The sequence below is a fragment of the Adiantum capillus-veneris genome, chromosome 6 (assembly GCF_014529385.1).
Source record: "Adiantum capillus-veneris isolate H3 chromosome 6, ASM1452938v2, whole genome shotgun sequence".
NCBI lineage: Eukaryota > Viridiplantae > Streptophyta > Polypodiopsida > Polypodiales > Pteridaceae > Adiantum > Adiantum capillus-veneris.
The window spans coordinates 146877808-146949896 of NC_140936.1; positions in this window are offsets into that span (position 1 = coordinate 146877808).

Below are 72089 nucleotides of genomic sequence, written 5' to 3' on the forward strand. Positions count from 1 at the left end.
TCAAAGTACATGAAGCCAGGAATTATATAAAGCATTTAAAAATTCAGTATGATCTCAAATAGCCCTATATCAAGAAATGATGGAGCAATGTTTTGTAACATTTTGTCATTTACAAAGATCTTTATGTACTCAAAGACTTTGTTAGAGTGCTTAGGGTTTCAAGATATATGAAGATGTAAATGATGAATAGTTTTTTAAATTGTCTTTCAATACTATAAGTAACTTCTGAGTTTCATGTGCCAAATGCTCTTTTTTTTAAAAGCTTTTATAGTTGTTTGCTTTGAAATTTGAGTTCACTGTGCCATCAAGGACAATCTACATGCTCATAAGGTCAAATCTTGCTCTATAGCCTTGGGGGAATTTCACTTTATGGTCTCAACACCCTATGAATCTAAGGCCATAGGGTCATAGTTTGGCACGTGTTCTTGCATAGGACTTACTAAGTGTAACCACAAATTAGCACCCTATGTCCCTAAGGTCTTCAACACACTTAAGATCTCTATATTAACTTTTTTTTAAATCATTTTAGGGCTTCTAAGAAAAAAATGTTTTTCTATTAGATTATCACAAAATAGAGGAGCTCCCTTTCATATTACATCAAATATCACATTCAAACCAAGAGCAATGGTTTCATTATCTACCAACATCTTTCAAATAGAACAAAAGAAAGCTTATCTTGGATTTAGAGGGTGTGCTTCTTGCAACATTTGAACTTCAATCAAGGCCAACTTGGACCAAGTACATGTGCATTGTACAAGATAACAATGAGGTGTATGCGGTGCGTCCAGATGCAGAGTATTTCTTACGATTTTGCTTTGAGTTCTTTGAGGTTTGGATTTGGAGCTGCCATCGTTTACAAAAAGCTCAATACATAGTCAAGACCTGTTTTCCTACACAAAGTCACAAATTCAAGATGATTATGGATAACCGGTGCTGCCAAAATTCAACTTTCATGATCGGCTACAAAAGAGCCTATCACAAAAATCTTTCAACCATATGAAAGCTATTTGATTATTTAGATGGGGGCAACACTATAATATTTGATGATAGTCCATATCGAGTGATGTGGAATATGCAAGGAACGTATATGATTTTTCCAAAGTTTTGGAACCAACCTACTCAATTGCTTCAAAGTTTTTTAAAAGATGAAATTGTTCCATGGTTATGTGGATGGTTATATGCTAAAGACAAGAGAGACTATACCATAAGAAATTTTGTAATGTTCCATCCTAATCCTGAGACTCACTATGTAATGCAATGTTATATGTCTCAAAGGACTCAAAATCTCAAGAGAAGGAGGCCATTTTAAGTGTACTAGTTAAGTATTCTAAATACCATCTACCAAGTATTGGCAATGTGTACTTTTCAAAATTTAAACCTGATGGAATGTTGTGGGATATCTTGAAACATCTTTAAATTGTTTTTTTAATTAAGTGCATCCTATTGTCCTGAGACTTCTCTCATTCAAGTTCTTTGGTTTCATTGTTTAATGCTTCTATGGTATTGTTAACTTTTTCTTCTTATTAATTGTCTTTATTAAGTGATCCAAACAATTAGAATGTTCTTGACATTTGGTAGTGTTACAAAACGGTTTTTTTTTAACACCCTCAATCTTGGAGATATCATACTCTTTCTAGTTAGTACTTTATTGTACATGCGATGAAGACCATCATTTTTATGAAACTGTCAAGTTAGTGGTAATCTTTATGTTTATACTTTATACTATTTTGACATAATCAATGTATACAATTCATATTATTCACATCAAATGGTGTTTTTAAACACCTCCTTTTTTTGAGACACCATCTCTAAAACCTTTGAGTGAAGTTTTAAAGCATGTACTTGATGTAAAAAATCTTCATCTTAACATTGATTCTTTGACACAAACTTATATTAGGAGTTTTTATATTGTAGTTTTATGTTAAGAAATAATTTGAAAGTTAGAATTATGATAGTTTATCTAAGTAAGTGCCTCATCTAACTTTGTATAGTTAAATAAAATACCAAATGGAATTATAGGTGCAATAGATGACATCTTATGGTCTTAGGGCCATAGGATACTCTATAGTATTGTTTAGATTTTTTAATTGTTTGTGAACATAGATCATAGAGGGTTTTTCTCACTACCATAGAGGATATCCTATGGCTTTGGGGCCACATGGTCTCAATATTGAGCATAGAGTATTTCTTACTAGCATAGAGGGTACCTTGTGGCCCTAGGTCCATAGGGTGCAAACACAGAGTATAGAGGATTTCTTACTAGCATAGAGGGCACCCTATGGTCTAAGGCCATATGGTGACAACATATAGAATAAAGGATTTCTAAATAGCATACGAGGTACACCTTGTGCGCCTGGGGACATAGAGTGTCAACATAGAGGATAGAAGGGTTTCTTATTGGCATAAAAAAAACCACTGGGGCCCTAAGACAACCTACAGCCTTAAGGACATAGGGTGTCACATAAATAAAGTCCCATATGGCATTGAAGGACTGGATCTCTTTATACGTTGGGACGAACTAACAATCCTAACCCTATGGCCTTGAGGTCATAAAGAGACATATTAAAGTCATAGACATGTCTACAAACAGCACCATATGGCCTTAAGGCCATAGGTGCAATAGATGGCATCTCATGGTCTTATAGCCATAGAATACTATATAGTATTGTTTTGAATTTTTAAGTGTGAAATATTAGTTGAACGTTGTTTAACACTAGGTTGGTAATGGGACACTTTTATGTCCTGTTAAGTGACCATTTTCCTTGAATTATGTCAAGAGTTTCAAAATGGATTTTGAGGTGCTATCTGTCTAGAAAGTTGTCTCATGAGCTGAAAAAAACTGGACATTTTTTTGGAATATCAATTCCATCTTTAACCTTGTCCTTGCACAACATTTCACAACCTAAACTGTGTCAAAAAACGGGTCCTGTTTTTGGCTTTTTTCAACTTTTTGCAACTATACCACTCTAGAATTCATGTTTGTGAGGTCTATAATGCTAGAGAACTATCTTTAGTAGTCCTCAACATGTCCTGATGCTTCTAGGGAGAAATATATGTTAAAGTTGTAAGTTATGACCAAATTACAAAAATGGTCAAATCCTGTTTTTTAGCCAATTTTAGCACTTCTATGATTTTTTTGGTGGCTTTCATGATATCGAAATGCAGTTTTGATTTTCTATGTCGCATATTGTAACATAAAGCTAATATTCGTTGAGTTCTGGGGACCTAATACCCTATTTTTCATAGTAGACAACGATGGTTGATTTTTTCAATTATAGAAGAAAACGAAACATTCTATTATATCAAGTATAGCTTTTTCAATATTGTTAGTTTCTTGTGAAGACTACATGCATTTTGTAGGTAGTAACCATATCTAGTCATAAGGATCAAATTTGGCTAGATATTGAATAGTTTCTATGGGATTCTACAACTCATAATGTTGAACCCAGTTTTTTCATGTTTGCTGTATTTAGCACTTCATCTTTGTCTCCAAGATTCCCCTTGGTAAGAGATGTATTATTCTTTTGACATGCTTCATGGCTCCTTATGAACCTAAAGGACAATATGGAACTAAGAAAACATGCATATATTATTTGTATTGAACGTGGCTATAGAGACTTTGATGATAGGTTTGCAGAATGGTAAAAATTCAACTTTTCTGTACCTATTTCTTTTGGCAAAACAAAAAATAGTGAGTCAGAAGCAATCATATGGTCTGATCACCAACCCATTGAAGTTAACTAGGGAATTTATCTCAAGTCCTACAAAAATCCCTAATCTTATTTTTATGCAACAAAACTTAAGAAATGACTGTTTTGATGAAAATGTACTGGTCTATCAACTTTGGAGGCTTGGTGTCACCAAAAGATGAGAAATTTTATAAGTTTCTTATTTTTTCCATGTGTAGTAGTCCTTGAACTATAACCTCATGAAAGGATTATACAAAATGAGTGGATCTACTATGGTTTTGGATGTTTTTTTCAAAACCCTGAAAGGACACTTTTATGTCCTGTTAGGTCACCAACCTAGTGTTAAAGTATCGTGTATTTAAAACTTGATAGCATGCTACAAAACCATGACCAAGTATTTTGTTATACATGGATTAAGGTCACCAAATCATGACAAGAGTGTTTAATAGTATTTGCCTTTACATATTATCTTTTTTAATTGCTTTATCAATTGGTTTTTTTGACACCTCATTTTTTGAGAAGCTACTTCTAGAAGCATTTGTTGAATTTTGAAAAGCACTGATGTCATACAAATCCTCTTTCCAAAAACTATATTGGAGGTTTATTCTTAAATTTTATAGTAGAGAAATTAAAATAGACTCATACAATCATGATAATTTACCTAAATTAAAGGCAACTAGAGCTTAAAAATCATTAAATATCACAATCCTAGCATACACATTAAGAATTTGGGAAACGGGATTTTCCCAAATTATCTAAAATGGTGTTCCAATGTATTACGACTTGGGAGAAATCCGGTGGGTCACACTTCATACATTACACCACCCATATTGCCCCCAACTACAAAACCACGTTCTTCACTGAAAGTAGAAACCGTACTCACACTTAGATGCTTGAGCCTATAACCTTGTCTATGATACACACTATTGCAGCCATTTGTCTTAGCTCCCATTTCCTTCGATGCGAGATAGAGTGTTGGGGCAATGGAGAAGAGTCAAATCAACTGTGCACATTATTCTCATTGCAAGTTCACGATTTTGAGTACCACACACTACTAGAGTGCTCAGCTTTTGGTCACATCCGAACTTGCTTCTCTCACATTTTCATCCATAACCTAGACCTACACAATTTCTCTCTGAGCCATAGTGTGATCTCCCCATTGCGACTCTCATCACCACAATTTTGGAGCATCGAGAGTCACTCATCAACCATACACATACTACATCACATGTAACTTTGGTCACGTAGGTCATATTTGACCTCCGAGGACGATAATAAAATCTCTCTCTCTCTCTCTCTCTCTCCATGTGTCTCCCTCCCTCTCTTCCCCTCCTCAATTCTTCCTCATTCTATCCGTGATGTACACACACACACACACACTCTATCTCCCTCTTTCCCTCCCCATCTTCCTCTAGTATTTGTTTTGTCTAGGTGGAAAAATTAGTCAAATTGTTTCTCTCTACTCTCTTTACATGAGTGAATCCCTTTCTCTGCCCCCCCCCCCTCTTTATCTCTCTCTCTCTCTCTCTCTCTATAACCCTCACTTTGTCCACCTGGCCAAATATCTGATGAGGATGCTTGCCCTCACTCTCCCTATGTAAGTGAGCTTGGTCCCCCCCCCCTCTCTCATCTCTTCATCCTTGATTTTTGTGTACATGATCAAAATCTCAATCACAATGTTGCTCCTGGCTCTCCCTTATTGATTGATTTTGGTCTTCTCTCTCAATTTCTTAGTATTGTCTACCCTGTCAAATCTTGAGTGAGGATGTTTCTCCTCTCTCCTCAAGTTTTGTCCAACTCTCAGTTTAGTCCACCCAGTGAAATCTCTAGTGACAATGTTTCCCTTCACTCTCTATAAGTGAGTGAGCTTGGTGTATATCTTTCTATCAATCTATCAATCTATCTATTTCTCTCTCTCTCTCTCTCTCTCTCTCTCTCTCTCTCTCTCTCTCTTCCCCTCCTCAATTCTTCCTCATTCTACCCGTGATGCGCACACACACACACACGTGCACACACACACACACTATCTGCCTCTTTCCCTCCCCATCTTCCTCTACTCTCTATTTTGTCCACATGAACAAACTAGTCAAATCGTTTCTCTGTACTCTCTTGAAGTGAGTGAATCCCTCTCTCTCACTCTCTCTTTGTCTCTCACCCCACACCCCTCCGTTGTCTCCACTTTGTCAAGTATTTCATGTGAATGTTTCTCCTATCTTCCTAAATGAATGAGCTTAATTTTCTCTCTATGCCTCTCTCTATCTCCCCCCCTCTCTCTCTAGCTATAAATTACAAATCCATTTTTTTTGCCAATTTTTGCAACCTTTCACATCCTTGAACCCATCCCATTGAGTGAAACTTCCAGCATCACCTCTATTTGTCTTAGCTCCCACTCTTTACGATGTGACACAAGGTGTTGGGCACCGAGGAGGCAATCTCTCTCTCTCTCTCTCTCTCTCTCTCTCTCTCTCTATATATATATATATATATATATATATATATATATATATATATATGTGTGTGTGTGTGTGTGTGTGTGTGTGTGTCTATCTTGGTTTCTTAAAATGAATAGGATATGAGTTTGAGAATCTTGTACTTGGATTTATGTCTTTGAGCTTATGTTTACGAGAAAAAAATGTACTTTTAAGCAATAACAATATTGGTTTAAGAAAAACACATATATAAAAAAATTTGACCATTGACACATTGTTGGGCGGTTACGCCGCTAGCGGATGTTGTAATAGCGAGAACTCAACCAACAAACAAGAATGTCAGACGAGGAAGGAGCTTGACCGGCAGGCGCATGTAAACAAATAGATGGGTGTCAATCACCTACTCGACCTTCTAGAGACAATCACTACTAAGGAAATAAAATCTAAGTTCTAAAAACGCAAATGACTGAAATCCGTCCTACGAGCAAACGCTATCCGAAACATAATCAAAAGTCATCGAATCAGCTTCAAACTCAAAGGGGAGTCTATACACCACGTAAGGACAGTACCCTATGAATTTACACTCTAATCTCAACCTGCAAACACTCCGTGAGGTAATCGCATATGAAGACATGCCAGAAATTATAGGTCACCGAATCTCGACTTCGATGGTTCTAATGTGTACTTCTACTCGCTGCGGTTCTATCGATATATAGCACGTTGTATTCCGACACACAGATCAAGAGAAAACTCACAAAGAAGCTTGTGGGAGTTCGCCTCGCATAGAAGCCGAATGCACGCACGCTTGGTATTGGTGCATAGCCCTTGCCATTGCTATCGCAATGGTGGTGTCGCTTCTTGAATGGCTACTCCGTAGCTCGTGTAGGCAGAGGATAAGACTCTCTCTCTCTTACTCTCTCTCAGACACAGTCATCGCGCTAAAAAATGCAACTTTTGATTAATGATAAGTCTCCCTTAGGTTTACAAAAGTTGTCTTTTATACCTCAACCTTGGAGGTGTGAAATCATCTCTACTTACAAATGCGGACACAACTATCCTGCCTACTTGAATGGAATAAAATCTGGAAACTCAATCGAGTCCCGCTAATTACAAATGATTGGCTCAATGAAAAATAATATCGGCAAGACATTTATTACAATGAATAGTTGCAAAAGTGTGGTTGTGTTGTCCTTCGGCTCAACACTCCCCCCCTCCGCGTTCATGTCGTTCCTGACATGACGTCTTTGAGCTTTGCTTCAGTGGAATCCCGATGGCTCTTTGGTTGCCGATGGTTAGGATCTCTGAATGTCCCTTGATAAACCTTGATTCCTTGCTCTTCAAGGATTGGCTCTTCCATCCATGTCTTCGTAGGCTTCGGTGTTGGGTTCTGTTTCTGCTATTTTGTCCTTGAGTATGGTTCTTTTCCGCTTTGTAGGTGACTTTCCTGTATCCATAGCTTCTGTAACTCCAATTTCAAAGGTTAGCGTCCTTTTCATATTGATTGCCAAAACTAAGCTTTTAAATATCCAAATGACTTCAAAATTGAAACATAAGCTATTCAGGGCCTAAGGATGCAATGCATATGGAAAAATATGAATTTTGGGTGCATTTTCATGCTAGAGACATCATATGGGTATGATGTCGAAGTGCTCAAAATCACTTGATATTTGATATGGATATAGTTGATAGCATGTACATCATAGATATATGCCTGATTTTGCAATTAAATCTCATTTGATCAAGTTATGGCCACTTTAGTCCTAATCAGGCTTTTGTTGAGATATTGAGTGAGGATTGGAATTTGGGGTCCAAATGGGAAAAAACTTTGTAGATGGCTCTCATATCACATGTTGAACAATTCTATATGGTCAAAATAGCTCTGAAATGTACCAAAGTGCCTTGGAGACATCATACCTATATGATGTCCATATGGCCCAATTTGGCTCATTTTGGTTTTCTAGCTTGGATTTGGCTTTATAATGGCTTCAGTAATCATCTTATGGAATTTGAAAAGAATTTGGGTCAAAATTGCTCCATGAGACATCATATGGGTATAATGTCTTTTGTGGATTTTTTGCATGATTTTGGTTCTGTGCGCTCCTTACATGGTGGTAAAGTACTGTTTGTACTCAAATCATCATATGAAGTTGAATATGATTAAGTTTGAATAAAAATAGGATTTAGGTCGGGAATTTTCCGCTAAGTGGACTAATGTGGCCATATACTTGTCCAAATGGTACCAAAATTGTTGTGTGGCTTATATTCTATGCGTATAATGAGAATATGATGAAAAACATTAAGTTCTAGCCCAAAATGAGTGAAAAGACATCATATGGGTATGATGTCTTTTTTGGCCAAATTGCACTTTTGATATCCAGATGGAATGTGCATGTTATTTACACCACTCCTACAAAGTTTCACTTGATTTGGAGCTATTTTTACAAGTCTAGGGTCATATGTCGGTTTTATGCCCTTCTTTGCGTTTTTTGGGTTTGCAATTGATTAACTAGCTCCAAATCTCCTGTAACTTTGTATTTTGGATGGTCTTAGCATGTATATAGTGAATATGAACTCAGAAGTGGAGTGTTATGTGCAAAAATGTTGTGAGACATCATATGGGTATGATGTATGATTTGTCAAAAATGCTTTTTTCATGCAAGGCTTGTGTTGTGCGTGTGCCCTAAGCCCTTGTAGCTAGTTTTCAACTTTAAAAATCACAAGTTTAGCTAAAAGCCCCCTTTGTAGGCATTTCATTCTTCGAGTCCGTCTTTTGGTTTCGATGTAGACTTTTCTTGATCTTAGTCCTTGAGAGTTGTATTTCGAGCTTGTGTGAGTTGTTGGGAAGTCATCTATATGGTTCAGGTTGACCTGGATTGTTTTTACACCACTTTTTGCCAAAGTTTCCTGTGAAACCTGTGAGAGAAGCTGTATCTATGTGTTTCAAACAACCGTGTCTCTCAAGAGATCAGTGTTGGTGTGTATACGTCTCCGTGATTCTTTGCCCAAATCTACCACAAAATCTCAAACCACAAGCTCTGCGGAAGCTGAAATCACATTTTCAGCTCATAATTTTTGCACTTAATTTTGAGCACCTCTTGCTTCCAAAAGTGCATCAAACTCCGATACTGCGCCAAAGCGGAAAACCTGAAATTTTCTGAGCTGAATATCAGAAAATCAGTGAGGAATTTGCAAAAAGTTTCTTCTGCAAAGTTGTAGATCTCGCAAAAACAGTCGGGGTGTGAGGGAATCGACCTGAATCGCCACCTTTTACTAGCTGAAAACAGACCTGTCCGGAAGTCAAAATCGGGCACTTTTTCCCATTTAGTTTCCGGAAAGCGTCTTTTTCCACATTGGTAAGTGAAATGTCATCGCCTTGGATTTTGGTTGTAGAAATTTGTCATTGATGGTCATTCAAAGCTTTTTGCAAAGTTTTGTGGCGAATGGTTGCCAAATTTGGCCGTTATACCAAAATGATGCTTTGTGTGTCTGCCGACGAATCGGATGTTTAGACCCACTTTTGGTTGTCCAAACCTGGAGATACTCCATGGTTGCTTTGATCTCTATAAGGTTAAACTTCTTGTGAAGTTCCGTTGCATTCCGAGTCATCATCCTGTTTTTTTCTAAGTGCATGGGTGGAACACCAAAGAGTGTCTGATGCATAGGTCCAATGTTAGGACATATATATGCTTGCACAGAGTTATGCATGTTAAACAAGATGCTCTGTCAGAGAAGAGTATTGCGGGGTTCTTCTTAGAGCAAGTGTAGCAAAACCTATCACTTTGCACAAGAAGGGTTTTTGTTGACGAGGTTTCTCCACTCTTCCTTCCCACATCAAGTGCGTGAGTGTTTTTGGACTACTCCGTTTTCTCCACCGTGTAAAATAATAGACTTCGACTCTTATGCTCACCTCTTCCAGCATGAGCGACATGACTTTATGTATGCTCAACTCTCAAGCTTGAGTTTATATCTATTTGCTAGACTCATAGACCACAGAGAAAATATTAGACTTGGGTCTGACACTTTGTAAGTGCATGGCTGGAATAGCAAAGAGTGTCTGATGCATAGGTCCAATGTGAGGACATATATATGCTTGCACAGAGTTATGCATGTTAAACAAGATGTGGTGTCAGAGAAGAGTATTGAGGGGTTCTTCTTAGAGCAAGTGTAGCAAAACCTATCACTTCGCACAAGAAGGGTTTTTGTTGACGAGGTTTCTCCACTCTTCCTTCCTACATCAAGTGCGTGAGTGTTTTTGGACTACTCCGTTTTCTCCACCGTGTAAACTAATAGACTTCGACTCTTATGCTCACCTCTTCCAGCATGAGCGACATGACTTTATGTATGCTCAACTCTCTAGCTTGAGCTTATATCTATTAGCTAGACTCATAGACCACAAAGAAAATATTAGACTTGAAGCTTGGGTCTGACACTTTGCTTATTTAGTGGCTCAGCTGCCCGACTCTAGACTCTTATGCCATGTATTTTTAATGGCGACTTGGACTTACCTGATCACGTCCTGAAATCCAATTCCATGTGTTATTGAGGTTTAGGCCATTCTCTTTGGTTTGGTTTTGTGATGCCAGTTTGTCAAATACATTGACAATTACCTGCTCTTCATGCTTTGGTAGCACACTGATGTTGCGTGGTGAGACAGGTTTTGAGGTTGAAGAAATGGTTGATGAAGTCTTCTTCCAGACTGTGTTCTTTAAAACTATGACTTCTTCTTGTATCCTTACTTTAGCTTTGTTGAGAAGAGGCTGTAGACTAGTTATGGGTCTCTATTGTTGAGTTCCGGCTATAGGTTTTGGAATCCAAGTTGTCCTTGGTCCTTGTGTGACCTGCTTTTCCACTTGCCTTGTTGCTTGTTCGACATGATGGTCCTTTGGCTTCAGTGTCCAAATATTGTTGTTACCTTTGTAAAAGCCTTGCTCCTGTAGTAAATGACGAGGGATCCACCTTGGAGTTGTAGCACTCATGGTTGTGTAGTTGGGTTGTCGTTGTTGGGCACGTTGTGCTACATGAGTTTTCTTCATGATCTCAGGGGAAGCTTTAATCTTTGGCAAAAAAATTTGAGTGTTACCTGTATAGTATCCTTGTGCTTCCAGTAGCTTGACTGGGATCATTCATTGCACTGCTTGCTGTGTGACCTTAGCTTGACTTTGTGGGGTATTTTCATCGCAGAACTCTGACTTTGGTATCCAAAACTACTTCAATGTTTGTTGCTTGGAAGGTCTTTGCTTCTTCTTCCTGTACGTGTTTTTACTCCCGTATGAACAATTAGACCTGCGCTTGATGCCTTGTTGATCTTGTTGTGAAGAGATACCACATGCTGGGTATGTCCAAGCTGTTACCTTTTGGTTTTTTGACCAATACTTTGATGTTCTCTTCATAGTAGCCTTGAGCAATGATTGAACTGTTTGATGCTATCCAACCTGTGACTTTTGCTTGTAGTGATTCTTTTGATGCTGGTACCCAAATTGGATCTTTGTCCTTGATGTACTCCTTGGATAATAACACTTGACCTGTTTCTTTCTTTTGTGGAGTCTTTGTTGCGATGGAAACTTTGGTTGATAGACTTTGCGCTTTGGTTTCCATTGTGTTGTCGAGGCATTGGATTTTGATGTAGAGACTTCTTCGTGTACGTGAATCGGCTGGGCTAAAGACTTTGACTGAAGTGAAGGATTTTGGTTGTAGAACACTGTTTCACTTGCTTTAGCTTTTCCTTCGTCGATAGTGGCCAAAGATCTTTGAGTTGTCGTAGGCTTGACCACTGTTGAAGATTCAGGTGCTTCTTCAAACATTTTCGCCCATTGCTTGGACAAAATCAAGTTTGTACTCATTTTTTGAGAGTCCACCACTAGAAATTTGTCTTTTACTTCTTTGGACTGTAGTTTAAGGGTCGCCTCTACAATCCCCAAACTTATGACTTCTATTCCCGGTGACATAAAAACCTTTACTTGAATTTCATAAAGCTCCGGTTTACCTAAAAGTAACCACATGCCATATGACATAACATTCGTCGTGGCAATGTGATCAATCTCTGCTGTGAAATTTAGCTTGACTCCTTCATGCGTACTTATCAAGAATTTGATCTTCTTGTTCAGTACCAGGTCTTTCATGTCCTCCTTGCATGCTTTAGTAATCTTTCATTCTTGTGCCTTGAATCTTGTGTCAGCTTCTTGTAAATTAAGCTTCTCTGCCATTTCACTGAGTTTAGCAGATTATGCGCACTTGCTAAAGCTTTGTGTAAGCATCACTTCTTGAACTTCTTGCTGGTCCTTGACTTCGTCGATAGCTCCGGTCACTGACACCTTGATTGTTTCCTCTTGTGCACTAGAGTTGTCTGGGGACTCCTTGTCTGCGTCATTTTCCCAATCTAGACAATCCGAAATGTCGTGAGACATATCCTCTTCATTGATCTTTTCTCGTTCATCATTTTTTGCTCGTGTATCACTCTAATCTGTTTCCTTATCAATCACTACTCCCATCATGAAATACGAAACTACATCGTATCCGTCTTTGTCGCAAACTTTATTGTGGGACCATGTGGAATCGCACAGACATCTAGTGTGGCAAGAATGTGTGTCCATTCTAATGATTCAAGAACTTCCTCTGGCAAGGGTTCACCAATGTAAGTTTCATCCTCAATCGCTCTTTCTAAGACACATTCCTCGCATTTCAGGCTTCCACAATTTGAATCTCCACACATCCATAGCTCTTTGGGTTTACCTAGCCAAGCTGGAAGTTCTGTTCCTGCTAATGTAGCTGAATCAAAATCCTCCACAGGTGTTCCATTCACATCCTTGTAACTATGGTCTTTCAAGTTTACTCGTGTCGTGGTTTCCTTGTGTCTTAGGTATATGTGGTCGTAACACTAATCCTAGACCATTTTCAGCTATCTCATGAATGGTCTTCCCAGTATGAGATGATAGTTGCTCTCCTTGCCAAAATCAACAATGGAAAATGTATGCTCATACTCAGTCCCGCAAGAAGTCACTTTGACTTTCTCTAAGAGTTCCAAAGGTTTCTGCATATGTCTATCAGCTAGTTGGAGTTTCAACCGTGTTTTCCTGATTGCCGGTTTTCCCATTTCTTCCATATTTCTTTTGTGGCAATGGCCAACCCTGCTCTGCTGTCAAGTATTGCCATCGTTTTTAATCCCTGGAATGCAACTGGTAAAGTTGTATTCCCATTCTCTCCTTCACAATACTCTCCGACCTTGTTCAAAGGTACCGATTTTGCATTTTTTTGCGGTTTATTCATCTCTCGTATCCCTTCTTGCATCTTTGAAGTTGGGTCTTTTACGCCAAATTTTTCTAAGAATTTTCCTATCATTGCCCACATATTTGGTCGTAGTCTTAAAAGCTCATCTAGGGTGATAGTGCATGTCACTCGTGTTGACAAAATCTCTATCAATCCTTGCGAGTCCACAACTTTTTCTGAAGAGATTCCTCATGAGGGAAGCGCTCTAATCTTAGATTTTGCTTCGTATTCTCCTAAGTATGAAGGTAAGGTCTTCAGTGAATGAGTTTTAGTCTCTACTGTTCTAACAGAGCCTCTATCTCCCTAGTATGAGTGCAGATCTAGGTCTATCTGAGATCCTGCCTCAAATTCCTCGATGGGTGGGTTTTTGATATCCTTTTCCCCATTTGTCTGATTAGCTTGAAAACTTAGCTCATTTGCTAAGTTTGCCTCTCTCACTTGTTTTCAAAACTCATCATAATCTTTGTCTCTTTTATAAGACCTTTGTATCAGAGGATGAAAACTTTCCATCTCCTGATCAGTTGAGTTCATGACTATGTATTCATCCCTATTTGTTCTCTTAGCTTTTTGTGCATTTTTAGCGGTTTCAGCCATCTGTTCAAGTGGTGAAGGGATAGTATTTATTTGAGTTGGGTTTCCTGTCTCATGCTCTAGTTTTTCTCTCGGCAGTTCTAATAGAGCTTGTGCCGTCTTGATCATTTTCTGACACATCTCTAGTCTCTGCTTTTCGAGTTCTGCGTTCGGATATATCAACCAACATTGTTCCTGGGTTTGAGTGTTCTTTACTCTTGCTTCGTAAGCTCTCATCAGTGCATTCAATGGTTTGTGTACCTTTTCAACTAACCCCGACCCTTCCAAGCTCACACTTGTTGGTTTCGTTGCCGTTTTTTGTCTTCTCCTTTTCAAAGTCATCTTCTTGAATTTTGTTTTGACTCTCTAATTTCTCTAATCTTTATCTCGTTTGTCTTAACTCTTCTGCTAGGATTGCTTCCTCACATTCTTTTCTCACTTTCATCCTTGCCTTCCTAGCTTTCCATGTATTACGTTGTCTTCGTGTCGCGCTTGGAATATCCGTTTTAGGCTCTTCACTTGACGGGGTTTCAACATCTTTTTGCATTTTTTATCTCGTCATGGCTTTAACATGCACAACATTATCGTGTTCGAAGCTACTAGGTAACTGTACGATAGGCTCAGTATTTTTTGCAGCCTTTGCTACCCTATTTGGGTTCAGTGGACAATCACAAATGAAATGATCTGTGGCACAACTACGGCAATAAACATTGATTGGCACAACTTCTGTGTGTGGACAATCGTTTATCAAATGGTTACCACTACATTTATTATAGCCTAACCTCATTTGTAGGGCTTCTGGCTTTTCTTGGTGGTTGTAAGCAGGTTGCCACCCTGCCATACCTCTCTCTTCAATGAATCTCAACGTTTTTTTGTCCATGTTATACCTTTCCTCTATTGGTTGGGCCGTAGGCGGTATTGGTTGTTTTGGCCTTACCATTCCTTGTGCTCCATATCCCGTTTGTGCTCCTAAAGGATAGTATCTCCTAGGCTCATTGTAAAACATTGAGGTCATTACTAGTGGTTGCATCCTCGGTTGTCCCACCATTGTTGTGTTTCTCAGTCCTATAGGTTTGACCTTTGACATAAGTTGTGGTTGTCCCCGGACGACTGGTGTTACTCTCTCAAAACTTGGGGGTACTAGCAATTTCGCGTGTGCATACCTTGGTGCTTGTATTGGTGCTAGTGGTCGTTCATAGGTTCTATCTCGCACAGACCCTGTGTAGTAGCACTCCTCTATTGTGTGATTGGTCCAATTATGATCTTTCTCATACCACAGGGGTTCCCTAAACTTTGGCTTAACAATAGGACCAAGTCTTTGATCCAACTCCTCTATTAGCTTTTCTTGATCTAGATCAAATCCTGTAGTTGGCTTAGCATGGACTCTGTTGTTTGTGATGAATCACTGTACTGAGAGAACAAGTCTGCCTCATGTATGTAGTCTCCTAAGTGGTAGCATTTGTTCTCCAAGACCTTTTATAGCTTCTTGTCTAAGAGTTGCTAATGGATTTATCTCCATATCTCCTAACGAGACGTGTTCCCTTAATCTTTGTTGGTTGTTCTGGAGATATCTGTCAGATCTGGAATACTTTACTCCTTCTCGAGGAGTCCGACTTTTCAATCTTAGCAGTTTGTTATTCCTAATTTCTGTGGACAAACATGATCCAAACTGAATGACACTTGGTTAATGGGATTGTTTGATCAGATGGAAGACTTCTGTCAACTTCACTGAGAAATCTGTTCCAGATTTGCCAAAAAATACTATATATGCATATAATGTCCTTTTTCACAGATTCTGGAGATTTTTGTTCTGTTGATTCTCTGTGTCACCCTAACCCTCTACCAAATCACGAAAATCAATTTGACCATTGTTTGTGCAAGCTAAGGTCAGATTAGGCTTTTCTTGTCAATTTCCGACTTTTGACTTTTTTGGGTCAAATGTGCTCCAAATGATATGAAATTTGAAACACAGGTTCTAAACAACAAGTCAAAAGGATTTGTGTTAGCAAAAATTAAAAATTTTCCCTAGATTTAGGGTTGAGACATCATACGCTGTGAGCGGGATGAAAACACAAACAGCGCCTCTATATCGAGCCGACACACACTCTTGGGAAGATACGCACACACACTATGGGGCACCACTCGGCTTACACAACACACTTGGCCGAGACAGGGAACACACCTCTGGAGTGAGAGGAGAGAGACTATCCACTTGCCCACTCCACACACACACACAGACACCCAAAAAACTCAGCTCAAAAGAGGAGAATTTCTGATGTTTAGATACAATTGAGCTTGGGACAACACCAATGGGACAAATAGCTCACACAATATGGGTAAAATATGCCAGATACAATCACGAATTGGAGCAGAAGCTTCGCTCATAGGAGAAACTCACACAGCAAAAACAACAGAAAAAGAGTGAGGAATTTGGAAAAATGGACAGCACCATCGCGTCGGGAACGGCCCAAAACCCTAGTCTACAATGTCAAAGTGCTCAAATCCGACCTCGGATGAGCAGTTTATGGCCAAAACAGGCTCCAAAAACCCCAAAAACACACCTGCGGCTGTTCCTCCTCTCTTCTCCACGTTTTTTCTGGTCTTCTCTCTGTTTTTTCAGTTCCCACACTTAGCTTTTTTACTTGGGCACCCTTGGCCTTTTAGATGACCTCAAACGGACCCCGAACAGGCCAAAAACTGACCTCGCAGTGCATAGTTGTCACCTTTTTGCATCATTCGCACACCTGGCACTCAGCTTTTTTCCAATAATGCATCTCGCCACCACGTGAAGTGGCCCCAAAAAGTGGTCCAAATGATGACCTTTCTGCATAACTCTCACCAATAAACACCCACGTTGTGTCCGTCCTCATCCGCGTGCAAATATTGACCTCGTTCGCCCTCCTGACGCCACTAGATGCCATCTGACGCACCTGCTGACCTCACGTCGTTGGCCCGCGGATAGCTTCCTCGAGAAGTTTTACGCGCTACCAACTCCTCCTTATTGTAGAAAAAACACACTAGTATTGATAATAGTGAAAATCGCTGCACTATGTACATGCTGTCCTACCTGTACACATGTGGGCCCCACGTAACCACCTGGCTCTGGAAAATGGGCAATTCTTTATTTGATGCACCATGCATTTGTATGTACATATGCGCAATCCCTTGCTCAAAAAAACTCCTGACATAATTTGCCCATCCCCTAGCGTGCTAGATCATTCATGATCAGCAGCAGCAAAGAGAGATATGAGACTCGCCGCATCACAGGTCTCCTCATCCTTCACCAACATTGCTTGCTCCACAGACAGCTCATCTTGCTCCACCATCATCAATCTAGCATGATACAATTTAAGACGCAATCCATTTACCCTTGACTTATGTAGAACACCATCCAGGTTAGCCAGCTGATATGTGCCATTTGGAAAACACTCCACTACCTTGAAAGGGCCTTCCCACTTAATTTGAAACTTCTTTTGGAAGGTGTTGTCCAGCTTACTGTTGTAGCGCAAAACCAAGTCATGTTTCTTGATACCCTTACTTTTAACCTTTTCATTTATCTTTGCCAAAGCCTTATCCTGCATCTGCCCATAATGCTCCAATGCGCTCATCCTATCCAACTGGACATCTTGTAACTGCAAGAGCCTCTCTTTGAATGCATCACTAGGCGACCCAAGCAACTTCTCTAAGATCTTGACCGCAGGGAACTCTACCTCCACAGGAAATAGTGCTTCCTTTCCATACACCAAATGAAATGGAGTAAACCCTGTACCTGTCTTCACCTAAGTACGGTAAGCCCATAATGCACTAGGCAATTCCAAATCCCCATTCTTTCCTTTAGAAAGAATTTGTACCAACTCACCATTGAATCTTTCATTTAAGCCATTACACTGCGGGTAATAAGGAGTGGTATGCTGGTGCCTAATCTTCATCTTTGTGCATAAGAAGTCTAGTAGTTTAGCTCTAAATCCTGGCCCCTTATCTGAAAGTAGCTCTAATGGAACCCCAAACTTGCAACATATTTCATCATACACAAATTTTGCCACATCCTTTGCAGTGATCTGTTTTACTGCTATAGCCTCTGCCCATCTAGAGAGATAGTCCATTGCCGTCAAGATATAGCTTTTACCCCTGCTTGTGATAGGTAACGGGCCTATTGCATCAATCCCCCACTTTTCAAATACATCAAATGCCATAATGGTTTTTCGTAGCTCTGGCTTCAACACTCTCTTCCCAAATGCTTGACACCTATTGCAAGACCTACACCAATGGTGAACATCCTTGTGCAAACTAGGCCATACATACCCCTCTTGCAAAATCTTATGCAAGGTGATCTTTAGAGCAAAATGGCCACCACATGCGCCTTCATGATTCTCTTCCAACACTCTGTAAAGCTCCTCCCGCCAAGGTACACGTCTCAACACGAGATCAACCCCTTTCATGTATAAGACATCACCAATCAATTTGTACCTGTATGCTCTACGCACAAAGCCATACTTCTTAGACTTCTGAATCTCCTTTGGAATGATTCCTGTTAGCAAAAACTCCTCTTCTTGAGCCAAACTCTCCCGGCCATGATAAAGAGGTAAATTGGTCCTCAACACGAATAGCTCCCCAATCATGCCTTGAGCTGCTTCATGTGCCTCTCCATTTAGAGCACGTTCAATGTGTTTGATGCTCCATGCTTCAAACTTTTTTAACAGACCTTTAATTCTGAAGCACATTTCCTTCAATGAGGTGTTCTTGCTCTTCCACACACCCAGCACTTGCTTCACCACTAACAAGGCATCACCTAAGTAGTAACACGAACCACTGGTTCATGATGAACCCCTGACATGCGCCCTTGTAAAGACTCTATAGGCTGAAATTCAGACCTCATTGGCAAAGACTCCACCCCTAACTGGCTCATTTTCCTCAACTTCCACTCTTTGTTCCTTGATACCTCTAGTGCATCTTCATATGTCCTAGGCTTCTTTAGCTCCACTCTCCAACGTATATTCTCCCAAAGACTAGCCAAGAACCTGTCCTTCTTCATCATGTCAGGCGGGGGTACCTGTGGTTCTAAAGCCTTGCACATTCGCTCCCATGCCAATGAAAACTTATGTATGTACGCATCTACTAGCTCACCTTCCTTCTACACCAAACCTTGTACTTCTTGCCACACTTTGTCAGGATCTTCTATCTTCACAAACTCCACTTCCAACCCATGTCGTAGATTGTCCCAACTCAACCTTACAGATGGATCAGCCACATGCAACTCCTCTTCAAATGCTTTAGACCAAACTCGTGCATCACTCTTCAAACAAATTTGCGTAGGGTCATGAATATGGTTGCTAATGGAGACAACCTCCATCTTTTCCAAAAATTCTTCCACATCTTCATCACTTCTTCCATGAAACTCCGGATAAGAGAAAGCCATGGCTACCCAAATTATGATGCTTTGAGAACCCCTTCGAACACACGTGCAAGAACCCAAAACTTTTCACTACCCAATACCCAGAAACTTCAACAGAGCTCATCTTTAGATAAGGACAAACACATGCACATCAAATGAGTTTTCATAGTTAATCATCGGAATGACAACAGGCAAAGGACATTCCAGGATCTCTCTCAATCTTCTTGGCCCAAACATAAAGACTATGCGCTGCTGGAAAAAGATCTTCCTGGACACATGAACATTTATCTGGATTCTTTGAGTTAAATGAAATGGAGTGAATTGAGGGCCATTTTGATCATCCATTAAAGCCAACCATGAAGCTCCCAAGAAGGCACACCTGACTTAACCTCTGATTTTGCCAAAATTTCAGCAACATAATAGCATAAATGGCTCAAAAGACCAAAAAACCAGCCATCATAACTTGGAAAAATTTTGGCAGAGTTTCCCCAGAAATAGAGCAATGACAACCCAAAATATAGGCTGTATCAGTATGCATAAACCGCCAACAATAGAACCCGAGCATCAAATAGGACTCACTAGTACATAGCCTATGGCGAGGTCACAAAAAGGGTGCTCCAGCTACCTGTATCACCGAAAGGATCTCCACATTTGAGAATCCCCCAGCTCAATAAAAACCTCACGCTATCGACCCTCACACGAAGGATAATGCAAATCGCGTATAGTCAAGTCTCAGAAATGACTATCTTCCAGACCAAGTCTCAGAAATGGTTGGGACTGCCAAATACAACCAAGTATGGCTCCACAAATGCGTACAATGGCAGTTTCCACAAGTAACGTACAATTCAGCAGACAATGTGCTCAAATAGGCGCCAAGTGATGCATACCCACAACAACTGCAAGTGACATCACTACAAGTATATCACTGTACTCCAGCTACTTGTACCTGTGTTAATCACCTCTACCTGTACCTGTAACCTGTAACCTGTAACCTGTAGTCTGCAACCTGCAACCTGTAATCCCGAATCTCGAAGCTTGAAGCTCGAAGCAGAAGGTACTCCAAGAAGATCCTCAGTGGGGGCACCAAAAGAATGTGAGCGGGATGAAAACACACACAGCGCCTCTATATCGAGCCGACACACACTCTTGGGAAGATACACACACACACTATGGGGCACCACTCGGCTTACACAACACACCTGGCCGAGACAGGGAACACACCTCTGGAGTGAGAGGAGAGAGACTATCCACTTGCCCACTCCACACACACACACAGACACCCAAAAAACTCAGCTCAAAAGAGGAGAATTTCTGATGTTTAGATACAATTGAGCTTGGGACAACACCAATGGGACAAATAGCTCACACAATATGGGTAAAATATGCCAGATACAATCACGAATTGGAGCAGAAGCTTCGCTCATAGGAGAAACTTACACAGCAAAAACAACAGAAAAAGAGTGAGGAATTTGGAAAAATGGACAGCACCATCGCGTCCGGAACGGCCCAAAACCCTAGTCTACAATGTCAAAGTGCTCAAATTCGACCTCGGATGAGAAGTTTATGGCCAAAACAGGCTCCAAAAACCCCAAAAACACACCTGCGGCTGTTCCTCCTCTCTTCTCCACGTTTTTTCTGGTATTCTCTCTGTTTTTTCAGTTCCCACACTTAGCTTTTTTACTTGGGCACCCTTGGCCTTTTAGATGACCTCAAACGGACCCCGAACAGGCCAAAAACTGACCTCGCAGTGCATAGTTGTCACCTTTTTGCATCATTCGCATACCTGGCACTCAGCTTTTTTCCAATAATGCATCTCGCCACCACGTGAAGTGGCCCCAAAAAGTGGTCCTAATGATGACCTTTCTGTATAACTCTCACCAATAAACACCCACATTGTGTCCGTCCTCATCCGCGTGCAAATATTGACCTCGTTCGCCCTCCTGACGCCACTAGATGCCATCTGACGCACCTGCTGACCTCACGTCGTCAGCCCACGGATAGCTTCCTCAAGAAGTTTTACGCGCTACCAACTCCTCCTTATTGTAGAAAAAACACACTAGTATTGATAATAGTGAAAATCGCTGCACTATGTACATGTTGTCCTACCTGTACACATGTGGGCCCCACGTAACCACCTGGCTCTTGAAAATGGGCAATTCTTTATTTGATGCACCATGCATTTGTATGTACATATGCGCAATCCCTTGCTCAAAAAAACTCCTGACAACGCATATGATGTCACTTTGCCCAATTTTGGTCAAAAGTTGATATGTAAGCTGTGCACTATGTTTGCAAGAAACTTGTCAAGTCAAAATTTGAAAATCACCCCCAGAGTTGCCAAAAGACATCATACGTGTATGTTGTCTTTTTTTGTTTTGTTTTTTGGGCTCAAAATTACCTTTGAGACATCATACGCCTATGATGTCTAAGTGCTCAATTTTGATCCAAACTTGATATTTGAGATGTGGACTATGTTTACAAGCTACTAGTCAAGTCAGAAACTAAAAATCACCTCCAGATTTGAAAAAGACATCATATGTGTATGATGTCTACTGGTCCAGATTTTAGATCTGTTTCTGTCAAGTGTTCACATTGTCTAGAGTATCAAATATATGTGGTTAAAACAAAATTTGAAACTCTGTTTTGCTTTAAAACTCAGGTTTTTGGTGTTTAGTCTCCTAGGTTCAAATCACCCGTTTTCTCTCAAGTTAATTGTCGAAACTCTTCCAATCTTGCTATGGGTGATTGAAACAGTATGTTGTATCAGCTTGCAAGGTCAAACGTCAAAATTTTCTCACAAATACTCAAGTGGTCATCATATGCGTATTCTTAGCATTTTTTCTCCTCTCTGACTTGGTCTTTTAGGTTTCAAGGTGTGTTATAGCCTTATCTCAAGTCTAAAGCAACTCAGAAGAATGATTCCAAAACCACCACCGCATTTTTATATGAGTATGTGCTCACAAGATATGGACTACCAATAGAAATAGTCAGTGATAAGGGAACTCATTTCCTCAATGAGGTAATCGAGTATCTGCTTAATGAATTTATGGTCATCCATAACAGATTAGCTCTCTATTATCGACAAGAAAATGTACAAGCTGAGCATACAAATAAAATTTGTTAGCTCGGTATTGACTAAAGTGGTTAGTTCAGGAAGGACAGACTGAGAAATGAATCTCCATGTTTCTCTATGGGCTTATCGAGTTTCATTCAAAATAACTTTAAATGAAACATTCTTAAACCTTGTTTATGGTCTTGATGCCATACTGCCAATAGAATCTCTATTGCCAACACTAAGGGTAGCTAAGGATCTTGAGTGGACTGGACATGAATTTTCAGAGAGACTTGAAGATTTAAAAAATCTAGATGAGCAAAGGCTAACTACTGTAGCTCACATTAGGCACAAAAGCAAAAACAAAAACAATTTTTTGATTCCCATCTAATTAAAAAAAATCTTCAAAAAAGGAAATTAGTTATAATATATTCCCTTAAGCAACACATTCCCAAGTTTAAGAAAAAGGAAAATGGACCGTTTATCATTGAAGATGTATCTCCAAGTGGAGCAATTAAGTTGTACACCCTAGATGGTGAACCAATGGCTAATTGGATTAGTGGATGTCGTTTGAAGAAGTACAATTTTCCACTAACCAATGAATTGCTAGAAAGAATGCATGCAACTAAACAAAGAAAGATAAAATGACAGTAGGTTATTGATGAAGCTCAAGAGGAAGCTCGACTTTGGGTACTCAAAAGGAAAGTTTCTCTTAAGAATCAACAAATACCTATTCCCATCAACACTTTGAAATCAGATGAACAACAATGGGAATTACAGAGAGATGCAGTGTCAACAGATGATGAATGGTTAGATGGAATGGACCTTTGCATCAAAGTACAACTGAACAATCATAGCACAAATGCATTTGTCAACACAGGATATTGAGTAAATGCAATCAATTATTTCACGTACAAGAAAGCAACAATCTAGTCTTTGACAGTAAGAATAGAGACTATCAAAGATTGCAGCAAAAGAACCCAACACCAACATTGGGAGTAGTCAATCTAAATGTGATAGTACACAGATTTTAATGCCCTCATCAGTTTGTATTCTTACAAGGTGAACACATGAATGAGATAATGATTCTTGAAATCTCATGGATCCGGATGTACAAGGAAATACCAGATTGCGATACCAATTAGCTCAAACTATCACCTAAAGGCGGACAACTCATTGTTCCAACTGGACCAAGCAAGGAGGAATGGAAAAGAGGTTACCAACAGAGCAACCCACAAATCCATCAACCTTTTTCATCCTATCGACAAGCATTTGCTACAAGTAGCATGCAAGGAGTCAGAAAAATTTGGTACCAAAAGCACAGCTTAAGGACAAGCCGATTCAAATCTGGGTGCCTAAAACATCATCTACTGTACAGAAGATGGTTCCAAGGTTCATAACACAGAGAAGAACATCTCCGAGAAAGAAACATAACACAAAATGGATTTGGAAGAAAAAGAAGCACTTATCTTCTATGCAAACTGTAAAATCGATCAAGCAATGGAGGGTTAAGTCTCAGAATACTCAACCACACCATTCTGACCAAGACAAACCAAGATATCAATGGCAGGTAAAAGCTCGACAACAGTCACTAGTGATACCAACAACTCAAGAAATCAGCATTTTAAAGCATCCTCACAGTACAATCAAGCAAAGAGCACACAAGCTACAAGATTTTCTCTTTGGAAGACAGCATCAGAAAACCTCGACATCAGAAACCCTTGAGTTAATTACTCACGACCCAACCCTTGCACAGCATAATGGTTTTAATTGCATTGATATTCAAAGCACAGTAGAGCCAACCAAGGCTATACATAGACACGATTGTTCAACCCATGCACACGGTCATCCCGGAGTACACCATCTAGGAGGGGTGGAAGGGAACTAAGTCATTAAGGGCAATGTTTAAAGAGGGAGGAATTTTTTTTTGATGCTAACGTGTGATTTTTTGCAAAATTACCTAACACTGACCTTATAAATCATCCACAGGGGAATTTAACCAGCAATATCTCCCCGATGAGTGAAAATAGTGTATAAACTATGCAAAAATCATCAAAAAATAGTCCTTTTTGGTCATTTTTCATCATTTTTCTTGATGTTGAGACCTAAAAATGAAAAAACAAACAAAAAACAATAAAAGCTGTGTTTTGTAATGGATTTTTCTAATTATTGGATTTTCAGTTTTCTTTTTTAGCGCATTTTGTTATTCTCTTTGATTTTTTCAATAAACAAGTCAAAAATTAATAATAAGTAGCAAATGATCTCAGAAGGGAAAATGAAAGATACACTAATGATCAGATGTAAAAGACAAACAGACACAAAAAATTTCAATCAAATCGGCAGACGAAAGCGGGAAGCCTAAATTAGGCGGTTAGACCTACTTTTACAAAATGCTTGCAGAATGAGCTATAGGAATCCGATTGGGGATTTTTTTGAGTCTAACACAGATTTCATGGCCTAGTAGGACTAACAGGGGAATTTGGGGAAAAAATGATTCGGGAAGTCCGAGTATAGATACCTAAGTTAGGCTAAAATCACATCATTTTCACTTGTCGCCTTTGGAGAGAGAGCTGTTCGACCTTCTTCGTGCGCATTTTCTGGAGTCCAGAGTTGTTTGTTTACAATGCCATCTCACACGAGACATGAGGGATAATTCTATACTTATCAATGATCCATTATGTATGGCTGGTAGCTAATCTAAACCCAGGAGAAAACCCTAGAATCCGAGTAGTGCACGGAGACCTACGACCAAAAATCAACCATAGCGGGCCATCAGCTCATCCAAATCAGAGGAGACTTGAACTACAGCATTCCCCAACATAATAGAACACTTCTATATCACCAGCTGACCATTAGGTAGAGGTCGAGGGGGATCCCAAGTAGAAAAGCTATGTTTTTGATAGATGCCAGAATTGGATTCTGACTCCACGGACAACTTATAAACTAGGTCTATACACATTATTGTATATGGTTGGTTTCAAAAAATCAATCAAGGCAAGCTCGTAGAAAACCGCTCGAAGGCTACAAAGCGTCAAATTTGACAAGAGAAGTCAAACTGACTCCAAATGGGCCAAAAAGGATGAGTTGCTTCAGGACTATGTAGCGGACAAGTCCACAGCCTCAAAAGTGACTAACAAACTCCATGGGCCATGTAGTCACAAAAATCAGTGATTTCAAAGTCGACAAAGCACGAAGTGATGTCCGCAAGACGAAACTTTACCAAATTCAATTTAGGACTTGTTTTAGGTGTATAGAATATGTTTAGGTCAAAATTTTCAAGTTTTACAAAAAAAAAGTTGATTGCTGTAAATAACTGTGATTATTTAGTTTTCTTAAATTTTGGCTTGAAAATGGTACCATCACCTCACCTATCACTTGTACACACTTATTAAATGCCACATTTCAAGTATGAGTCAAAATGATCAAGGATAACTTGGTAAAGTATCAAAAAGTGCAAATAAGTCCTTTCAAACCAATTTCTGAGTTATCAATCATAGTTTTTGATCCAAATCACCTCATATCTCATACACAGGGTCTAGATCATGCCTAGAACCAAGTTGCACCAAAAAATGTTCATTTGATGAAAAAGTTAATAATCATACTTTTTTGCCAAGATGGGAAGAAATTTCAACTTTGCCTTCATGGGACCAAAGCACATGATGTCCTAAGCCCATTGACCAAGTTTGAACAAATTTGGAGCTCAAAATTTCAAAATTCCTTCATATCTACTGTTTCAGAAGACTGAAAGCCTAAATCTGACACCATTCTCACCCTATGCACTCACACGAGCCCACACTTCACTCAAAGTATCTAATTGATATATATTTCAAGCCCATGATGCCAGAATTGCAAATTGTTGAAAAATTTATCAGTTGTAAATAATCGTGATTATTTACTTTTGTTACAAATTTTTGTTTGGACTTCATGATTTTGACCTTACATGTTTTTATGCATCTATGCATGTTCAAAAATTGATTTGAAGCAAATTGTACTCAATTTGTCAGCAATTTAGACTGCAGGACATTTCAGAGCAGAATCTGCCAAAGTTTCTAACTTTGACACTCTATTCACTTAACAGGAGCCATGAAAGCTGTGGAAAAGGCCAAGAAGAGGGTATCCCAAAAAGAGAAGCTGCAAGAGTTGCCACCATACCAACTGGACCCTAGTTCAGTAAAGACAGCCAAGGCGACATATCTATTACAAGAACAACTTGAGGAGAACCACATGGAAAGGCTGAGGGGAGACTGAATGTCAGATCCTCCTTCCAACCAACCTATTATAGGAGGTCCATTGGCCCTTTTCCCTAAGAAGATCTCCTATCCACACCTTCAGTCCGGCCCTTGGCCTAAGTCCTTGACTCCCCGGGCCCTCCCCTGTAGCCCTTGGCCTGAAATTACTCCCCCCTTGGAGAAGCCTTTCCGTCCTCGAAAACAAAAGTGATAGGATCTTCATAAAAACACTAATGTTTTTCACAGTGGTATCCCTCATGGATCCAACTATTTGTTTGATCGAAACATGGTGTAGTAGGAGGTCCAATATAATCAAGAATAACATCATGATTTTTCACATTGTTGTCCATTTGCAACCATCTTGTTTACTTGTTCCAATCCAATCATAGTGTGTAGACTCCATTTAGAACGCACATGAGAATGCTAAACAAGATATCCCAACAAAGATGTACCTGAAAGTGCACCACTTTTCCCTTTTCATGAAGGTAACTTGCTGACATAACACATCAGCCAAGTGTTAGTCCTTTACTTGTTCTCAATTTTCACCAGTAAACAACCCCACCATAACTAGTGTTCAAGGTTGAGAACCTAACTTTTACGTGAAGAGACTAAACTAATTGCCAACATGATTTATCTTATGGTAAGCAAAATCCAAGTAGAGCAATAAATACTAATTAATTGGACTGCTTAGTGCTAATGTACGCACTTTGCACATCCTTTAGCACAAGATTGTACTTTGTAATCTTCCTATCCCCTTGGATAACTGATAGTACTGAGGTGTGTTTCCCCCACAAATTACAGATAGTCTTCCCAGATGACTGGTAAACGGGGATCACAATATCATACAACATTGCTGAGGAATGAACAATGTGCGGAATAACCATCGTGGTTAACACAAAAAATCCACAAGTACCCAAACTGATCCATGACCTCTATTGGTGATTGGTAGACCCAAAAGTAATCTTCATCGAGATACTGCACATAGAGTGCAAAATGATTCATAAGCAACAACTTGATGAATATGCATGCCATTCCAAATCATCTTTTGTTAAACACTAGGGCCCATAACACCTAGTGTGCATGCATTTAGTAAAAAATAGATCCAGACCTGTATATCCATGATCATTCTTGCCAATACTCATGGCAAATGTGATGTGTGTAGCACAGAGTAAAGAGGATTGTAAATAGTTATAAAAAGAAACAAAATACTTTCAGTTGCAATCATTTTCAAGCCTTGCTGAATTGTTTGAACCATAATAGAAGGTGAAACACTAATCACTTCGAGGGACAAACAATGAAACTTTTTCATTAACAACTCAGAGCCTTACTATATGTATAAACAACCATCTATAATGTTTTTTAGCAGTACTTGTACCTGAACAAGTCATTCTAAGTATCCAACAATTTTTGGCCACCGAAATTGCTCCTAATACGTCATGCTAAAAATGGTCTAGAAAACAAATTTGACCAGGACCTAGGGACCTTGTCGTGACACATACTTGAAATATTGGGCACAAGTGTTAGTCCCAGAGACTCATATTCGCCACATGTGGAATATGTCTCAACTAAGGATGTCTGAGAAAAGAACATCCTACAAGTACAAGATGCACTTGTGTGTGGAGGTCACTGCAAACACTCTACGGCGGGAGTGAGAGGGACCCTCATTAGCTTTGCTCCACACTAGCTAAACCGAACTCCTTGAGTTCCTAGACCATGTTGCATCCCATGTGCCAAATAAACCCTCCAAGTGGGTCTATAACTGCATAATGCAAAAACGTATTTTGGACACTACGGCCCTAAAATCTTGGCTCTTACATGACCTTGTCATCTCGTTGAAGAGAAACAAATGGATAACAACACCTTTTATGCATTCTACATAGAAAAAGCAAACCAAAAAACATAGTGTTCACTTATTTGTAGGCATCTGTCCAAATTTTCCACTTGCAAAGACCTAGGAGCACTAATTGAAACTTAGTAAAATGCAAGTAGTATTGCACATGATTGCACATGTAACCTTGCCAGTGCAATCTAGACCCCTTGGTTAAAGCAACATTGTCAAACCCCTTGGTTAAATGTTGCAGGAAAATTTCTCAACAAACAGCCTCGTGGCCTTTGTCCATGACCCCCCTTGGGTTTTCTGGTGGCATTTCATTACTTTGGAAGGTGAAATATTCCCACTACCCCTTGGCAGTTTGTGGACTTATTTCCGTAAAAATGCAAGTGTTAAGGTTCCAATAATGGACCATCAAACCTTACTAAGTGATTAATAATCATGCTCTAGGTCTTACCCCAATTTGTACTTATATAGGCACTCTTAGTGCAAATAGGAGCTCCATCAAAATTGGACACCCAAAAATCCATAATTGTGGTGTTGTGTGAACAATCGTGCTGTCAAAATTATGGCTTCATCCATACACCTTGGTAGAGATAAGCCCTTACGAGTTTGAGACGGTCAGAAATCAACTCGACTGTCACACGTAAAGTGTGTAATGCTAAAATAATGCCAAAAGAATATGTAATGGCAAGACCCTTTCTTGTCCATGATAAGTGATGGCTACTCTACTTAATAGAGTTGGTCAATCTTGAAAGCAATCACTGATGATTTACAAAAAGATGTTTCTTAGCCATTCCAAAATAAGTGGCAATAGATGGTGCTTAGCCCTTACTGGTACCGTGTTCACATAAAAAGATTTTAGTTAATTCATGCCTAGTTTCAATTTTCCCGGAGAGAAGTGGGAAAGAGAGAGAGAGAGAGAGAGAGAGAGAGAGAGAGAGAGAGAGAGAGAGAGAGAGAGAGAGAGAGAGAGAGAGAGAGAGAATGCTGGGCTGAGGAAATCCCCGTATTTTAATTTTGTATGTCCTTGTCAAATGCTCTAGTGTAGACCGTGACTTTGTCATAGCTTATCCTATAAGTGTACATCAATGTAATTGTACTATGACCTTGTAGTTAGAGAGAGGTACCAAAAGGCATATCTTGACCCACTTACCTTGTATGTGATCATGATTTTATCAGGGTGGAGATGTATTGCATGTTTCCTATGAATAAATATAAAAGTAACATGTCTAAAAACAACAACAACTGAGCTCGTCCTTGACAGAGTAGCTAGTGCTATAGTGAAAGAGTATGCAATGATGGGTGTTGTGCGTCCATCATACTAGTATGCCATGTAGACATATCAAAAAATAGAATGATAAGCCCTTAGCTTCAATGAAACTCTCAACCATGTGAACCTCTAGTATACGTGCCTGGCACGAGTATACTGGCATGGATACATAAAAATGCACCGTTGCATAGACTATGAGCTTATATCCATGTAGTACCGAAGATGTGGGCCATTATCATTCATCCAAAGTCCATCTGTAAGACTATGGCACATAAGAGAATCCGTGCTTCACATGAAGATAGGTAAAGCACTTTGGTTGTGCAATTGCTTCGGATGGAGTCTGCCCAAGCACTTTGCTTTTCACTACAGAGAGATCTTTTCCAAAAGAAAAATTAAAACATAGATAAGAACAAACATAACTTGAAACGTACTAACCTTGTTGCCCACTTATGGCGAGGTTTATGGTAGTCCGCTCAAAGCGGGCTCATAGCCATATGTGTTTCTTGAGTGAGATAGCTACGTACCCATGTGATTTAAAAACCTACAGACATCTTGGGAAGTTTCCCTAAGCTTGTATGCTATTAGCATATTCCAAATTGTGGGAACCGCTATGCCAAATGTCAAAAGGGAAGCCGTGTTCCATAGAAGTACTCATGCAATGTTATGGTGTTCATAACGAACACATACTCTTGCCAATTTACAATGGCATAACAAGAGAAGTTAACCTTGTTGAGCATTTACAAATAATCAACCTTGTTGAGTTGAACACTGTGTTGAAAAATAGAAAAATAGTGCAATAAAAGTGCCACATACCTGCTTGACTTGAATACTATTGTCCTTGACCATTCATACACGTCCATGGCATACCATAGTTATCAAGTACATGCTCAAGAAAAAAAAAGGAAATTGTGTACCTCATGAACGGCGCCTGCCAATGGACCTTTCCATCAGAAAAATGGAATGAGTTGCCAACAAGAATAAAACCAAGAAATGCTTTGCTGAATACCGTTGCCGTTTCTTGGCCTGTGACTTCATGCTCAACATCCTGGCTTATTGAGAAAGCCCTACCCGAACATGCGATGAGTGGTAGGAAACTCTAACTTTGTAGGTTTTGAAGATCCCTGAAGATGGTATCGGGATCTGTATTCGCTATACTGAAGCCTTTCCATGACACCGGGTCCATGCCTTGCATGCATTCGATTTGTCACATGCATTGACAAACATCAAAAAATGAATCGTACAAGCCGGCTCTGAATGGTGAGAACATGTCGTTGTAGCCGCAATGCAACATCTGTCATGTTGTATGACCATCCATACCAAGCACCTTGTGAAGAAAAGCGGACTTGCAACCATGGAGCGTTGCCTTGTTGATGCGCAAATCATGATCAAGTGGCTAAGAGCTGTTGTAGCCAACCCAAAATTTTCAAATAATCAAAAAATTTATGTTGTACTATTATGACCTGCAACCCGTGTCGGCTTGTACCGCTCAACAAGACCTCGAGGTCTTGTTAAGATAGTATAGATATGGGGTGGGGTGGGAAAGCCTCCTTGGAAAGGGTGCCCAAATTTGGAACCCCAATGAAAAAAAACATGGCATGACGATGGCACGGTGTAGGGGCACAGCGAGAAGAAAAAAGGCATGCACGGTCCCGTTCATGGCGAACCCGAGCTCTACCTTGTGTCAAAAGCCACTGGCTGGGGCCTTGCAATCCTGACCAGTCCAACCCCTCTCGTTTGCATGCACCTCAACCTGCCCGCCTCCTCGGCACTAGCGGTCGTGCACACACCCTTCATTGTGATCCTCTTGCTTAGCTGCCTTGCACACCACGCCCCGCATGAGCATGCTAGACATGCAGGTCCTGCTCTTGCAAAACCTGAGAGAGAGAGAGAGAGAGAGAGAGAGAGAGAGAGAGAGAGAGAGAGAGAGAGAGAGAGAGAGAGAGAGAGAGAGAGAGAGAGAGAGAGAGAGAGAGAGAGAGAGAGGAAGAATCCCAAGAGAAGGAGGCCATGCCTCATCCTGAGATCAAGAGAGAAACTCAAAGAGTCCATTCTCTTCCATGTCTGCTCTCCTCCATGCTCTAATACCAGTGAAAGGCCGAGGGGAGATTCAATGCCGGATCCTCCTCCCAGCCAAACTATTATAGGAGGGCCCATGGCCCTTTTCCCTAACTGGATCTTCTATCCACACCTTTAGTCCAGCCTTTGGCCTAAGTCCCTGACTCCCCTAGGGCGGGCCTTGCCCTAAGCCCTTGGCATGACACACAGAATGGTTTTTACAGGCAGGTTGAAAAGTGAAGAAGGACATCAGGTAGAACTATAGTCGTTGCCAAAAGAGGTCTATGATATCGCGGCAAAGCCCGAAATAGAATAAGCCAACAAAAGACTTGGACTCAAAGAATTCTACGACCAATAACCATGTGGTGTAGACTTTCAAAAATCCTATAAGCTCCTCTCTACAATCAAGGAAGACGGATGAGCCCAGATTACTCACCAGCAAGGGCAAAAGGTAGAAGTGGTAATTATGAAAGAGATAGTGGCCAAGGCTCTCAAATTGCCAAGAGATGGGATGACCATGAGGACTAGAGACAAAAAAGAGTAGGCACTTTCACCAAAGAGATTACTACGGCAACATTTGTTGATCTCATCCAAAAGCAAGTGGAAGAACCAACACGTCTATATCACCAACACTTCAACTTTATAACCAAAATACCACCAAGGTACACAACCCTCAATCATGCACTTGCAACTACATTCACACAAGTGTTAAAGTCAACAACCAAGCAACCCATTGATCGTGCACAGTATGTGCTATCCACGCTAAGGGTACCAAGAAAGAGGTCTAGATAACCTATCTGGGAGCACCCGAGGTACTTACAGGAATAGCATACCATGCTCTCGACATGGCATACAATTTTTTGCTTGCCCCAGATGAGAATGCATGGATTGTGTCTGCACAGCCATCCCCTCAAGCCACAAGGTGCACAAAAAGAGTTTACAAATTTGATGAAGAGTCTATTGAAAACTCACACAAAGTGCATAGCAATGAAAGCTCAGACAACAAGTAAATAAGAGCCCGGATTGCAAAGATGAAAAGAGAAGTAGTGGCTACACATCAGGAAGAACCTAAGCAAAAGAGGGCGAGGTTTGAAAGGGAAAAAGAGACCTACAAAATAAGCCGCCAAGTTGCAGGCGAGGACCCAAGATGGTGTATTCCAAGAGATATAAAAAGGCCCTAGACCAAGAATCCTACCAGGAGAGAATCATAAGATCCCAAGGATTCTCTTGAAAGAATGTACGCGGAAGGAGAAGCGTTAAAGGTAAAAGAAGTTCAAGAAGCTGAAAGAAAAGCTAGAGAAGAGGTAGCCGAGCAAGAAAGACAAGTTGAAGCAACACAACAAAATGAAGCCCAACCCAAACAGGGTGAGATGTCTCGCAAACCAGCATCACCTGCTACGAAACAACAAGACCACCCCATGCCAAGCCCTCCACCTTCACCAACACTGAGATCCCTGAGGAAGAGCAAACCAACAAAAAGGAGCTCAAACCAAAAGAAGCAGCAGGATTTGAACAACTGGCAGTAACTACTTCCGAGCAAGCCAAAGCAAAAGAGACAGAATCGCAAAGGACAGTCCTGAACCACAAGAAGCTACTAGTTTTGAGTAACCAAAGGCACAAGATACAGAGGCCACCCCGTCTACCACCACCCAGAAAGAAACGGCCGAGGCATCCACAAAGCCTCAAGAAGACAAAGCATAAAAGGCAACCACATAGCCACAAACAGAGGTAAAGGCCCTGCCGCAACTAGTAATTGCCACAGCCCACCCATGGAGCAACAAGAGACTACTGAAACATCTAGGCAACTCAAATAACAAGAATACTAGTAGACAAATGATGAAGTAATTCTCCAAGTAAATGAATATGCCAAACAAATGTAGGAAACGATAGAGAAGATGCGATCAGCAGCACTTAGCTACAGTGCTAAGGCTAGAGAGTTGGAGATAGGGATAGATGCTCTACAAGGAGAACTAGAGGACATGATGAATGTCATCACAAATCTATAGAGACAAGTCTAGGAGTTGAAAGATGAAGCTAAATAACACCAGCTAGCTAGAGAAAAGCAACAAAAGAAAATGAAAGAGCTAGGTGAATTTCTCATGAAGTTAATAGATGCCTGTAAGACCAAAGGCGAACAATGTATTGAGGTTACCAACAAACTCTTAACTACAACTCTGTCAGTTCAAAAGATCCAAGTGCACCTCGACGTGGAAAATGCTTCACTACAATATTTAGAGCAGAGGATCAACTAGCATGCAACCTTCTTGCGGCAGATAAGAGAAAATCCCACAGTTGCCTCGATCAAAGTTACAGACGAAGTGTATAAAGAACTGGAAAACAAGAATAAAGATCTTGAGCTCGAGCTAAAGCTAGAGCAATCACAATGCAGAGACCTTGCATTAATGCATGTACAAAGAGAAGAAGAGCTGCTCAAGGAGATAGTAGAGCTCAAGAGAATCAATCAGCTGCTGTGAGATGGATAGCAAGAAACGCAAGAAGAAGCATGTACTACAGAATAACCCCACATTGAAATTCCCGCAGTCTCTTTCGCTGAGATGGAGACACAACCGACAGAAGGGTTAGGTGGAGAAGACGACTTTCAGGTACCAATAACAGAAGGCGATCAAGTGCCAACGGTCCAGCTATCAAAAGCTGAAGAAGATTCAGTTAAGTAGCAGGTTGCTCAAGAAACGGATGAGCAATGGAAAGAATCATTGAATTGGGATTTGAGAGTTCTCCATTCAGTCACTGTTACTCAACTCATTCCCAACCAAATCAATGCACAATGGCATCAACAATCAGTACCATATCCCTTGATCAAGGTAGAGCTGCTACAGGTTAAGGAACAACTATATAAAGACATGCAAGCAGAAGGTGCAGATGAAGTCCACTCCAAGTGGAGAAAGAGATTTTTGAACAAGAATCCCAGATACTTGATTCTGTTCACAAGAGCACATGCAACACTTCAGAAAGACCCAAATTTTTTTCCTGTACAAAGAGTAAGGTCCTGGCAAGCACATGAGGCAATGACAAAGAAGCGGTCTACGTGGCTGAATTATCCGAGATTTCCAGGTCCATAAAAGGGAACGCCGATAGAGGAATACATGGTGAAAACCCTAATGGGTTCCATGGCATTCTTCAAAAGTCTCCCTGATCTTTCATGTGCTATGATCTAAACAAAATTCCAAATGCTGCTTACACGCATTGAAGTTTTTCACGAGCCAAAGTAAGTAAGAGCACCATGGATGTCCTTCTTCGAGGAAAATAAGGATCTATGCTACGACCTAAGAGTCCAACTTTTGAAGAAGTCCTTTATGGCTTCTACGCCCACTGCATGTTCTTGCCATGTCATAATATGTTGATGTTTGAGGAAGCATTCCACAGAGAGTTTTTCACTTGGAAAACAAAGATTTTTGGGCCAGTGATCAACAACCTAGCTTCCAGATTCGTAGGCTACTCAGCCATCGAGCTCGAGAGCAGAGTCACCATGCAATTTTTGCAGGTACCAGACAAATAAATAAATATCAAATATGAAAAAGCTTTGCATGAACTTAATGATTGCCATCCCAGCCGTCAACCCAAAGATTATTTCAGCCCATAAAGTTGTCTCAAGGAACAACACAGGCGAGGAGGGGGGGAATGTAGAAGTAAGGTAACTCAGATACCATTTTTTGGAGCTCTCATTGTTAAAACATTATTATTTTGATGAATCGGGAATATTGGAGCTCCTATTTTCCGGCTTAACTTTGTAATTGATGAGCGAGGGCTACAAGCTTCCAGATTGTATCAACTTGTCTTTACCTATCTTTAGTTAGAGCTCCCAGATTATTAGTTTTGACCACCAAAAACCATTGCTAAGGTATAAAAGCCAATTTTGTAAGTTTATCAAGTTTTGGATAATGAAATACATAGCGTGAGCTAACGGTGCTCACTTTTCTCCTTCTCACGCTTCATACTAGCTCCCTCCCCGGTTGTCACATTACAGTTGCGTCTGTTGCATTGCAACCGCAGGTAAGAGATCTACACATTGACGTAAGGATTTCATGATATTTTGTAGCTTTTGGCATTGCCAACTTGCAGCCTAATTTCATCATAAGAAGGAATTTACACTTCAAAATCAAAAACTAAGTATAGGCGGGGTATTGGGGCATCATTGTAAGCATTAAGATGCATTCGGGTTCGAAAATGACTAGGTTAAAAATCCACTGCTATTGATTATCGTGATTTTTACACTTGACCTAAAGTGAGATTTGAGAACATAAGCATGTGTGCTTAGGCTTATATACATTTCCTAGAAGTTTTGTACATTTGGATGTCATGTGATGTTGTAACGGATGTGATTTGTTTGCCGATGAGAGATTAGCTTTTGGTGATTTCAGCCACTTGAGTGTAGCTTGAGTTAGATGCGAGTTGTTTGTTTTTTTTCAAGATTTTGACAACCTCTTGTAGCCTCTATTCTTGTAGCCTCTATGAACTAGTCAAGTCAGCTTCGTCCCATGGATTGACAATTTAATCGTAGTTCTTGCTACATCTGCAATAAGATAGGAGTGAGGTTAGACACCCGTCCCACAGAGTTGTATCAAGCTCAAGTGGATCAGAAATGAAACTAGTAGCTCCAATGAATACTGTAACGAGAGCACAAGCCCAGGAAGCAGCAAGGAATATACCTATGAGAGACAAAAACATGTCACCCAGCCAATCGAGATAGAGAATTTGTTGGTTAGGACCCCAAGAAATCCTGGAAGGCAAAAAGGGACAAGATGAAAGCCAAAAGGATAAAAGAAAAATCAGCCTTAAAAACTAGATTCTAGCAAACCGAAGAACATTTGAGAATAGAAAGGGACCATAAAGAAAATATTGTTGTAGCAAAACCATCAGGAATACCCTCTAAGGTTCGCTCTTGGTGGAAAAAGTCTTTGGGCCATTAGAAATCTTTGTGTTCCTTGAAAAAACTCGTTGGTGCAATGACGATGGAAACTTCATGCACCAAATTATTCTTGATAAACACACCTAGTGTCCCTAGCGTGAGTCCCAAGACCTCACACACCTTCAAAAACGGTGAGAGCTAGAAGTGAATGAGGAAATATTGAGATGAAGAAGATGTATCTTACGAGAAAGAAATATTCTCCTCACATAATCACTCTAATGGCATAGCTTAGCTTAGTAATTAGCATGGTAGAGGAGATGAGCATGCCATTGAAGCTTGGATCTTGGTTGGATTTGCATTCCATAGCCAAGAGTTGTTGGTGTAGACCTCTACTTCTCAATGCTTGGAGAAGGAGATCAAGTTCTTGATCTCAACACATAAGTTGTGTGTGTGTGTAGCAAAGGGAGTTAGACTAAAAATGCCAACTCTCTCTCTCTCTCTCTCTCTCTCTCTCTCTCTCTCTCTCTCTCTCTCTCTCTCTCTCTCTCTCTCTCTCTCTCCTTAATCGATCCCTCTTGCTTTTTTATCTTGCTGGCTTTCCATTGGCTCCTGCAAGGCTTAGCCAATAATAAATAAGGAGAATATTCAATAGCATTGTGACATGTGTCCCCCTTTCCCCTTTTGTGAGAGTTTTAGGTAATTAAATAATTTTTTAAACTCTTATTGGACCTTTTGGTCTTCTGGCCAATAAGAATCAAGGAAGCCATTAGGCTGATGGATGCTCATTGGACCCCTTGGTAGACTCTCCAATAGTCTTCTAGGGAGCTTAATTTCTATTGGTTCTTTTATCAAGTATATTTTAATTGATTAGACTAATTTTACTCTAGCTTGATTCTCATTGTTACACCTCTATGGCCATCCAATAGGATGTAAGTGGAGATTGGGGACAAATGGGATAGGAGCCTGTCATGTGTCCATTCTTAGCTTTGATGAGAGCTCGGGTGTGTGTGTGTGTGTGTGTTTTCTCTCTCATCCCCTACCATTAGGGCTTTCCCCCTCCTTCCTAGGGATGTGAGAAGACTTTTTAGTCTTTCCATAACCATCCAATATTTTCCACCTTTTGCCATTGGACTTCTTAGTTAATTTTTGGAAGCTTAGCCTATGGAAATCTTAATGGAGCTGAACCTTAGGTCTTTTAAGCCCCATTGGAGAACCCTAATATTTTGCAAAATTTCCCCCTTTGGATCCCTGTTTTCCTCCTCTGGATCCCTGCTAAGACTGGTCTAGTAGCCTTACCAGTATTCTAGCTTTTACTCCCCTGGTACTTCCCCATATTAAATGATCAATTTAACAAAAGAAAAATTATTTGGGGGAATTATCTATTAGCTTTTATGACATTACCTCTCTCTTGAAATCATAGGAATCCTCGACTATGAGGTAGAGAAGATAAATCCTAGTCATTATTCCGTTTGCTAGCGGGTAGAGGATCCCTATTTTACCCTACAACACCATTCCAAAATGGATGACTAGTCCATTTGGTGCTTGAGAGCCTTAGCTTCCGCAAGCATGTCTGCACATTAGTCTGTATCAATCTTCCATATTAGAGTGACAAAGTATACTTGGTGTTCGGGAGACGTCGATTCCACAAACATGATCCTAAGCATGCATACTTATTATGTTATAGAAATGATATTTTATGATTTATTGCAGCTGACAGGTGGAAAAGACTAGACCGAGCTAGGCCTATGCGAATGGATATATATGTATATTGTACATTTTATTATTCAAGTGCTCTTTATGAGCTTTGGCCATTTATGACCGGCCGGCCAGTTTGTAACCAATTTGACCATTCAAGAAATCTATAAATGAAATACGTGCAAGAGGGAAATGGTCACTCTTGCACGGGGGGAGATTGAACCCAGTGCTCGTGTCTGTTCTTCTCTTCTCTTTTCTTATCTCTTGCCGTGGTGGCGTAGCACTCCACTCTAAGAGGTGCACCTACACGTGCACTGTCTTACTCTTTGTCTCTCCCTGTTCGTGTATAGCTTGGATTATGCGCTGTGTGATTCGAGGTATGCATATTTGTTCATTTCATGGCTTGTAGTATATTGTTTTTGCTATATAGCAGGGCTCGCGATGCTTTCGTCTGTAGCAGTGGTATGAGAGCACAGACCATCGCTCTTGGCAAGATACGGATTGTAGGAAGGAAGAACGTGACAAATTTGGAGCTAAGTACTTTTTAATTACTCATTTTTATTAATAATGATTTGCATGCATGTATTAAGTAACTATTGCAATATGTATTTTACCTTGAGTGCTTACACGCGTGTTGGAAAAGGTAGGTGTCTGAACATAAGAAATTTCCAAGTTGCAATAGGTTCGCATATAATTGCCAAGGTATGGAGATGTCAATAGAAGAAAGGGAAGAACATTATCATATTGTATGTAGGTATTAGATTAGATAGGAAAATTGCAATGTTCTATGATATTATCGAGCCATGAACACTCAGATTAGGAGCTGTATTAACATTAGCAGCATGGGAACAATACACCAAATAATAATTAAGGATTTCAAAGGATTACGAGGAATCAAATTAACACAAAAAAATTTCTGAAGAAAAAAAATATATGGATATAAGCCGGGGGAAACAATGGCACTGATTCGTGGGGTGGTGTCTGTGTCAAAGGACAGTAGTCGTGGGAAACTATCCAATAGTAGACTAGTGCTCCATCATTTACAAATTAGGTGGATCTTGGGGTCTCATCAAACAGTTAATCGGTGGACGCTCTGTTGACAAAATGAGCAACGAGTCGAAGCATGGCGCTAATGATGGCAATCGAACATTAACGTTGGTCAATAGCAAATGAAAGCCAAACAGATTTTGCTCTAGGCAGCGGCGATTTAGCAACCTCATGAACTCACTATGCTCAAGCTTGAAGCATTAAGTGTTTGTGAGTACAGGCGAGCACTCTCTCTCTCTCTCTCTCTCTCTCTCTCTCTCTCGTGGAAGACCAAATCTTACTCCCTGACTCCAACTCCATGCAGCGGTTCTCTTTCTCTCTCTCTTTGGCCCACTAGCGGTCTCTCTAAACTCTCCCATGCCCATGCAAGCCACGAGCTCTCTCTCTCTCTTTGGATGGTCACTTGCTCACCAAGAGTGCTCATCACTTACGTGCGGCAGTGAATCTCTCTCTCTCCACTTCCTCAGTCTGCATGCAACTAAGGCCGCCAGAACACCAGTCAAAACTGAGACAATTAATTACAGCCAATGAAACTCTTTTACTGAGTTGCATGCAACCCGCCAACTCCAATCTCTCTTTTTCTCCCTAACTCCAGTCGCCATCCACCCTAGTCTTATACCGTTGTTGTTCTCTCCCTCCACTCCAACTTGACAGCCACTGTACTTGTCCATCCACTGTACTTGTCTCCCACTGTACTGGTTTCGTGACTCTCCCTCTCGTTCCTAGACCACCCAACCAACCCACCCATGCAGTCGTGAGCTGCCCACAATCATGACCACCTATCACATGATACGCATGCCCGTTCCCACACCCACACAACAATGGCCATCTCTCTGGTCTACCTCTCTGATTTGTCTCTCTCTCTTCAGCCCCACCAATCACCTTCTCTCTCTCTCTCGTCAACTGATAGCTATACAGCACATAACACCACTACACCCTCTCGAGTTTTGTTATTATCTTGAAATGGTATCTTCAAAGAGTTTTGGCCTTCCTCGACGATTTGAAAGGCTTCTTGACAACCAGCTTGAGGCTATGTTTCCTCCTGGAGTGCACCTTGCTCGGAGAACGATCAGACGAAGAGGAGCCCAATAGCCTCTCTGCATGGTATAGTGACGAGAATGCCCAACATATACTGCTAAGCAATCCTCTTCACCCTGCCCTTCATTGACACCATGCATGGTGGTCATCTACGCCTTCGTTTGCAGCGTTAATCCCTTGCCCTAGTGGGTGTAGTCCAAGGTGACAATGAACGTCGACGCAGCTCTCGGTAAGCCGGGTTTTGGGGAGCAAATGGCGGTGCTAGATCGACTTGAAGCACACTGGTGTAGCTTTGACTCCCTACTTCTAGATTTCCAATCCTACCTCCTCAGCAACCAGCAGCCAACAGGCTGCAATGACCCTCATCATCTCATCAAGCACCCATGGATCTTCCTGCGCTACCTAACATGGGATAACAACAATAAGGCCACTACTCCTATATCTGCTACATCTCTCTATCCCTATTCTCAAGCCATGCCTGCAGAGAAATAATGACCCACCACTAGGGCTCTCAAAGCGAGGATGGGAATTGGTGCAAAGTAGGCCTGCAAAGGCTTCACAAAAGGTTAGGCAATGACATGATCACATTTTGCCCTTCGCCTATAATGTCGGAGGAGCATTCTATTACTGCTTGTGCGGTTGTAGCTCAAGCCTGTACCTCTAATATACACTATTTTTAGGGCTTGCTTTTCTTTGTAGGGTTTTCTTCTCTTGTTATATCAGACGCATTGACGTAGTCGTCCACAAGACTATATAACCATTATCCCTTTATAAACTTTAAGCATTATTATTTAAAGGGCTTCCAAAAGATGAACCCTTCATTGTGTAGCATACAATAGCCTTTCGGACATCACCGGGCTGTCAAGCATATTCGGACATCGACAACGCTCCTCAGTGACCAACTTCTTGTGATAAACGTCGCCTGCCAACCATCCCGGGCATTGAGATGATCATGATGATGACGATTTTAGTGTGATGTTTTCAGGTTTTTTCTTTTTTCATTTAAGTTTTTCACTTTACTTGATTTTATTTTAGTACCCAAACATTGGTTTAGATCCACAAGGATTGTATCAGCTTGGACTCAGAGGAAATTTTGGCATTTTGAAGCCTATTAATATAACATTTCATTTAATTTCTTTCTCTATCTCTCTCTCCACATTGATGATGCATAACAAACTACCCTCTCTCTTACCTACACGCCCACAAGCTTTGTACAAGACCCAATAATATACTCGTGTAGGTTTACGATCAATGCAATTTGACCATTGAAAAGCCTTCTTATCAATCATGTGTATCTGTTGCTAACGAAAGGTAGGAAAAATATCTGGTAGATTGACCCCATAAGGCAAGAAATCATGTTTCATTTGGTATCGCTTTGCAGATTACAATGAGACTTATCATGTCTCGTCTCGAGGGATACTCGACTTGTTATTCGACTATCCGTGCTCACCCAGATCTAACACAAATAATAATAAATCAATCTTATTAGTATGTCGTTGTTGTGATTTTGTTTTGGCTGTAATATTCAAGATTTCCTAGTGAAAGTAGTCACAAATTGAACACCATTTTCTAGTCCTTGGTAAGTTCTAATTGTTTGTGCTAGTGAGTCTATGGTATATCACAACATATTTGCTGACCTTCAACCAAAAAAAAAAATTTGCAATGAAATAACGATCAAATATGACCATGGTAAGGCTTTACTAAAGCTTTTAAACGTAAAGTTATTATCTTTGATGGGCACAAATACTCATTTTCTATTACATTTTGTTACAAATGATAGTCCAAAACTTCTTATCATTGTTATATTTCTAAATTTCAATGGATTGCTTTGATAGAGCTTGCCAAAGTATACACAATTGTCATTATTTATTTCACGATTCAAAAGCTACAGGTAGTGACACTGCTAACTTTTCAACCTCAATCCTTGCCCAGTACCATAGACCACCCTCTCGAGCAAGATAAGTTCTTTCCTACTTTTATATGTCAAGGTCTACATTTGTACAGAAAGAACCAAGACTCGTGGACTTAGAAGGTACTATCTAACCTAACCTCTTAATAAGCACTTCATTTGTTAAGTATGCTAACTTTCTTGTCTACAACTGCCTAAGCACAAGTTGCTCTCCAATAACTTGCACTTCGTTCTTGTATTTGTTGGTTAGTGACAGTACTAGTTGACCTATGCTATTTCATTAGAACTGCAAAAATTTCCTTTACATTCAGTTGCCTCACATTTGTCTTAATTGTCTACTAATCCCTTCTATAGTTATCATTGCAAGTTCATGATCAATTATTAACCTCATGCTAACACATTTTGAAACTTTTAGCTATACTTTGATGTAAGTTTGCTAGTTGCAGCACTTGTACCTCTCTCCATGCGCCAACAATGGTATAAATATTTTCAAATACAGTATACCCTCCTGGGATTTTCATTGAGATAATTTAGCTATGCAGCTACTCATGTGAGCTAAGGTACTCTGGGATAGTAACAATAGTTTGTAAGTACCCTCCTACTCAAACACGCTCCACATTGATATTACACCTGTGATAAATATTATATTTTTATGTCTCGCCTAGTCCGTTGGTCACAAACACACAGATTCACAGGTTTAGGTAGTGTGTAGATAATCATCTTTGTGCAGATTCGCCGATTTAGGCAGCACATTGATAAATTGCAGATTCATGATTTTTAAACAGTATTAAATGCAGATTCTCCGATTTAGGCAGCACGTCTTATTGGTGTAGATTCGCCGATTTAGGAAACACTGATCACAAAATCATGCTGTAGTGGTTGGCCACCACTGCAATTGGTATGATTTTGTTACCCGAGTACGTAATGAAAGTGAATTGGATTTGGACTTATATTGTGGAATTGGAATTGGATTGGGATTTGGTATCTGATGGTTATTTTATCACGACAGTGTGTATGTGATGAGACTTGACATTATGAGATTAATGATGAGTGTGACCAATGATATCCTGATTCAACAGGGTATGACATATACTGCTTATTCTAGTAGTAGGGGACACTAGAATAGGTAGTATGTGGATGACGGCAGGCATAAGCTAATGTTGTTTAGTTTCATATATTATGTGATGTTTTTGAAACGACATACTAATCACTGTTTTTGACAAGTATTGTTTGCAGATATTTATCTTCGCAATTGAGGACAGTTGCTTTCCAACGGAGAGGTATGTTATAGAAATGATATTTTATGATTTATTGCAGCTGACAGGTGGAAAAGACTAGACCAAGCTAGGCCTATGCGAATGGATATATATGTATATTGTACATTTTATTATTCAAGTGCTCTTTATGAGCTTTGGCCATTTATGACTGGCCAGCCAGTTTGTAACCAATTTGACCATTCAAGAAATCTTTAAATGAAATACGTGCAAGAGGGAAATGTTCACTCTTGCACGGGGGGAGATTGCACCCAGTGCTCGTGTTTGTTCTTCTCTTCTCTTCTCTTATCTCTCGCCGTGCCGGCGTAGAACTCCACTCTAGGAGGTGCGCCTACACGTGCACTGTCTTACTCTTTGTCTCTCCCTGTTCGTGTACAGCTTGGATTATGCGCTGTGTGATTCGAGGTATGCATATTTGTTTGTTTCATGGATTGTAGTATATTGTTTTTGCTATATTGCAGGGCTCGCGACGCTTCCGTCTGTAGCATATTAACATTTGTGTACAATAAAGAAAAGATAGTATTATAAGACAAAAAATTTGTTCATTTATGCATATTTACATTTGCTTATTCTAGGGAATCATTATAAGCATTGACAATGTATACAATTAAAGGATAACCTAGACCTTGTCATTGGGACTTTTGATCTACTTCTGTGACATAAGCTTTTAGTAGATCAAGAATTGCTAGGTTAGCTATTTTACTTTGACCATCCGTTTGTGTGTGATAGGTCAAAGAGAAGTTTAACCTTGTACCTAGATTCTCAAAGAGACCCTTCCAAAAATTACTGGTCATTCTAGGATCTCTATCCGACACTATAGACATTAGCAAGCCATGGTACTTGAAGATTTGTGATATAAAAAGGGTTGCCATTTGATGGGCCTTAATAGTCTTTTTGACACGCATGAAATGTGCTTGTTTGCTAAACTTGTCTACTTGTCTACTATCGTCCATATTCCTGTATTCCCATGGATAAACTTGGGCAATCCAAAGATAAAATCCATGGATATGCTCTCCCATGTGGTAAATTAGGGATTGGCAAAGGATGAAGCAATCAAGGTTGCTTCCCTCTATCAAACTTCATCTTTTGGAATACCACACATTTTGAAACATACTCTTGTCTGTTTTCTTTTATGGTAGGCCAATAGAAGTATGTTTCTATCCCTTTTAGGGTAGACCGAATCCCTCTATTCCCCACATAAGGAGGAGCTTGGGATTCATACATTACTTTCTCACGTAGTGAGGTAGTAACGCTGTGAGCGGGATGAAAACACACACAGCGCCTCTATAACGATCCGACACACACTCTTGGGAAGATACACACACACACTATGGGGCACCACTCGGCTTACACAACACACCTGGCCGAGACAGGGAACACACCTCTGGAGTGAGAGGAGAGAGACTATCCACTTGCCCACTCCACACAGACACACACATACACACACACACACCCAAAAAACTCAGCTCAAAAGAGGAGAATTTCTGATGTTTAGATACAAATGAGCTTGGGCCAACACCAATGGGGCAAACAGCTCACACAATATGGGTAAAAGATACCAGATACAATCACAAACTAGAGCAGAAACTTCGCTCATAGGAGAAACTTACACAGAAAAACAGCAGGAAAAGAGTGAGGAATTTGGAAAAATGGACAGCGCCATCGCGTCCGGAACGGCCCAAAACCCCAGTCTACAATGTCAAAGTGCTCAAATCCGACCTCGGATGAGCAGTTTACGGCCAAAACAGGCTCCAAAATGAGCAAAAACACACCTGCGGCTGTTCCTCCTCTCTTCTCCACGTTTTTTCTGGTCTTCTCTCAGTTTTTTCAGTTCCCACACTTAGCTTTATTAGTTGGGCACCCTTGGCCTTTTAGATGACCTCAAACGGACCCCGAACAGGCCAAAAACTGACCTCGTAGTGCATAGTTGTCACCTTTTTGCATCATTCGCACACCTGGCACTCAGCTTTTTTCCCATAATGCACCTCGCCACCACGTGAAGTGGCCCCAAAAAAAGGTCCTCATGATGACCTTTCTGCGTAACTCTCACAAGAAAACACCCACGTTGTGTCCGTCCTCATCCGCGTGCAAATATTGACCTCGTTCGCCCTCCTGACGCCACTAGATGCCATCTGACGCACCTGCTTACCTCATGTCGTCGGCCCGCGGATAGCTTCCTCGAGAAGTTTTACGCGCTACCAACTCCTCCTTATTGTAGAAAAAAACACACTGGTATTGGTAATAGTGAAAATCGATGCACTATGTACATGCTGTCCTACCTGTACACATGTGGGCCCCACATAACCACCTGGCTAAGGAAAATGGGCAATTCTTTATTTGATGCACCATGCATGTGTATGTACATATGCGCAATCCCTTGCTCCAAAAAACTCCTGACATAATTTGCCCACCCCCTAGCCTGCTAGATCATTCATGATCAGCAGCAGCAAAGAGAGATATGAGACTCGCCGCATCACAGGTCTCCTCATCCCTCACAGACATCACTCGCTCTTCAGAAAACTCATCTTGCTCCACCATCATCAACCTGGCATGATACAACTTAAGACGCAACCCATTTACCCTTGACTTATGTAGAATAGCATCCAGGTTAGCCAGCTGATATGTGCCATTTGGAAAACACTCTACTACCTTGAAAGGGCCTTCCCACTTAATTTGAAACTTCTTTTGGAAGGTGTTGTCCAGCTTACTGTTGTAGCGCAAAACCAAGTCATGTTTCTTGATACCCTTACTTTTGACCTTTTCATTTATCTTTGTCAAAGCCTTATCCTGCATCTGCCCATAATGCTCCAATGCGCTCATCCTATCCAACTGGACCTCTTGTAACTGCAAGAGCCTCTCTTTGAATGCATCACTAGGCGGCCCAAGCAACTTCTCTAACATCTTGACCGCAGGCAACTCTACCTCCACAGGCAATAGTGCTTCCTTTCCATACACCAAATGAAATGGAGTAAACCCTGTACCTGTCTTCACCGAAGTACGGTAAGCCCATAATGCACTAGGCAATTCTAAATCCCAATTCTTTCCTTGGTGCTCTGTCACTTTTGAAAGAATCTGTACCAACTCACCATTGAATCTTTCATTCAAGCCATTACACTGCGGGTAATAAGGAGTGGTATGCTGGTGCCTAATCTTCATCTTTGCACATAAAAAATCTAGCAGTTTAGCTCTAAAGCCAGGCCCCTTATCTGAAAGTAGCTCCAGTGGCACCCCAAACTTGCAACATATTTCATCATACACAAATTTTGCCACATCCTTTGCAGTGATCTGTTTTACTGCTATAGCCTCTGCCCATCTAGAGAGATAGTCCACTGCCGTCAAAATGTAGCTTTTGCCCCTGCTTGTGATAGGTAACGGGCCTATTGCATCAATCCCCCACTTTTCAAACACATCAAACGCCATAATGGTTTTTCGTAGCTCTGGCTTCAACACTCTCTTCCCAAATGCTTGACACCTATTGCAAGACCTACACCAATGGTGAACATCCTTGTGCAAACTAGGCCATACATACCCCTCTTGCAAAATCTTATGCAAGGTGATCTTTAGAGCAAAATGGCCACCACATGCGCCTTCATGATTCTCTTCCAACACTCTGTAAAGCTCCTCCCGCCAAGGTACACGCCTCAACACGAGATCAGCTCCTTTCATGTATAAGACATCGCCAATCAATTTGTACCTGTATGCTCTACGCACAAAGCCATACTTCTTAGACTTCTGAATCTCCTTTGGAATGATTCCTGTTAGCAAAAACTCCTCTTCTTGAGCCAAACTTTCCCGGCCATGATAAAGAGGTAAAGTGGTCCTCAACACAAATAGCTCCCCAATCATGCCTTGAGCTGCTTCATGTGCCTCTCCATTTAGAGCACGTTCAATGTGTCTGATACTCCATGCTTCAAACTTTTTTAACAGGCCTTTAATTCTGAAGCACATTTCCTTCAATGAGGTGTTCTTGCTCTTCCACACACCCAGCACTTGCTTCACCACTAACAAGGCATCACCTTTTATGCTCAACCTTCGAACCCCATGCTTCAAAAAAATGTGTAATCCGGCTTCCAATGTAGCATATTCAGCCTCATTGTTACTATGCGCATCCAATTTGAACCCTCTCTTGCATACTAGCTTCCCCTCTGGATCATAAAGTGCTATACCCCCTGAAGCTGCATCGTGGCTCTTTCTGTATGAACCATCAAAGAACAACACATGTGCATTGCTGATCTGTGGCACTTCTTCAACTACCTTTCTCACCACCTCTTCCTTAACAATAAGGGGATTCTCCTTGTAGGTCAACAAATCAGCTAGGGTAGCCCTTGTACTATCTTCCACAAGAAAAGAGAACTCAAACTCTTGCAGCTCAATTACCCATTTCTTCACCACATTTGACATGTTAATACCATTAATTAACTGTGGCAAAAAGGCATAACTCGTCAAGAAAACAAAAGGCCGTGGTAGCAAGTAATGACGAAATCGTCGACAAGCAAATATTACACTGGCCATCACTAGCTCTACTTCCGATAACTTTCTCTCCGCTACCAACTTCACTCGGCTTGCACAATACACTGGCCTCATATAATGGCTGCCCTTCCCCTTTTGCAATAGCATGGCTCCAATGGCATCATCCCCTACAGATGGATTTACATAAAAAACTTTCTCCCAATCAGGAGCCTGCATGGCTGACAACCCCCCTAACACCTCTTTCACCTCTTGAAACACTTCTTCACACTTGTCATCCCATTGCAATGGATCATGCTTTGCCATTTGCTGTAATGGATAAAGAAGCTGCGAAGACAATGGAATAAACCGTGCCATGTACTTCAGTTTGTGTATAAAGGTTGCCAATTGCTTCGTACTCATAGGTGATGGAAGAAGAATAATAGACTTCACCTTATCTGGATCAGCCTCAATGCCATTTTCTGACACCATATGGCCCAATAACTTCACCCTTGGCTGTGCTAGATGACATTTCTTTGGATTTAGTTGTCCTCCACATTCATCATATCGAGCCAATACCATCTGCAGCTTCTCATGGTGTTCAGCCCTACTGCTATAAACACAGAAGTCATCCATAAAAGCCTTAACACAACTACCAATGAATGGTTCCAGCACCCAATTTGCTCTTTCTTGATAGAAAGATGGTCCATTTGACAACCCAAACGGCAACACTGTGTAGCAATAGCAGCCCCATGGCGTAATAAATGTTGTCTTTGTGTGGTCTTTAAGAGCAATCTTCAATTGAAAATAGCCTGAAAAACCATCACACACACTGTACCTCTCATAACCTGCCACTGAATCCAAGATCTGATCGATGAATGGAAGAGGATATGGGTTCTTCTTAGTGGCTGCATTTAAGGGTTTAAAATCTACACAAATCCTCCACTTCCCATCCTTCTTTGGACTGACTACTACTGGACTCACCCATTCTGTGGTCTCCACTGGAACTATGAACCCTGCCTTCAATAACTTGTCCACCTCTACCCGCAAGGCTTCCATTTGCTCTTGACCCATCCTTCTTAGCCTTTGCCGTACTGGCTTAGCACCTTCTTTCAGCTCTATATGCATCTCTTCACCCTTGAACCCTCTGATCTCTTCATATGAAGTAATGAACAAATCAGGAAAACTAGCCAGCATATGCAAAAATATATCCTTCTCCATAGCTGAGAGGTCTCCACTAATCATTTGCGTCATTAATTCCTGCTTCTTTGACAACTCAACCTTGGTTTGCATCAGCCCTTCAATCACTTCATAAGGCCCTTCACTTTCATCTTCAACTTCATTCGCAAATGCGACTAAACCACACTCCTGGATTTCTTTATCCATCAAAATAAATGCAACATCAGCATCCTCATCACTGCTGGTAGTGCTATCACTGTCCTCATCTGTCACCGTGGAAGAGTCTTCATCACTAGACTCATCCTCATCTTCATAAAGCTCCTCTAATCGTTTCCTTGTGTCCATATTATAAAGCTTCTTGGTACCTGTCTTTCCATAGAGGCTAATTGTACCATGTCGCCAATCTTGAACAGCTCCCACTGCACGTAACCATGGTCTGCCCAGTATAATAGGATATGCTCCCAACCCTGCTGGCATCACATGAAAATCAACCACTGCCTTTGCATCATATGCCTCCACTTCTAAGCTCTTTACAACACCCAAGCATTTTACTTTTTGATGGTTTGCCAATTTGATCCGAAAACCTGACACCCCAGCCACTGTGAGACCCATCTTCTCAACGCATGAGTGTGTTATGACGCATATTTGGGCTCCGCCATCCACATAACCTTGTCCCAAATTTTTCCTTTTATGCCACACATCTACTATTGGACAAATGTCTGGTAGCTCGTCCATTGCCAACACCTTCACTGAACCTCTCTCTGGCTCTTTCTCCATTGGGTTAACCATCCTCTTCCACTGTCGCTTTAGCTTAGGCACCATCTCTATAAGCTGCCCAAAAGTAACATCTGCCTTCCTGCTCGTCAGATCCTCCTTCAAGTCATAGCTTAATTGCCCATCCCCTAGTGGAAAATCCGAAACATGAAACTTTCGACGAGCTCTCCTTTTCCTCTTGGCCTTGACATCCTCGCCTTCATGGCTCTTTCCTTTCTTCTTACTAGGACTTGGGGCACTTCTTCCTTCCTTATCCTCTGTGGTCCTCTTCCCAATAGGCATCACTAATGTATCCTCTGGCTTTGATGCCTTCTCCAAGGTGACTACACTTAGCACTTTTGTCTTTCCTTTTTCCTCCTGGGTCAGACCACTGGTTCCTTCGTCTCCCTTAATTTCGATGCCATAATCATTTGATCTAGTTAGCACCTGTCTTGGCAATGGATACATGTCTCCCCCCATCCTTGGTGGCTTATCACATTGCGGGCTGATGTGACCCAACTCTCCACAATTATAACATGTGGGCGTCTGCCTCCAAAACCTACTATTACTTTGTCCAGCACCATTCCTAGGTCTTTCTTCACCTCCTGGCTGATTTGCAAACCGCCCTCGACCTCGATTATTTCCCACTTGACCTAACATGTTTAGACTGAGATTCTTCATCAGATCAACCACTTGCCTCATGTCTTGCCTTAGGCCATCATCTTGCACTGCTGTAGTGACCACTGCTGGCATAACCTGAGTAGTAACAGGAACCACTGGTTCATGATGAACCCCTGACATGCGCCCTTGTAAAGACTCTATAGGCTGAAATTCAGACCTCATTGGCAAAGACTCCACCCCTAACTGGCTCATTTTCCTCAGCTTCCACTCTTTGTTCCTTGCTACCTCTAGTGCATCTTCATATGTCCTAGGCTTCTTTAGCTCCACTCTCCAACGTATATTCTCCCAAAGACCAGCCAAGAACCTGTCCTTCTTCATCATGTCAGGCGGGGGTACCTGTGGTGCTAAAGCCTTGCACATTCGCTCCCATGCCAATGAAAACTTTCGTATGTATGCATCTACTAGCTCACCTTCCTTCTGCACCAAACCTTGTACTTCTTGCCACACTTTGTCAGGATCTTCTATCTTCACAAACTCCACTTCCAATCCATGCCTTAGATTGTCCCAACTCAATCTTATAGGTGGATCAGCCATACGCAACTCCTCTTCAAATGCTTTGGACCAAGCTCGTGCATCACTCTTCAAACAAATTTGGAGAAGGCGTAACATTTGCGTAGGGTCATGAATCTGGTTGCTAATGCAGGCAACCTCCATCTTTTCCAGAAAGTCCTCCACATCTTCATCACTTCTTCCATGAAACTCCGGATAAGAGAAAGCCATGGCTAGAGAACCCCTTCAAACAAACGTGCAAGAACCCAAAACTTTTCACTACCCAATCCCCAGAAACTTCAATGGAGCTCAGCTTTAGATGAGAACAAACACATGCACATCAAATGAGTTTTCATAGTTGATCATCGGAATTACAACAGGCAAAGGACATTCCAGGATCTCTCTCAATCTTCTTGGCCCAAACATAAAGACTATGGGCTGCTGGAAAAAGATCTTCCTGGACACATGAACATTAATCTGAATTCTTTGAGTTAAATGAAAAGGAGTGAACTGAGGGCCATTTTGATCATCCATTAAAGCCAACCATGAAGCTCCCAAGAAGGCACACCTGACTCAACCTCTGATTTTGCCAAAATTTCAGCAGCATAACAGCATAAATGGCTCAAAATACCAAAAAACCAGCCATCATAACTTGGGAAAATTTCGACAGAGTTTCCCCAGAAGTAGAGCAGTAGGAACCCAAAATATAGACTGTCTATGTACGCATAAACTGTCAACAATAGAACCCGAGCATCAAGTAGGACTCACTAGTACATAGCCTATGGCGAGGTCACGAAAAGGGTGCTCCAGCTACCTGTATCACCGAAAGGATCTCCACATTTGAGAATCCCCCAGCTCAATAAAAACCTCACGCTATCGACCCTCACACGAAAGCTAATGCAAATCGCGTATAGTCAAGTCTCAGAAATGACTATCTTCTAGACCAAGTCTCAGAAATGGCTGGGACTGCCAAATAAAACCATATATGGCTCCACAAAGGTGTACAATGGCAGTTTCCACAAGTAACGTACAATGCAACAGACAATGCGCTCAAATAGGCGCCAAGTGATGCATTCCCACCACAACTGCAAGTGACATCACTGTACTCCAGCTACCTGTACCTGTGTGAATCACATGTACCTGTCCCTGTCCCTGTCCCTGTTCCTGTAACCTGTAACCTGTAACCTGTAATCTGTAATCCCGAAGCTCGAAGCTCGAAGCTCGAAGCAGAAGGTACTCGAAGAAGATCCTCCGTGGGGGCGCCAAAAGAATGTGAGCGGGATGAAAACACACACAGCGCCTCTATAACGACCCGACACACACTCTTGGGAAGATACACACACACACTATGGGGCACCACTCGGCTTACACAACACACCTGGCCGAGACAGGGAACACACCTCTGGAGTGAGAGGAGAGAGACTATCCACTTGCCCACTCCACACAGACACACACACACACCCAAAAAACTCAGCTCAAAAGAGGAGAATTTCTGATGTTTAGATACAAATGAGCTTGGGCCAACACCAATGGGGCAAACAGCTCACACAATATGGGTAAAAGATACCAGATACAATCACAAACTAGAGCAGAAACTTCGCTCATAGGAGAAACTTACACAGAAAAACAGCAGGAAAAGAGTGAGGAATTTGGAAAAATGGACAGCGCCATCGCGTCCGGAACGGCCCAAAACCCCAGTCTACAATGTCAAAGTGCTCAAATCCGACCTCGGATGAGCAGTTTACGGCCAAAACAGGCTCCAAAATGAGCAAAAACACACCTGCGGCTGTTCCTCCTCTCTTCTCCACGTTTTTTCTGGTCTTCTCTCAGTTTTTTCAGTTCCCACACTTAGCTTTATTAGTTGGGCACCCTTGGCCTTTTAGATGACCTCAAACGGACCCCGAACAGGCCAAAAACTGACCTCGCAGTGCATAGTTGTCACCTTTTTGCATCATTCGCACACCTGGCACTCAGCTTTTTTCCCATAATGCACCTCGCCACCACGTGAAGTGGCCCCAAAAAAAGGTCCTCATGATGACCTTTCTGCGTAACTCTCACAAGAAAACACCCACGTTGTGTCCGTCCTCATCCGCGTGCAAATATTGACCTCGTTCGCCCTCCTGACGCCACTAGATGCCATCTGACGCACCTGCTTACCTCATGTCGTCGGCCCGCGGATAGCTTCCTCGAGAAGTTTTACGCGCTACCAACTCCTCCTTATTGTAGAAAAAAACACACTGGTATTGGTAATAGTGAAAATCGATGCACTATGTACATGCTGTCCTACCTGTACACATGTGGGCCCCACATAACCACCTGGCTAAGGAAAATGGGCAATTCTTTATTTGATGCACCATGCATGTGTATGTACATATGCGCCATCCCTTGCTCCAAAAAACTCCTGACAACGCATAGTCTGTTTCCATAGAGAAAATTAATATATTGTAAGGTAAATGGTTCTTCCTTCTTCCCTAGTGCAAGGGCTGAAATCACACCTTTAAAATTGGGAGCAATAGCGTACTCCTCTATCATAGAAGATAGATCATTATAAGTTGCTATAAATACCACATTCACTCTTGGTCGTCTTGAGAGTGCATCAGCTACTTGATTGTGCTTTCCAACAATGTAAGCAATATGAAAATGAAATTGCGAAATGAAATTGCTCACCTCATTTGTTAATTGAGGAGCTTGGTATGCGTCATGAAGTACTTAAGGCTTTGGTGATTCATTCACAGAATGAAAGGAGTCCCCAATAAATAGTGCTTCCATAAGTCTACAGCATGTAGAATTGCTAAGATTTCCTTCTCATATATACCTAAAACTTGCTCAATAGGGTCCGGCTTTCAACTTTTGTAGGCTATGGCGTGCCATTCTTATAGAAAAATAGCTCCAAGGCAATCACCGCAGGCGTTGCATTGGACCTCAAATGGCTTTGAGATATGCGACATTGTAAGCACAGGTTGAGAGATAAGCTTCTCTTTAAGCTTTTCGAAAGCACCGTTCTCCTTGGTGGACCATATATACCTAACATGTTTCTTTGTTAGGTCATGCAATGGTCCTGCCATTTGTGAGAATTTTTCTATAAAGAGTCTATAGTATGCACACGCATCTATAAAGCTTCTCAGTTCATGTAGATTCCTTGGATTAGGCCATCCTTTTATTAACTCTAACTTTGATGGATCCATTTGAATGCCATCTTGAGAGATAATGTGACCTAAATACTAAATCTCTTGTAAGAAAAACTTCACTTTTCTTTCACTTATAATAAAAGTTTATTCTCTTGTAAAACTTAAAATATTACCTGGAGGTGTTGCTTGTGTTCGTCTAATGAATTAGAGTGGATGATTATATCATCAAAGAACACTCCAGTAAAGGTTCAGTGAGTCCTGAATAGCTTCTCCATCATGCGATTAAATGTGGCTGGTGCAATGTACTTGTAAAGACCAAACATAGTGCAAAATTTGGTCTTTACAATGTCTTGATCAACTATCCTTATTTGATGGTAGCCACTTTTTAGGTCAATCCTACTGAAGTAGGTTGACCCCTGTAGCTTATTAGATAGGTCTTCTACCCATGGAAAGGGAAACGTGTTCTTGATTGTGATCCTATTTAGTGCTCTATAGTCGACACACATACGATATGTGCCATCTTTCTTCTACACTAATTGTTAGGAGAAGACAGGGAGATCGTCTTCTTAAGCTATTCAACGCATGCTCCCAAACATCACCATCAACCTCTCCACCCTTTTCCCAATTTCCAAGCACACACACACACACACACACACACACACACACACACACACACACACACACATAGAACATAGAATTGACATAGACATTCTTGTAAGAGAGTGGAAGAGAATTGTAAGATATGGAGACTAGATTAGAGAGTACACAGTAAATAGAGCATAGCATAAGAGAGTAGAGAAGCGAATCTGCAAGAGAAAGGCCTAAATATAGCCCCAAACTCCACGACACCTGTCTTGTGGAGTTGGTATTTAATTTATTATTTTTAAGTTTAAGGTACCAAAAATTGAGGCCCCTCTTTTTACAACCACTTCACTTTTGTAAATGAGTGAAGCTCATTAGTTCTTGCATGACCCATAAGGGGAGTTCCCACTACAATTATTTACAGAGCCATAGTGACTTATTGAAATGAAATTCTAAAATACTGTGCGAATATAAAATGGCCAAGAGTAATTTTCGGTGCCTCTTCATCAACTCCCCGCATTCCACTCTACAAAATCATCGTCAACTCAACTAGTAATAAATAAACAACACATAATTAACCATTATGCCATCTATTCCAATTGTAGCTAACCACTACAACAGGAGGGTGCCGAGTCCCATAACATCCCTCCCACCAAGGATAGCAACTTTCCTCAGTTGCTCAATAGAGAAATCAGCTGGACCGTGAGTGATGGAAAGTGTGGAGAAGGTCGGGGAAGTTGCAAAAAAACTTTCAGGCATCCATTTGGCATCCTCTCTAGGGTGTCCCTTGAAAGTCAAAAGTTAACAGTTACAAACCATGCCAGTGCGTGTAGTGGTGGTCTTGTGATCAACTACTTTGGCAGGCATGAGTTGCTCTTCTTGGCCTACAAGTGAAGGTGGGTCTTCATAAATGTGGTGTGTAGGTTGTCCTTTGAATGGGTGTAAAAGACAAATGTGAAATGCATTGTGAATGTGCCAATGTGCAAGTAGGTCTAAACAAAAAGAAACATCATTAGTGACAACTAAAATTTTCAAAGGTCCATAAAAACGAGGAGCAAGCTTAACAAAGACATTGGTATCAACACTATTGATCCGTCATTTTTCAATGTAAAGTAAAACATAATCACCTTCTTTGAATTGGTGTGCCTTGCGGTGCTTGTTAGCATGATTTGTGTAAAGTTCTTGGGATTATTTAATGGTAGAATGCACACTTGCATAAATATCATTAAAGTCAGTAGTGAAAATATCAGCGGCAGACACAACATTAGAAAGACGTGAAGCAGGAGTAGGAAGAGAGTGACCATAGACAAGTTCAAATGGAGATTTACCTGTGGTTGTGTGAGTGGTGTTATTGTATGCAAATTGTAGAATATGCAAGTAATCATCCCATTTCTTAGGTTGAGAAGAAAAATAAGCCTTTAACAAGTAAATAATAGTGCGGTTGGTGACTTCAGTTTGACCATTAGATTCAGGATGAAATGCAAAAGTGAAGTCAAGTGTAGTGCCAAGATTTTCAAACACAGTAGTCTAAAAAGCACTACAATTTTGAATCTCGATCAGAATAATCACTTTAGGCAAACCATGATGTGGAAAAACAGTTTCAAGAAACAAAAGTGCAGCTTGATGTGCTGTGAGTGTTTTCTTACAAGGAATGAAATACGCTTGTTTAGAAAAACGGTCAATAATAGTCCAAATCATGTCATGTTTGTGCACTCTGAGTGGGAAACCAGTAACAAAATCCATTAAAATGTGTTCCCAAGGTCTTTCAGGAATGGGGAGAGGGTGTAAAAGTCCCAATTTCTTACATGTTGCTGCTTTGATATTTTAACAAATGAAACAAGTGGAAACATACTGTTTAACATCAATTCTCATAGTAGGCCAATAGAAATCACGACATAAATTTTGAAAACTTGTGACAAATCCTCTATGTCAAGCATACGGTGGTTTGTTCAATTCTTCAATAATTAATGTACGGAAAGGTTTAGTCACACAAAAATTTTGTTTGAAATAAAAGAAGTTTTCTTGAATAGTCTATTTGAGAAACGTGTGCACAAAATTTTCAAGCATATGCAGCCATGCCGTTTTGAAGTCATCATCATGTGCATAAGTTTCAGGCATAGTGTCAAATGAAGTTCCCGTAATGGTTGATAGATGATTGAGTGAGGGTCTTCGACTTAAAGCATCAGCGAAGACAATGTTTTCTTTACCAGGCTGGTATTGAATGTTGGGCTGAAAAAATTGAATAAAAGCAGCCCACTTAATATGTCTATCATCTATTAAGGGTTGGGAAAGTAATTATTTGATACTTTGTTGATCAGTTTTTATGATCAAATCAGTACCCATTACATAGTGTTTCCATATCTTTAATGCATGTACCACAGCAGTCAACTCTTTATCATAAGTACTAAAATTTGTTTGAGAAGGTTTGAATTTACGACTTTCAAAATCAATTGAATGGTTATCTTGCATACAGACTGCACCAATACCTTTTCCACTAGCACTACCACAAAGAATGGTCTTTCAAAATCAGAGAATTGCAATATAGGTGCATTAGTCAAAGCATGTTTAAGTGCATTAAATGAGCTTTCTTACAATCGGTCCATTCATAAGGCGTGTTTTTCTTCAACATGAGGGTCAAATAGTGTGATTTGTAAGCAAAATTACAAACATTTTTTTTGTAATAGCTACAAAGACCAATAAAAGCACACAGCTCATGCAAGTTTTTGGGTCTAAGCCATGATTGAATGGCTTCAATTCTCTTTGGGTCGACATGTATTCCCTTACCCAATACAATGTGACCCAAATATTCAATTTCAGATTGGGAAAATGAGCTCTTTTTAGGATTCAAATACAAGTGATTTTGTGCAAGCAGATCAAATACACGTGTTAAACTCTCTTTATGCTCTTCTTCAGATTTACTACATACCAAAATGTCATCAAAAAATACAATCACAAAATCTTAATGGTCAATGAAAATTCGATTTATCATGCATGTGAATGTGGCTGGTGCATTTGTCAAACCAAATGGCATGACAAGAAATTCATAGTGTCCAGTTGTGTTCCAAAAGCAGTTTTGTAGACATCATGTTCAATCATTTTGACTTGATGATATCTTGATTTAAGGTCCATTTTTCTAAAGATGTTTGCCCCTTTCAGTTTGTCTAATAGATCATCCACTCTAGGAAAAGGAAACCTATTCTTAATGGTGATCTTGTTTAAAGTCCTGTAGTCGATACACATAAAATGTCCTGATTACAACATTGAACTCCACTTTTGTCAAGTCCTTGCAAGTGGGTCAAATAAAACTCTTTTTGTGGGAAAACATGTGATGGATGAGGTTGAATTTTCCATCCTTGCGCTCACAACAATGCGATCCACTTTGATGAATCTATACTCATGAGATCTTTAATTTGAAGTCTTCAAATTCTTGTTACTATAAGGATTCTAGGCTCAGTCAATGGATGGACTCTGACCTTTAATTCAAACTCTAAGAAAATAAATTTCCTCAGAGTCAGAGGAACCCAGCTACCTAACTTGCTTCTCCATCTCCTACAACCATATCCCAAAACTAATGACTAATAATATTATTGGTATGAGATAACAACTAATATTATCGCTAATATGGAAAGTGTTTTTGGTACCCCAACCTTCTCCGAGTACAATATCCAATTTAGTCATTGACAATCTTCTATGAGGCCACATCATCCTTGTACTCTACAAATCCATCGTTTTGAAACACGCCATAAAGACATGTATAGGCAAGAACCATTCAACCTTAGTCCTTCTTGAAATCCTACCCGGAGTCATAAGTTTAACTTTATCTTCTTTGATTTTGAATTTGAAGCTTGATATGGTATATGCATCAGGGGCTTCCCAATCAAGTGATCTTATTTATGGTGGGAACGAGCAATTCATGTAGTTCTCCATATTCATCTTCTCTTAATGGAAACTTGTATTTGGAAAGATAGACAAACAAATCCATTGTTATGTAAAAGAAATGTGGCTTGTTAGCATACATAACATCTGCAATCCCCTTATGGAATGCTTTGAATGTGCGAGTTAATCTCTACACGGGCTGCTTAAAGTTACTGACGAAAAGATAACTAAAATAGAAAAAAAAAAGAGACCAATGGGAGAATGTTAAATTCACTTTATCAAATAGATAAGCTTTTGTATTCCTTACAGTAATAATGGAGCATGGTATGTTCATCCAAGTTAGTACCATGTCCTTGGATGTGTACACATATTGGACTTTAGCTAGCCAGCCATTGTCTGTCACTTTGAAGGCAAGAACACGACGTTTCCAATGGTTTTGCAATTTATCTCTCTTGGTTCTCTTCACCATGTGCGCACCTTTGCATGAAGCATTGTTACAAATCCCTTCATGAAAAAAGACACAGGTTTCCAAAGACCATCCTCTCTAACGTTATAAAAGCCGCAAGAAGTTATGTTATGGGAAGGGAGATATGTAGAAGGCTCCATATAAACTCATAGATCAGCAAAAAAAAAAATAGTGTGATGAAAAGAAGAAAAGCTCACACAAAATAGAGGGAAGCTAAAATTCAAAGTAAAAGTTTTAAAAAAGTAGGTGATTTGTCATTAATTACCTTGTTTTAGAGCCTTAAAATAGAGATTTTGTATCTTTCGGCAATGATTTTGTGAAATTTAAAATAGAAAAAAGGTCAGACTCTAGTACTTTGAGAAAAAATTTCACGAGTTTAATCACAAAAAGCACCAAAATATAGTAGTTTCGGCATAATGACTAAGACATTTAGCCATTCTTCACCAAAATAGGGACATCGTGATCCAAGACAGAGGAGACAAGAGTACCATACTTTTTAATACATGTCAAATGACTATTGGACTATTCTTTAATCATACAAACAATCCTTTTCTACCCCCTTTTGGTCCTAATATGGTGATCCTAAATGATGTATTTGACTCTTTGAAGAAGAGGAGATGGAATTTTTGAGAGTGAAGCACAAACATAGCTCTTTTTCAATGAGTATGTGGTGTGTGAATATTAGTGCAAAATATTGTTTAGCTTTTGTCATCACCGAAAGATTGAATGACCAAGCTTACATGGTATTGTTACCACTGCATATCAATGTACATGGTGTTTTCCATGTCATCTTGCAAAGTATGTACCGGATCTCAAACATTCTTGATGATTCCCTATTGTCTACTTCAACCAATGACACTTTTAAAATACATTATTTGAAGTAGGAATAAACCTCTTCATAATTGGACCATTACCAAACACCTTGTCAAATGGTCAACGTATCCATAGGAAGATGCTACTTGGGAATGTGATGATGTCTTGAGATTTAATTATAGACTTTATGTCAAGGTGAGGACACCTCAAATTTATTAAGTGTGGGAGCATGTAAGATAAAATGCTTGTGGAGCGATTTTGTAAGGTTTAACAACAAAAAGCAATGTCATTTCATGTTTTTGTAGATTAAACAAATGTTAAATTCAATTTGTGAAAAAAATAACTTTTAGCATTTCCTTGCTTTTTATGTCCTTTGATATTATTTTGTTGAAAGTAGAGTCAGATCCTTAATGTAGGCGTCTTAGGGATACTATGGTTCAATTTGTAAAAATCAAAATTTTGAGTGCTTGTCATGCTACTTTTAGCATTTCATACTTTTTGGCAGTTTTTGGTAAAAAGCGAGTTTGTTTTCTTATTCAGATGGACGAGGAAATCCGTGATTCAAATTTTTGTAAAAATATATTCTTTTGTTTTTAATGCTATTTTTAGCTTTTTGTGCCTTTTAGCGTTTTCAAAAAGTAATATTCTTTTGAAATTGACCTAAATCTAAAGTAATATTTTCATGTTATGGGTGAAAAACGGCCATACGATAAAGAGATAGGATTAAACAAGACTTTTACTAGAATTATTTTTATAAAAAGAGACATCTTAAATATGTTAAGGTAAGACAAGAATGTTGTAATTACGCTAGAGTATCATGCATCACTATATAGCTTAGTTTAGTTACGGTCACATTAGTTGCCAAGATACCATTTTTATTAGTCAAATTGTAGCAAATTGAAGGGAAACGGGTGAGAGGTGACTTCCAAAAGAAGTATCTTGTTTTTGGACTACATAAGGAGTCTTTAGTGAAGGGTGGATTTTTGGGTCCAAATTTGAACCATTGAAAAAAGTGTGTCGATTAATGCCACATTTTTTTAGGCATTTGTGAGAGCGCGTTGGCATTTGTGTACCTCTCAGAGGTCTTTAAAGAGGGGCATTAAGTTGTGTGTCAAACATTATTTTTTATGCCTTTGGAACATATGTTAATGTAAATAGTTCATTGTTATTATTTTTCAAACAAACATAATATTGTTTTGTGACATTACATGTTTAAAGATAATAGTGTCACTTTCTATATTAGTGAGAGAAAGATATATTTAGGAATTTTGGGAATTATTCAAGTCCCATTTTTTAAAACGAGACTTGAAACTGCAATATTTTTTGTTAAGTTTGACCTCATGGTTTTTTGTGGGGACCCTTTTGCCATATAAAATGAAGCACTAGCACATGAACCTAGGGATGAAACTTAACTTCAAGCCTCACTTTTTGCTACTATGTGGGATAATAAGAATATTTAATTTGATTTCGAGCCTCGTATGACTCGCTTAAACTAGCAGGTGGACACACTCAAACTTAGTTCAAGGCACTAGCACATGGATGTGAGACTCAAACCTAGATTCAATCCTCACTTATTGTTTCTCTACATGATATTAAGAGGAGGTTTGAAACTAATTAGAGCATCACATGGCTCACTTAAACTAGCAAGTGGGCATGGGGCTCAAACCTAGTTCAAGACAACTCTATGTGACTAGAGGATGGTATCATAAATTTAGCCTTAACACTTAGCCATATCCTCATCACACAGATGTATTTTTATGTTTGTGTATATAAAATGACAAATCATTTGGAATCATAATTTTAACATTGTTGATAATGAAGAGTAACTTTTATGGCAAAAAAAACGGGAAGAGTAAATTTTTAACACTTTCATTAAACATTGTGCTAATCAAAACAATATATTGTTTAAAAATTCAAGACATTTTAAAGGGATGCCAATGGAATCTAAAGAATCATCAAAGAGTACAATGTTAAGAAACTAGGATAAAAAATGAGCAACAAATTGGACTTGTTCACAGTCCCTGAGCACTTTTCATGTTGAGGGGATCTCAAAAGGAGGTTGGCGTTTAGAAACACCAAGATAAAAAAAATGAAGAAAAAAAGATACTAACACTTGTATTCTTAGCTATGTAGGCAATTCATATTTACAATAAGATAAACGTGTGTTTGTAAGCAATATCAAGCGGCTAACCTAATACATACGTGTCCTTAAAAATTGTGTTTTCTCTTTGACATACTCTATTTCTCTACAATGCAAGTCAATTCATTTACTAGAGTGCTACAAGTATATCCCTGCTTGTCTTTGCATAAATCAATCTAGAGATCCATGCAATTGTTGTTCCGCTAAAAAAAGATTTAATCCCTTCACTTGATAGGATCCATAATTTTGCAAAAATAAAGTATGTTTGTGCATATTCCACTTACATGAGGGGGGAGTGTGTCTCTTTCATCACAATAGTAGGGACTCTCTCTTATGAAGAGCATGATCATGCTAACTATTCCAACTAAACAATATGTGGATATAGGCTCCATGAGATTATTTTCATGGATTTGTACCATTCCGTTACATTTTATATCTTAAACATTAATAGATAAAGATAAACACATCACTATCTAGCAAAACAAAGAGTATAGGGGTATAGTTTTTGAGTTCCAGTGTCCAATAAACCACTACTTGTGACATGCTAGACTATGGAGGGCATCTCTTTGAGAGCAAACAAAGGAATTTTCTCTAATGAAGAGCACAAGCATGCGTGCTTTTGCAGTTAAATAGAACATATATGAAGGATATGTCCATGATACAATTTCATGGGGATGATATTTTTTTCTTATCTTCAATAGGTTAAGAGTAGCTAAACAAACCAAAAGAATCCTTATCATTTAGCATCAAAGAGGAGAGGACTGTGGTTCATCACTTAAATGAAAAACCTTATATCACATGCTTGATTGGAGGAGGACATCTCTTTGAGCATGAATGCTAAAATTGTCTTTTAATGATGATTACAAGCATGCTTCCTCTTGGAAGAGAGTAGTATATATTATGGGATCTAATTTCATGAGATAGTTCCATGGAGTCTCAAGGGATGCACCTTTAGTACCCCCCTCTATAAACGACTCTTTATTTTATGATTTTTTCCCAAATTTGAATATAAAACCCCCTTATTTTAATGTATCTTTGTTAAATTGCCTAAAGTATTTGCCTTTAAAAATCCCTCCGTCGATCCTGGTTGAACTCACGAGGTACATTAACACGATTACGTAGTACATCCCCCGAGCATGGAGTAGCCTATATTTGTTTGTATTGATCACTTGATAAGAACATAAGAGCAATTTTTGAGAAATTGATGAAACTCAAAAATGTGGTCTTTACAAACACAACATATAATCAGAAACCAAAATAAAACAGAATCTGTTATGATGAAAAGTCATAAAATTATGAAAAAAATTACTGGAAGATACATAAATATTATGTTTATATATCTTGGCACTTATTCAAGTAGTGAAACTTTTAAAATCATCATTAAAACTCTTTTTGTATTTGAATCATTTTTTAGTGCTAGACATTATTGTTCAAATTTTATTCGTACTTGAGGACATGAATACTTGGTCATATACCTTAGTGATAAGATGACATAACTTAGTTGTGCAAGTTTCATTTTGACTTAAGGACATGAATACTTGGGCATATACCTTAGTGATAAGATAACATAATATGGATTAGATAACCAAAGTTTATTCTTTTGAATAAGGTTTTTTTCCTTCAAGCTACCTCTTTTAAAATATATGTAACTTTTTCCTAGCAGACTTCATCCATACTTTTATACGTTTTGCTTTCTATCTTTGTATAATCAGGATTATTAAGGCTTGTTTTGATTGGTCACTTGCAAAGAGGAACTCTCTAAATCCAAAAATAAAGCTACTTAATGTGTCCCTTACAAGATCTTGATAATATGACACTTGAATGCATCTACATATTTTTATTATATTGTTTGCAATGAACCTAATATTTTTTCCTACTTAGGTGGCTTATCTTCACAAAGTTAGCGTCTATCTATAAGATATGCTTGGCTATTAAGAAAAAAATCAAACATCACATAACAAAACATTCATAACTTCATTTAAATCTAGGCTATAATGCAAGAATACCATAATAATGCACTTAACAATTCCTTTTCATAAAATCGTACCAAAGAAAATTATTGATGTCCCTCTCTCTATTCAAACCATATCTCAAAAAAAAAAACCAATTCTTTTTATTATAACCATATTGATAAACTAAAAATTCCAAATCTTCTCATTCCTCAGTCTTCCAAACTAATACAAAGAGGTTTTAGGATAAGTTGGGAGTCTTCACATGTCCATATCCTTCTCATGAGAATAGTACATATCTCACAAGATTGTTAAAGGATGAGCGAGGGATAATCCCCCATAATTGGCTTTAACATATTGAATAGGTACAAAATCTTGAGTCAAGCTACCAAAAAATTTAAAGAATAACGAGGTGCAAGCTTGAAGTTTGAGGTCTATAGTTGATATAGATAACTTTCTGTTGTTTTACACGCATTTTTGGATCATGAGGCTCAGACTAAAGTTTCAGTCTCATGTGATAAAGACACTTGAGGATGGCTTCTAGTAAAGAAGAGTTTATGTGGCACTCTTTGGAAGATGTCTTTCAATTGGAAAGACTTCTCCAAGAGTCTCTAGCTTGTGAGACTCTCAATATGCTTAGTGTTGTAGATAGTCTTGCAGATAGAAAGAGTCCTCCTAGAGTTCTCATGAGGATTAATAATTGAGTCTGAAGGGCATGAGGGTCAAGAGCCTCATGAGTTAGAGATGCTTAAAGATGGATTTCAACTTGAAGGAGTTTTGCATGTGTCTCTCGTCCATGAGACTCAAACCTAAGTTCCAACCTCATAAGATAGGACTCTTGTAGATGGATTCTAGCTTGGAAGAGTCCTACTAGAGTGTTCATGATGCTTATAAATTGAGTCTTTAGATGTTGAGATCCAGAAACAAGTTTGGACCGCATGAAGATTCACTTCAAATCTTGTGAGATACAAACCCTTTAGGATAGTTTCTAGAAAGAAATTGTTCTACTATAGTGGTCATGCGGCTTCAAAATTGAGTGTCCGTGTCATGAGGCTCAAACTTAAGTTCGAGCCTGATGAGTTCTTCTAGAGTGCTCATGAGGCTTGAAAATTGAGTTTCTGTGTCATGAGGCTCGAACTTAAGTTCGAGCCTTGAATCTTGAGACTCGATTTTCAACTAAAACAAGTTATATTTGAGTACTCATGAGGCTTAACATCTAAGCCTTCAGGTCATGAGGCTCGAACTTAAGCTTGAGCCCTAACACTAGAGTCTAAACGCTTAACTAAAACAAGTCATGTTTGAGTGCTCAGCAGGCTTGAAAAATCAACATCCATGTCATGAGGCTCAAGTTTAAGTTCGAGCCTCGAAGCTAGAGACTAAATACTCAACTAAAATAAGGTATATCATGCTCAAGATGCTTGAAAACGATCCAGGTGATGAGGGTCGAACTTAAGTTCGAGCCCAAGTGGAATATAAAGAATGCTCGACTACTTAGAAAGAGTTTTTGTTCAAGAAGCATGAGAGAGAGAGAGAGAGAGAGAGAGAGAGAGGAGATATCATAACTTGAGCTACTTCTACCCACAAACAAATAAGGGCAGGAGTGTCACTACCTTTGTAAGACGTGGCAAGATTGGATGATAGGTGCACAAATGCATGCATGCTCTTGCTCAATATTTATCTTCTGTTGTCCATGCAGTATACTCGCCATCTGCTTCCCAAGAGGCCCTCTTTTCCATATGATGTACTTGCATTCAGGTGCATACAATACATATTCCATGGATGGAAGCTTCTTAATTGCCTCCAAGATTCCATGGATGGAAGCTTCTTGATCGCCTCCACAATAGGTGTCAGGCAAGTAAGCTCTTCCTCACTTGTAAACTTGCTGGAAAATGGCTGTGTAGACTTATATGCACCCAAGCCAATAATTTCCACACTTGCATGTTACGTGCATTTTCTTATATCGCATTAGCACACATTAAAAGAAAGTTTTTGCATCAAGATTGTTAATGTGTAGCTCAGTTCTCTCTACATTCAACGATTTGATTGTTGCAGAAGAGGGAGCAAGGGTTGGACATCTTCTTCTTCATGCTACAGAAGTAGGCACATGGAGTAAATCGTTGCTTTTTGAGGCGACCACCTATGGCAGTTTCTTGCAAGCAATCAGGGCCTTTTGAGGTGGAGTAAGAGGTAGAGGGCGGCAATAGGCGTAGCACGCATAGTAGAAATTGCAAACAGCATAGGACTGAAATCTTGGTGCTTTTTGAGGCAACCACCTACGACAGTTTCTTGCAGGCAATCAAGGCTTTTTGGGGTGGAGCGAGAGGTATAGGGCGGCAGTAGGGGCAGCAGGCATAGCATCAATTGCAAACACCACAAGGCCGAAACCAAAAGTGGAAGTTTTTTATTGCGCACTGCAGGTTTGGTAGACGCAACAAATCATGGCGACTGAGGCGATGCTGAGTTCATGCAGTAGCTCATGGTGGGGCCAAGGCATGGCACTTCATGGTGCTTCATGATCATGCCTTAGCAAAGTTCAAGGCAAGCTCACAACAAAGCAGCGAGAGGCATGGCTGACATGGCACAATAGCGAGGAAGAGACATGGTGGCTGATGTGAAGTTTAGTCATCGCAATGGATCGCTGGCTCAAGGCATAGAACCTCATGGTGCTTCAAGATCTTGTGAGCTCACAGCAAGGCAACAAGCGGCATGGTGGGCTTAGGGGGATAACAGTGGTACGTCATCCTCACTTTCAAATTTCAAAATTAACGTTTGGTTTCAAATTTGACGAAGAAACCTAATATTGTCGTCAATTTAGACGGACTTAGTCAATGACTAAGGGTCTGGGTAGTTTCCTCAGTGCCTCCTTAAGCTTGCTATGTAGTTATAGCATGATGCACCCATAGGTTGGCTTTGTAACTCCGTGAAATAAGTCGTCTCCTCAGGTCAAGATAGGGGGTGGTTGAACCTCCATCCACAATAGATAATCACATCCAAACCTGTCATAGCTAGTCAAAAGAAGTCTTCAACCGACTAGAGGCTCCCAATTTTGTTGTTGTGTGTTGGAGTGTAGCATTTAGATCATACACAACAATGATATTGTGGGCCTGCATATCTTGGCTAAGAGGCCTTTCCAAAAATCTGGGAAGGCCCTACCAAAGCTCGAACTAAATCTCCAGCCTTAACAAACACTCCCACATAGACCTTTCAAAAGAGATTCTAAAGGGTTCCATAGTTACAACATGACATACCCATAGGTTGGCTTTGTAGCTCCATGCAATAAGTCGTCTCATCATGTCAAGCTAGGGGGCGGTTGAACCACCCTCCACAATAGATAATTGCATCCAAACCTGTCATACCTAGTCAAAAGGAGTCTTCAATCGGCTTGAGGCTCCTAATTTAGGTGCTCTGTGTTGGATTGTAGAATCTAGATCATACACAACAATGATATTATGGGCATGCATATCTCGGCTAAGAGGCCTTTCCAAAACTGGGAAGGCCCTACACATAGTCGGCCTTGTGGGGGGGTGCTCTAACAATTGTAAAAGAAGTATCAAATCCTAAGGTAAGGGGGCCAATATTGTGACGACCCCAACTACTAGTGTTAGTGAAGGCATATATTATTGCAGTTTTACATTGCACCTAGGCCACCTTCTATCCCCAGGGCCATAGGGTGCCCATGTATAAGCTCAAGGGCCATAGGTTTATGGCTATTGGAATGACAGATCATTTGGCCGTAGAGCCATAGGACTCAAGTTCTCTAGGTTTCCCTTGTTTCAAAAGAGAGATCATATGTCCCTAGGTCCATAGGGTTCCAATACATAATCTCAAGTGCCATAGGCTTGCCTTTGTTCCATTGAGACATCCTAGGGCCATAGGGCTACCATGATGCTCATGTAGGTGCCTTTCAATGGTTTAAATGCTGTTGGAGAGCTACTAGATTGATATCCTATATTTTTGGGGACACATGATGTTAATCATGGATTTCTCTAAGAGTTTTCAAAAGCCGATAATACACCTTTTCATGGCCTTATGTCTATATGTATATGGTTTTTTATAGATATAAAATGGAGATAACTTTATATCCTTAGGTCTATAGGATGCACCTCTATATTTGAACCAGGTGGCCCAAGGGCTAGAGGATTTTCCCTAGGGCAGAAGGTGTGATAGTAAGTTTCTTCATGAAAACCATATTTCATCCTATGGATCTTTTTAGGTATCTTTAAGAATCTATGAGAGACTAAAATATTGCTATCTTTGGCTTTAGGACCATATAGATAGGGTTTCTTGTAGGTATAATATAGAGTGTAGTAGAGTACTTTTTGCATGTGTCACCCTATGGCCCTAAGGCCAAAGGACATGTACGGAGTAGTCCACAACCTCAAAATTGTAGGGTACTTTTTGTAGGTATAGACTATAGAGAATTCTATAACCTCAACATTGTAGGGTACTTTTTTCTTATAGCACCCTATGGCCCTAGGGTCATTGGGTGGCCTTTGCATGTACCATTGTATGGCTCTAGGTCCATAGGGAATTTATGAAGTACTTATACATAGAGAGAAATAATGTATAGCCTTTGTTGGGACAAATTATATACTTTAATGAAACAACTCCTTTGCCTATTTACTTAGTATTATGTGGATCCTAGCGACAAAGGTGCCCTCTATGTTTGTTAGAAACTTATTTCCCTAAGTCCATAGGGTAGCCAAGGTGCCTATTAAGAGAATAATGTAATATATTTAAAGAGTATCCAATGGCCCCAAGGGGAATGGGTAGACTAGGTGCCCTTCTAGAGCATATATTGAAATCCTTTGGCTGTGGAACCATAGGGTACCCTCTGACCATAACATGCTTTGTTTTGAGCCTAAGGGATTGTGGACTTATTTTTATGTATTGGTGTATTAGAACTCTACGGGCCGAGGTACATAAGGATTAGTCTACATTTTTTGATACAAGGGTGTTGATAATAGGTTTCTAGAAGAAACCCAAATTTTACCATATGGCCTAAGGGCCAAATGATGCTCTTTGTAGGTATTTTTTAAACTTTGTGAAAGCCAAAAATATGCCTTTCTATGGAACTAGGACCATGCAAAAAGGATTTCTTATATAGGTATCAGAGGAGAGGAAATTATAGTCTTGCGATTTTAGAATGATTTATATATGTACCACCCTATAGCCATAGGGCTATAGGAGCTATATGGTACCTTATAGAGAACTAGAAAAAATATATAACCTTTGGGCATAGGATACATTTTGGTGATCTCACCACAACCCCTTGATCTTTTTACAGAACATAACATAGATCATAGTACCAAAGGTTCCTTCTATTTTAGTTAGACAACCCTATGGACTTATGACCATAGGGTAGCAGAGGGAAATAGGGTGCCCTTTGTATGGTTTTATAAACATAGCATGGTATGCTTTGATACAAGGGTGTTGATAATAGATTTTAAAAGAGACCCACATTTTAGCGTATGGCCTAATGGCCATAGGATGCTCTTTGTAGATATTTTTAAGACTCTATGAAAGCAAAAAATATGTCTTTTTATGGAGTTTGGACCCTTAACACTAGGTTGGTAATGGGACACTTTTATGTCCTGGGACACTTTTATGTCCTGTTAAGTGACCATTTTCCTTGAATCATGTCAAGAGTTTCAAAATGCATTTTGAGGTGCTATCTATCTAGAAATTTGTCTCATGAGCTGAAAAAAACTCGACATTTTTTTGGAATATCAATTCCATCTTTAACCTTGTCCTTGCACAACATTTCACAACCTAAACTGTGTGAAAAAACAAGTCCTGTTTTTGGCTTTTTTCATCTTTTTGCAACTATACCACTCTAGAATTCATGTTTGTGATGCCTATAATGCTAGAGAACTATCTTTAGTAGTCCTCAACATGTCCTGATGCTTCTAGGGAGAAAAAAATGTTAAAGTTGTAAGTTATGACCTTATTACAAAAATTGTCAAATCCTGTTTTTTAGCCAATTTTAGCTCTTCTATGATTTTTTTGGTGGCTTTCATGATATCCAAATGCAGTTTTGATTTTCTATGTCGCATATTGTAACATAAAGCTAATATTCCTTGAGTTTTGGGACACCTAATACCCTATTTTGCATAGTAGACAATGATGGTTGATTTTTTCAATTATAGAAGAAAACGAAACATTCTAGTATATCAAGTATAGCTTTTTCAATATTGTTAGTTTCTTGTGACAACTACATGCATTTTGTAGGTAGTAACCATATCTAGTCATAAGGATCAAATTTGGCTAGATATTGAATAGTTTCTATGGGATTCTACAACTCATAATGTTGAACCCAATTTTTTCATGTTTGCTGTACTTAGCACTTCATCTTTGTCCCCAAGATTCCCATTGGTAAGAGATGTAATATTCTTTTGACATGCTCCATGGCTCCTTATGAACCTAAAGGACAATAGGGAACTAAGAAAACATGCATATATTATTTGTATTGAGCGTGGCTATAGAAACTTTGATGATAGGTTTGCAGAATGGTAAAAATTCAACTTTTTTGTACCTGTTTCTTTTGGAAAAAAAAAAATAGTGAGTGAGAAGCAATCATATATTCTGATCACCAAACCATTGAAGTTAACTAGGGAATTTATCTCAAGTCCTACAAAAATCCCTAATCTTATTTTTATGCAACAAAACGTAAGAAATGACTGTTTTGATGAAAATGTACTGGTCCATCAACTTTGGAGGCTTGGTGTGACCAAAAAATGAGAAATTTTACAAGTTTCTTATTTTTTACATGTGTAGTAGGCCTTGAACTATAACCTCATGAAAGGATTTTACAAAATGAGTGGATTTACTATGGTTTTGGAGGTTTTTTCCAAAACCCTGAAAGGACACTTTTATGTCCTGTTAGGTTACCAACCTAGTGTTAAAAAAGGATATTTTATAGGTCATAAAAAGAGAGAAAATTATAGTCCTAATATATTATAATGATTTATATATGTACCACCCTATAGCCGTATGGCTATAAGGACTATATGGAGTACCTTGTAGAGAAAATGGAACAAATCATGGACATAGGTTACATTTTGGTCATTTTGTCACAACCCTTTGATCTTTTTACTAAACATAGCATAGATGATGGTGTCAAAGGGTTTCCTTATGTTAGTTAGACAACCCTATGGACTTATGGCCATAGGTTGGAAAACATCCCCTATTCTTTAACATCTTAATGTACTATAAACAAGAAGTACTCAATGGCCCCAAGATCATTGGTGACCCCACTGTATCTATAGGTACTCTATATTTTGACCCTATGGACCAAGGGAAATAGGGTGCTCTTTGTATGGTTTGGCCATAGCATGGTATGATTTTAACATAAGAATATTTAGTGTTACATAGACCCTATTTATCTTGGCTTCTTAAGTATCACTTAGACCATCATACGATACGTGCAAATATGCTAAAAACATGCGATGCCTAAACTATGGCACCCTTTTGGCCTCAAGACCATAGGGTCCTTTGCAAGTGTAGACTACAAAAGGAGTTTTGAATTTGACAATAACCTATGCCCTTATGGAAAGAGAAAAATACAAATAATACTAACAATAGATTTTAAAGTGAAAATGGGAGCATCAAAAAGAGAATCAACAATAGCTTAAGAGGTGCTCATTTTAAATGGTGGATAGTTTTCTAAGTCTTCAATTTCATGGTTTTCTTGATTTTGAAGTCACATGATCACAAATATTTATTTCTTATATTACTAAATTCAATGGCACATTTACTTTTCTGAATGTTCCCAATAACCTTGTATGTAAATTTGGTTATCTAATAAAATCTTCAAAAATATAGGACGTTCAAAGTTTAGAAAGAATTGAAAGGGTGTCACATCTTTAATATGCTAGAAAAAAAATGCTCAAGAAACTAATGAAGGTCACAAAATTCAAAAGGAAGATTTTTTAAAGTGCAAACACATCCACAATGTTCATTAATAGGTCTAAT